The 72,089-nt window shown below is 38.8% G+C and overlaps 1 pseudogene across 1 annotated transcript; it reads left to right on the plus strand.

The window, feature by feature from the left end:
- Positions 1-17,221: 17,221 nt before the first annotated feature.
- Positions 17,222-31,717, plus strand: LOC143534715 (tRNA dimethylallyltransferase 9-like; annotated as a pseudogene). Its single transcript, XR_013135595.1, has 10 exons — positions 17,222-17,359; positions 17,421-17,463; positions 17,501-17,576; positions 27,687-27,884; positions 28,864-29,071; positions 29,633-29,727; positions 30,449-30,543; positions 30,969-31,044; positions 31,121-31,260; positions 31,605-31,717. The product of XR_013135595.1 is annotated as a tRNA dimethylallyltransferase 9-like (transcript).
- The last annotated feature ends 40,372 nt before the right edge of the window (positions 31,718-72,089 follow it).

Raw genomic sequence — 72,089 nt, forward strand, 5'->3', positions numbered from 1 at the left:
GACCCCTCAATGTTGAAACCTTTGCTGGAATTCCTCTAATCGTATGTTCTGATGAGGAATCCGCAGATGGTCCTCCGTTGGTGCGGAAGAAGAAGGCTGCCGGCGGGAAGGGGAAGGAGAAGGTGGCCTCCACAGCCGATCCAGCGCCTCGGTCTGACTCGGAGACCGAGAGCGAAGAGGTGGCGGGGAATCCCGGTGGTGACAAGATCACCATTCCGGAGGCTGTGACAACTGTCACCGAAGAGCCCAGGATGACAACGGTGACCGGCGTGAAGAGGCCGGCTCCATCGGGTTCATCCCCGCCCGTCCGTACTTTCAGGCTCAAGAAAACCCGTAAGTACAACTTTCCTTTAACTTTTATCTTCATAGTTTAATATCGTTATAACACTTATCTTCTTTACGCAGGTGTGAATGTTGACGCATTCCAGGGTGGAGCGCAGAGGAGTACCTCTCCGCCAATGACGGTAGGCTTGGTCAGCCTACCTGAGGCGTCGACCCAGGCGCCTGCGCCTGCTTCCGCTGGTTCAGTTGCTCACTCCTTTGAGCCGACTGTTCCAGCTGAGATGACGTCACCGCCGGCAGTGAGTGCTATTTTTACAGCATCTTTCACCGAGCCGGCGGTTACTTTTGCTGCGGAATCCGCGGCGGCGACCGCGGCGGCGGCTGCTACCATGCCCCCGTCATTGGCCAAGACGGCCGATCCATCAGGTACGCATGGGGCTTCTCGCCAATCTCTGCCACCTTCCCATCTGCCTGACCTCTTGGATGGATTTCCGTTGGGTTCATGTGATGGGTTCGGCGGCTATCGGCCTGTAATTGACCCTACAGGTGCGTAGGGTTCTTTTGGCCCATTATATATATATATTTTCTTTATCATCTTTTTCTAACTGCTTTTTGTTTTTTGCAGTGTCGGATTCCAATGAAGCGTATGTTCCACGATGGAACATTCGCCGAGGAACAACCCTTCGCACCCCTGTGGAGTGCGTGGAGTGGGCTCGTCACGCTGCTCCTAGTGGTGCGTTGGGGGAAGCCATGGCTAGCTACCAGAGGGTAGGCTTAGCAATGAGCTTCGGGTTCTCCTGGCCCGGATGCAGCCGCGCGTCGAGCTGCTTTGTCGTGAAAACGACAAGTTAAAAGCAGCTCGCGTTAAGGAAGTAGCTCAGGCGCGGGCTGTCCGGGAGGAGAACCAAAAACTTACCGCAGTGGCTGCGGATAAGGAGAAGGCCTTCAAGGCCCTCGAGGTTGAGGTTCAGGCTCGACTTGAGGCCCGTTCCAAGGCTGCCCAAGCTGTTAATGAACAGCTTCGGCTGGCTAAGGAAACTGCAAGGAACGCAACCGAGAGGGCCACCAAGGCTGAAGCTGTTGCTGAGCCTCTACGCGTGGAGAATGAGGAGCTTAAAGCCAAATTAGAGGCTCTCCAGCAGGCTCATGATGCCTTGGCGATGGAAGACGCCAAAAAGCTCCAAGAAATCCTGGACCAGAGGGGGGTGCTTGACCATGCTGAGCGTAAGCTAAAGGGCGTCGAAGAGGCTGCGGCTAAAGAAGTGTTGCTTGCCAACCTCAACAAGAGTGAAGCCGATCGCGCCCGTAACGAAGCTCAAGCTGCCCTCCAAGAAGCCCTGGTTGCCAAGGAATGGCTTCTTCGAGAAGCGTTGTCTCAGGTAAGCTTTTCTTGTCTTTACGCTTTTCTTTGTAAATAGAAAAGGTTCTGATACTTGTATATTTTCTTTTGTAGGTTGTGCATCGGGTCTTTGCTGAGACCTCTTACGATGATGCTATGAGCGCAGCCCTCAACGCTTCTCACGAGGATGGGGAAAAGGTCGGCTTCCTGCTTGGTCTAGGGTTCGTTGAGAAAGGCATCCCGCCTTCCAACTTCCCTATGTACAATGTTGATACTGAAGCTGTTTACGACCAAGCAGTGAATCAGTACGCCGCCTTCCCGCATCCGGTGGTGGAGAAGGTGAATGAAGTTGCTGCTGCTGATGATGGGCTAGCTATCCTTAAAGCTTTCCTTGAACTACCACGCTCTACTGACGGTGCTGGTCCAAGTGGAAGTGGCCCTGAAGCCTGATCCTGAAGATCCCTTCCCACTGCTAGGATAGATTTAGCTTGTATAGATTTATTTTCTTGTAGGCGGGTAGTTACCCGGCCATTCTTGTAATGAATCATTGTGAAATATAAATCTTTTTGCGGGTAAGACCGCTACTTTCGTTGGGTTCCTTGCTTTGTAAACGTTGTATGACTTGCATACTTTAGTTTAAATTAGCAATTTTCCAAGTGTTTAGAATAAGTTAACCTTTGAACGTGGTAGATAGGTGTGAAGTTTTGCTTCCTCTTCCGTGATTGTGCGGGTAAGACCGTCACTTGCACGTAGTAGGATGGCTAAACTTTACCATCTGACCTGCGTGTAGGTTTTCCTCATCTTTTGAGGATAAGTTAACCTTTGAACGTGGTAGATAGGTGTGAAGTTTTGCTTCCTCTTCCGTGATTGTGCGGGTAGGACCGTCACTTGCACGTAGTAGGATGGCTAAACTTTACCATCTGACCTGCGTGTAGGTTTTCCTCATCTTTTGAGGATAAGTTAACCTTTGAACGTGGTAGATAGGTGTGAAGTTTTGCTTCCTCTTCCGTGATTGTGCGGGTAGGACCGTCACTTGCACGTAGTAGGATGGCTAAACTTTACCATCTGACCTGCGTGTAGGTTTTCCTCATCTTTTGAGGATAAGTTAACCTTTGAACGTGGTAGATAGGTGTGAAGTTTTGCTTCCTCTTCCGTGATTGTGCGGGTAGGACCGTCACTTGCACGTAGTAGGATGGCTAAACTTTACCATCTGACATGCGTGTAGGTTTTCCTCATCCTTTTGTTAGAAATTCTGTTTTGAACCGTTCGACGCGCGGTTGTCAATAGGTTAATGTTCAGTTCCCTTTTTCATGATTCATGCGGATAGACCGGCACTTTCATTTAATGGGACTGAACTTTTCCCCTTCAACTGACCTGCGTGAAGGTTTGTCGTTTTTTGGGTTTATGCGGGTTTTGCCGCCTTCCCCACGCAACGACTTCACGTAATTATGCGGTGAAAACCGGCATATCCGTGTTGAATAAATTAACCGTTCGACGCGCGGTTGTCAATTGGTTAGTGTTCAGTTCCCTTTTTCATGATTCATGCCGATAGACCGGCACTTTCATTTAATGGGACTGAACTTTTCCCCTTCAACTGACCTGCGTGAAGGTTTGTCGTTTTTTTGGGTTTATGCGGGTTTTGCCGCCTTCCCCACGCAACGACTTCACGTAATTATGCGGTGAAAACCGACATATCCGTGTTGATAGTTCATAAAAATGTAAAATCATCAGCGTCAATGTTTTAAGGAGAATCGTTTCCATTAGAAGTGGCTCTTGGCCTTTTCTTTACAAATTTGGAATTGATTTACATGCAAACTGTGTAAATGAGCTCCCTTCCATGTTGTTGGGATGGGAGTGCCATCGAGCCGATACGCACCTTGTTCGGGATCTCGTTCTTTACGCAGCATGTAGTCTCCATATTGAAGCTGGAATTTTATTCGTGTTTTCCCCAGCTGGGGTTCTACACGCATCAGCCTGCTCAGCGTTCATTGCGCCACGAGGTGCGCGAGCGTCCCATCTCTGACGAATGCTTCGACCATGTCCTTTACGTCTATGCATTCTTCAGTGTTGTGGCCTTTCGTCCTGTGAAAGTCACAGTATTTGCTCCGATCAGCATTGTGGCGATGTCGGATTATTTGAGGCTTTGGCCATGGGAGCTCCTCGGTGACGAATATCTCGGTGACGCTTTTGGTGAGCGGCGTCCATCTGGAGTTCTTGTTTGACTGTACGTTATCCCTTCCGCTTAACCGATGCTGCAAGCCGGATGAGGTGTCAAAGTTTACCCTTGACTGCCAAATGCCTAGCTTCCGCTTTTTGTTTAATCGGAGCGGTAAGGACGTTGTCTTCCCTTGTTTTCTGGGTGTAGAGGTTTGTGCTCTGTGGGAGATCTCTACCCAGTTGCTTCTCCGTTTCCGCAAAGCGTTTAGCTGCTGTCATGATGGCGTCCCATGTGGATGGCATGCCATCTTTACCTGTTAAGGTGCGGATGAGCTCTGGGTCGTTCGCGCCCTGGATAAAGGCAGCGCGAACAAGATCTTCGCTAACGTTACCCAGACTTAGCTTCTTCGAGTTGAAGCGAGTGATGAAGTCCAGCAAAGATTCATCTTTTTCTCGAATGCACTTGAGGATTGTCCATTGCTCCTCGGTATACTTTCTTTGCTGGCTGAAGTGTTGGCTAAACTTCTGTTGGAAGTCTGCCCAGTCGTAGATGTGGTTGACCGGTAGACGATCGAACCACGCTCTAGCAGCCCCGACCAGTGTCATTTGGAACATGTAACACCACGTAGGTTCCGTCCAACTACTGACGGTTGCCCCCGCTATGAACCTGTTCAAATGATCGTCTGGATCAGATATACCATCATATGTGCCTATGCTGGACATTTGTTTGGCACTTTTTGGGGCGATTGCTTCTGCAATGTCCCTTGCAAATTTGGACGTTCCCGCATTTGCAACGTTTGGTCTGAATGTTTTGGAGAAGTCTCGTGGACTTCCACCTGTGCTTTTTGGTTTGAAGGCTTGTCCAAAATGCCTTCTCGGTTGGGAATCCGTTTCCTTACGCTTCCCTTTTGCCCTATGGCGAGGGTTCGCGTCGGAGTCGGATTCCTCCGAGTCATCCAAGTAATCTTCGAATTCGTCAGCTTGTTGGACGGAACGCAAGCGTTCGTCCAATTCAGCTTGGAATTCCCTCTGACGTGCCTCCGCCCATGCCTTAACTTCATCGAGTGTTTGGCGGGGGAGTCTTGTTCGTTTCTCTAACTGGGTATCGGTGAATCCCAGTGAGCGATTATTTACTGCACTTGCCCCAGCTTGGGTAGCTGGGGTAGTGTTCGTAAAATTTACTTCACTTGCCCCGGCTTGGGTAGTCGGGGTAGTGTTTGTAAAAACTGTGTTGCCGGTATTCCCCCCAGTAGCTGGGGTTGTGGTTACCGAAGTTTCTTTAACCATCTTGGAAGTTTGAAAAACTGGAGAAAAATGTTCTAGCTTTATGCACGGATGGCGCCAATGAAGAAACACTAACCGGACCCCGGGCAGATTACTGTTAACCTGGGGGTTAGATAGATGTTTCCCACGAGGGGTTAGACCCTGAGAAGATGGTTCTTCTGATAACTTGCAAAACAGACACCGTGAGCTTGTCACTGAGAAGGGGGGGGGGGGGGGTTCCTCCTTGTGACCACCCTCCGGCATGAGAATCAGACTAGATTGCTCTTTAAATATAAATGTATATTAAGAGATTGCTAGAGCAGGTATCAGGTATAATATGATGATAATATGTTGAGATCAGATGATCATACCATTTGTGGTATTTATAGCCGAAGGTAGGTTTCCAAGGAGGTGTGGCCGGCTGCAACAGTGTTCCTGTTCCACCAACAGTGGCCTACGCACGTGCCCTGCTGGTAGTTGGTGGGTAGGCAGTGGCTGATAGTGACCAGGCCTGCTGTGTACTATTCCTTTTCCACCAACTGCCGGCTACGCACGTGGTATGGCAGTAGTTGGTGAGTAGGCAGCGGCTAATAGTGACACAGTACAGGAGCATGTTGCTCGCCATACTGTGTCAGTAAGCTGTCGTATCTTTAGTCAGATCTTTTTCCCATACCTCGTCAGGTACAGTACAGAAGATCTTCCCGTATCGTACGGACTGGCTTATTTGGGCGGGAGTATTCCCCCTCCCGCCCTTGTGCGGGATTGTTCCCGGCTTTGCTCATTCCCTCAGGTGACACTGAGTGATTTGAGAGCTAAGTGCCTTGTGCGTGTAGCCTTGCTGTGCGGGTGGCCTTCCCTGATGGCTTGTATCCGAGGCTGCGGGGACAGGCGGAGTCCTTCACCATTGGGAGGCATTTCCTGTGGGACCAGCTTGCGTACTGCGCGTAAGGACGTCACGTCTCTGAGCATGGTTGGTCCTGCGGATCCAGTTGGTTTCTGCGCAGACGTCCCTCTTCAAGGTGAGTCTTGCGGGTCCAACTGGGCTCTGCTGGGACCTACCTCTTCAGTAGGCGAACATGTTGTTTACTACTTAAATATGTTGTGCATCATTTCATTTAGTGCCACAATGGTTTGGATAACTCAAAACTGGATCAATTCGATTTTTTTTTAAATTTGATGGTTTGTATAACAGTCTTCTGTTATTGTAGTTTTTGGTCCAAGCCATGCCATCTGGTTTACAGGGTCGTCCCTGAAACGGACAAAAAAAATTTAGGCCTCGTGCGAGACAAATTTTGGGCCTCCTCCTTATAATATAAACTCGTTAATTATATATCAAGAAACCTTAATACGAATACAACTGTTGTAAATAAAATAAAACACAAGTGGTGTATTAAAATGATCAAACTTAAGCAAACTTTGAGACTCACCTAGCGTTTTGGGAAGGAAAGCTCTTTATCAAGTCTTTATAGTCCATGCCTTCTAACTTTTTTCGGAAGCAAACCTTCCTCTAGCTTCTGCTTTTTACGTTTTTGGCACCGGAAAGGTAATATTTAGGAACAGAAGACATAATTTCTAGACAAAAACAAAAATTAAGTATTACCAATAAATCAAATAAACAAACAAAACTACTCTAGACAAACCCAAAAACTCGAGATTCATTGAAACTCATCAAGAAATTTATAAAAACCACTTACAGGTTAAAAAAAGGATATATTGTTATAGAAAAACCCCTATTAGACAAACACAAAACACTTCTTCCAAGAAAAAGTTTATAATAAGAAAAATAAAAATCTCCAAACAATTGGTTAGCTTAAAACTGGAAAAAAAAATGTATTAAAGAGTCCAGCTTAAGGAAAACAACTTTCACCATCAAAAACCCATTTAATTTCAAGAATTTTTGCAAGCATAATAGGAACGATTTTTCAAGCATAGAAATCATATTGTAAGAGTTCGAGTAAAACAATACCTAAAAACAAGATGCAATTTTTCAAGAATAAAATTAGGTCAAACTCACCTACTAACAAAAGCTAATAAAATTCATATGGAACCATGGTTGTGTGATCACAAGTGACTGCACCATTAACTTAGGCAATATTCTTATTGTGCCCACAAATCCCAATTGATGAGCTTATTAGTTTCTGCAACCTGTTGTCCCCTTGCCTGATCTCCAGACTCCAACTGATGATCGAATTTCAATTTGGCCATTTGGGTAGTTTTCCCATTTCTTTTCTATTTTGGGCCATGTACTTGTATAACTAAAAAAATAAAACCTTTTGGGCCTGCATATCTAAAACAAAAGGTTAAAACCTTTTGGGCCCCTTTGAAGTTTTGGGCCTCGTGCTATTGCACGAGCTGCACGCCCCAAAAATCGGCCCTGCTGGTTTATGCTCGTTGTCGATATTGTAAACATTGTCTTTTTGGTGATAAACGTTGACCGGTTTGAATTCGTGCATGTGGCAAGGGTCATCTAATTGGTCTTCTTTTTCTACCGCATGTTAAACATTCTGATCAGGTAAATATTTTATGTGACAATTTGGCCCATTTGTATATGAATGACTAGACTTGGTCAAATGGTTTGACTTGTGAGAACTATGGTTTTTATTCTGTAATTTGAATCGAATTATATGTGTTTTAGGTTCATGTGATTTTTTTTCCTTTTTAGTTAGGGTTTGATTTGTTCAGTTTTTAGAATAACATGTCAAAACTATTGGGGTTTATTTGTCCATGCTTGTAAACCAGCATCTTGTTAAATTCAAGCATACAATGGTGATAGGATTAAGGCTCATTATCAGGTGAGAATGTACGCACCTATTTCACATCTCATCCTTTTTCTAGATTTACTTTATTATATGTTGTTAGTGCATTCCATCAGCAATGGCCGTTTTTCTAGAAGCCACTTACGATCATGGTCGTTTTTTTGGAAGCAAACTTACATTTTTTTGGATGCTGCATTCTGGTTGTCTACTGATGTTGTGTTTGCCAAGGATGCCAATGTATGGGTTACTTCAAGTTGTAAACTTGAATCTTCCATTTTTCTTTTTATTTGTTAAGTTCTTTTTAAATTAAAAAAATTGTGAATTTTTTGAAGTTGTAGACTTGGTATTAATATATGTTGTTTGCCTTTTTTGACTCATATAAACCAGATATAGTTCATTTCATTTATACACAACAAAAGTGAATCAAACATCAGTTGGGACACCCGCCATAACGTGCAGGCTCTTCTACTAGTATACCTTAATTTTTATTAAAAAAAGTCAAACATTTTTAACAATAAGGACTTGTGAATTCAATTTGAATCTTTAATTTAATTTTCTAAATATAATCATCCTAAAATACTTTTAATCACTAAAACCATGATCAATTATACCTATAAAATTTGTAGTCATACAATTCATGTTTCTTGCTGAAAATAATAAATTCTGAGTTGTTCGGTTTTTGGAAACCATTAATTCCAGTTTCTATTTACTTCGCAACACTTATCACATAATCAATTTCCACAAAAGAAATCTACTACTATAATAAATGAAAATGATGGTTGAACCACATTACCTTTAGTTGGCCTAATATTTTGTCATGTGGCTCCCTATCTTTGAAGCTTTAGGTCACAAATATTTCTAATTAAGTTAAAATAAAGAAACTAAAACCTTCCTCATACACAACTAAATGTATTTCTTGACTTTTAATATTTGATTATAAAATTAGTCGTCAACTAATCATAATAGTTGTTTTGAATTCTTTCTTCTATGAAAACAAAATTTCATTATCAATAAATAAGTAGTGATTTCCTTTAAGTTACGTATCATTAATTACGTAGACAACTAATATACAGTAGCTATTAGTTACTGTAAAATTTGTTTATTTCCATTATTTCTTCAACAACAACCATGAAAGCTAAATTTTTTGGTCTCCTTCATTCCTTAGTACTAAACACCTTTATTTGATAGTGTTCGTACTCACAAACACACCTGAGAAGCCTTTTAGAGCTATGCTCCTCTTCAATCAATTTACCTTAATTACAACAAGTCCTACATCCAGTTACGTATTTTATATTGCGCATCATATATTAAAATTGTATTCTTCGCACTTTTAAGCATATGTGAATTACATGTATATCAACTAGGTGTCTTCTTGGCTGCCTTAAAAACCATTAAACCGGCCAAACTTACCATCTTGAAATGAAATTCGCCTTTAAATCAGTTGTTTATGTTTATACATTATTATACATATATTATATACTTGGGTTATATTGCGTATCATATATTAATTACAACAAGTCCTACATCCAGTTACGTATTTTATATTGTGCATCATATATTAATATTGTATTCTTCGAACTTTTAAGCATATGTGAATTACATCTTTATCAACTAGGTGTCTTCTTGGCTGCCTTTAAAACCATTACACTGGCCAAACTTATCATATTGAAATGAAATTCGCCTTTAAATCAGCTGTTTATGTTTATACATTGTTATACATATATTATATACTTGGATTATAAACGTCATATTACACGTGGTTTTCATATAAATTTTATGTGTACCTATTGGATGATAATTTTTTTATAGCTCCCCTAAAAAACATGCCGAGACCATTTTATTATTCCATAACTAAATAAATATATAAAATAAAAACTAATTAGGCGTTAAACTAGAATATTAAAATGAAGTTGTTTTATAAAAAAGCGCTGGTTCGTCACCGGTACAATAAACATAAAGTTGGTACCCTACTAAAAATTGTGTAAAATCATGACCAACGGTTTGGTTTACAATTTTTATAATTATGGGCCGTATAAATCAAACCGAACTGTAGGAGATGGTTGGTCAATTTTATTTTTCTTCATGTTGTCGCTTTAAATTCATCGTTAATGTTAATTTATACTTCTTCTACCATTCATATGATTCCTTTTTAAAAATGTATTTATTTTGTAAAATGATAAGGAGATGTCTAAAAGATCAAAAGCTCACCTTATAAATTCGGGGAACGGTGTTTCTAACAGGAGTTATACAACAACGTATCATTCGTTTACCTACTTATAATTAAATTTTATGCGATATGTGTTTATTTTATATTACAACTAACATATAATATTTGTACCTATTTGTTTTAATGTTTTAGTTGATGCATCTACAAGTCCGTGTCATACATTTCAAATGGTATTCCATTATCATTTTAATTTAACTTGAATTTAAGTTGAAAAATAAAAATAAAAATTTAAATTTACCAAACACATTTGTTTTAATTCCATCTAAATAGTTATCTTTCTTACAGTCTTTAATACGAAAAATGCCTATCTCGGTGCCGCTAAAAAAAGAAAACTATGAAAATCCATCTTTAATATAATAAAGAGAATCATGGTTATGCCGCTTGCCACCTAACTGGACCATCTTTGTGTCATTTGGCACTTCAAGGTTCCAAATAAAACATATCTCATCCCATATTGCTCCAATGAGAAACCCATAAGAAAGCTAACATTTATATAAAACAAGGTAGTGCATCCAACTTATTATTATCATTAGGCTGTGCATAAACTGTTGTGTACAACTACTAAATTTTAAAATAGTTAATGTTATCCCGGTTGTTTTTTTATTCTTTTTTGCGGTTTGAAAGCTGGTTTGCGAACAACCAACCATATTTTTATTATTATTTTTTATTTATTTGTCGGTTGGACATCCAATATGGTTCAGTTTCAAAACACTGCGTTTATCTCAAATGGGTTAAAGTATTAAATAAGTTGAATTTTATTTCTAACAAAAACCAAAAAGAAATATTTGGATATTTATGAATTTCCAACATGTATATATATTTTTCATTTTGTTTAATATGTAATTTAATATACCGTATAATACATAATTATTTAAACAGTTTAACATATTTTTTGTATTTCTTATAATGTCATCATTTGAATAAATTTATTTATTCCAACCCCTGTTGCACACGGGTATGTAACCTATATGATCATACACAAAAACAATTTTTCCTGCCAGTTATCTTCATATAACATGTATCAAGTCATTCTATGTACTTCTAAATTTTTTGTTTTATTATTGTTGTGAATATGTTATAACTGCTTCTTCAAAATCATAGCAGTATTGAATTCGTAGAAATATTAATCTTGTTATGTGTTTTTCATATGAATGTAAATTTAACTATACTTCTTATTGTTTGTGCTATATATTTCATATTTTACCTTTAATTTTGTGTTATTATTTCAAATAATGGACTTTATTAATTTTTTCATTTGAAAAATCCTATGTAATACATGGTTTCAAAAGCTAGTATTATAAATATCAAAATGAAAAAGTATCTAAAATAAAATGCATGTCTTGTTTGTTTAAACATCCATCTGTGTGTCTAATCAAAAGTTCGGTCTGTGATTCAGTATGAGACCGAGGTTGGTTGCAACATATCCAAAACATAATGACTAGTAATAAACTAAAATAAAACAAAACTTGAAAGAAAAATACAAGAATTGGTTGCTTAAACATCAACTTGTGTATTTAAGTGAAGATTCAGTTTAATGTGGTTTGTTTGGCCCGAGACTTGGAATGAGACCAAGTTCAGTTCCAACATGTCCATAAGATGATAATAAGTAATAAAAAATCAGGTTTTGAAACTTTACATGCAAATTGTTTGCTTAAACATCAAATAATGTGTTTAAGCGAAAGTTCGATTTTAGTTCGGTCGTGACTCGGTATGAGACCGAGGTTGATTACGACATACCCAAACCATTAAGAAACTTAGATAAATCAGATATTAAACTAAAATAGAAAATTAAACGAGTAAAAATCTGAAATGGACCAAACTAGCCTTTAATATGCAAAGGCATGCCTTAGGATGACATAAATACCTAAATCAACCAAGGTTGAAAAGGGAAACAAGGAAACAAAGTAATATAACATAAATAAAACTAAAAACATATGTTTTAATCACCAAAATCGGATTTGTAAGGCCCCGATCCCTGTGCCCTACTTTGGACGTTGGATTTACTCATAAACACAGTTCTAAATATCATAGTTAATCAAAACTTTGCGCGGAATATAAAACTTCAAACCAATATATTACATAACCATCAAGTCTTGTCTTAAAAAGCATTCAAATCGTTTGAAATTGTCTTTTAAATAACATAACATTTCCTTGAGATGCCAGTATCTTCAATTCCATGCCATGTGTTTCCCCTCAAGCGAGCTGCCTCATCCTACTCACTTGCGTGCATACTAAAAGTCAGCTACGCTGAGTGAGTTCTATTTAATCGTACAACATACAATTAGTTCACATACTTGCACAAATTCCCGAAGGTGTGTATATCATTCATACTTTACTTTACATACATAACTATCCATACTACGTAAAGAGCCTTCCGCCCTATAACCTCACAGATATTATAAGGGTCTGGTCCTCAACATCACATATATTATTAGGGTCTGGTCCCTATCCTCACAGATAATATTAGGGTCTGATCCCTATCCTCACAGATATCATTAGGGTCTAGTCCCTATCATCATAGATATTATTAGGGTCTGGTCCCTTTGTTTCGTGCAAACTGTAACATACCTGTCTTTACATACCTTCCTTAATAATACGTGCAATATCCAAAGATCGTTCACGTACTATTATCATAACATACATACATCATTCATACGTCATATATATCAATCATATCTTTAACTACCTCCTGACGGTACATGCAATATCCGAAGATCGTTCACGCACCGTCAAGCAAACTCATACATAAATCATACCAAGCATACACTTACCACTTAAGGTAAGTGTATTAACTATCACATCGAGTATGCACACAGCCGCGAAAACATAACAAGGAAGTGGGGCTAGAAAATCACTTGAACTCGGTTACGTTCACCGTTTATGGTTATTCCTTTCTTAAGCTGTGCATGACTAACTGTATAACAATTACACATATCAGTTTAACTATCACTACCCATATCATGTTTCTAGTTTAATTATTACCATCGACGAATGGGGGTCCGGGGGCAACGCCACTGGCAGCGGGTTTCTAGGGGCGGCAGCCCCTAGCGGGGTCCAAGCCCTTGGCTGGGGTTAAGCTGTCAGGTCAGCTTGGAAAAATTTTATTTTCATTAACTGTCTTAACACATTTTCCTTTAGGATTTCATGATACTATTTTATTGTTAACCTTTCGATCCTTTAAGGTATCTTCTATAAATTAACAAAGTTCAAGGGATGTTTTGTAATTATATCATTCTTTCTCTAAGTCCAGGGACTGAATCTGTCATTTATCAAACTTCTAGTTCGTCACTTGGTTCTTAACGAATTGGGTTCATAACGAATGACCCATAACGAATTGACTATAATAACGAACTGGTCCTTTGACGAATTGGACTTATAACGAACTGGTTCTTTGACGAATTGAACTTCATAGCGAATGACCCCTCTGTAACGAATTGAACCTTCTAGTTCGTTATCTCCCTTGTCACGAATGATCATAACGAATTGGGTTTAATTCGTTATCTTTTCCTTAACGAATTTGAGTACGAACTAAGGTTAGTTCTTTAAGCTTCCGTTAACGAATCACCCTGAAGAATTACCTCTAGTTCGTTAACTCTTCGTTAACAAATTAGGGTTAGGTTAGAGAATGCCAGAAACATTCTCTGACATTCCCTTCCTCGTACCCTTCACCTTTCCGGCGCCATCGTCACCGGAAAACCGTGGGTTCGCCGGAAAAACGTATTTTCGCACCATTTTCACCGTTTTTCGTCCCGTTCGATCCAGATCTGAGCTAGGGTGATCCCTAGGCTCATCTTATGCTCGGTTCATACCCGATTCCACCCAGATCTCGTCACTTTAACGGTTAAAAGGTGTCGGCTCGTCGTTTCGTGACTAAATCTAACGGGTTTGAGTTCATACCATAACATACTATCATTACCTTGTATCGGGATCGGTTTTCCTTCTTGGTTCGGCTAGAGAAAAGAGAGAAACTAGAGAGAGAGCTTAAGTGTGTGTTTTGGTGGTGTATGGAATATGTGTAAATGAATGAATTAAATGGGTAATCAAGGTTTATATAATTATGGATCATTGGCTTAAGCCCATGGTCTTTTCCTTCTTTCCTTCTTAAGCCAAGTCCATAACCCATATCAATTTAGCCCAACACTAGCCCGACTCATAATAACTCATTTTTTATTTTATTAACCGAAACGAGAAAACGGGATATTACAGGATTAAAAGCAAGTTAAGCTTTTGTTTGACTTTAAAAGTCAAACTATCAAGAATAATAGGAAGAAGCCTTGCAAATCTGAAATTAGAGGGATCAACTGAAAAAATGGTTGAGAAGAGCGTGTTTATATAGGCAAGTGGTCAGAATTTAGGGACACATAAGAAATAAACTCCACCAATGAAATTTTATGCAAAGATGTTTATCGGTTAGTTTAAATTAAAGTAGCACCTTTAATTTAATTATCATAAATAAAATAAGTCTGGAGAAAAAAATGTTTTAAAGTTGCTAAAATGTTTATGGAATAAATCTTGGTTGATTTGGATGAAAAAAAAACTCGAGTTTGGGGCTTAAACGATCGAAAACGAACCAAAAACGTTAAAATCCTACTTTTGCTCTTCTAGGCAGTTTCCCGCGACACGCGTAGGGCTAAGGTCTATCCTACACACCGCGTGTCACACCCCAACCTAACGCAGAAATGCCAGAGCACAAACTGATTGTTCACAACTTACAATGTACTATCATGCAATTTAACAGGTGATAATATATAATTAATTTATTTAATAACAAATAACATTTGAGTACATCAAGTATAAAGAAATTACAAAACAAGATCAAAAAATCTTGAATAAGTTTTATATCCTAAAAGTCATCTCTAAGTGATCTTCATCTTGATAAACAATCCTACCTGATAACCTGCAAAATAGAATAGGTTTGTGAAGACGAGGTTGAGTGAGAAAATCACTAGTTTTGACACTAACAATAATATATATAAGAAAAACCGCAAAACTGTTATTCATGCGTATAAATAATTAAACCATAACATGTAAATATTTTAAACAAATAATGATGTGTGGGCTAAACCGTTGCCATGCGAATCAAGCATTGGTTACCATGATAGAATAATTGAGTTGTCGGTGAAACCATTGTCATGTGATCGGACACTGGCCACTACGACATGATGTGATTACAATGATGAACATCTCCGAATGCGATAAATAACACACAAACAAATAAAAAATAGCAAGTAGTCATTCAATTGGTACACAACACAAAAATTAACAGTTTGCAATTGAGAATATAATAACAATTTGCATTTGAGAATACAATAAACAAGTACGAATCTGTCAGCAAAACATTGCCATCAAAACTCAAACCCTAACATGTTTATGATAACTCTAGGGTTCTAAATCGACTAAATACAATCAACTAACATCATAATCATCTTATATCTTCAATATTACAGAACTTTGGACCTAGGGTTTCACCAAGAACAATAGGCATTTCATAAAACAACAATCAAACTGAAGAAACACGGATCCGGTCCCCTAGTCGGGTCCTGGATCCAATGAGTCCACATGGTAGGATACGATAACAACCAACACAATATGAGTATAACTCCTTAAAGTCCAGTGACCGGAACCTGCAAAACAGACACCGTGAGTCTCGTCACAGGAAGGACAAGAGGGGGGTCTTCCCGGTAACTACCCTCCGGCGTGAGAATCAGTACTGTTCTTAAGAGAGAAAGTACTAAAGTAAACAGAGTAAGTACAGTGGGAGTGTATGTGAATGAATACCTCATGCAGGTTGACAAGGTATTTATAGCCGAAGGATGTGGGAAGGTGATTGGGCAAGCTGTCCCTTTCTAGAAGATCTTACTAACCGTCTGGACGCGTGTCCCCTTGTGATAAGTTGAGCTATACGTCCCATGTGCATGGGCTTAACAACCTGGACAAGTGTCACCTTATGATAGCACGGATAAAACCCTGGCCATGTGCATGGTTATAACAACATGGCCAGATGTCCTTCATTCATTGGTTGACGAGTCACGTATTGCCCAAGAAAGCATCTTGGGAAACCTTCTGGAAAGTAACTAGTTAATGACAACTGTCCTGGAGCATTGTCTTCCGGTCATTTTGTGTGGACGGATACACCGTCCTGCGGATGACCTTTTAGGGTGCCAGGATGCTTCTGCATGCGTCATGTGAGACGATTAAGCGGGTGATCTGTATGTCTCGCGGGTGCTTTGTGAGAGGCCCTCAGCTGACCCGCGAGTAGTATTTAAGGGTATTTGGGTATTTTTGGTACCCTACCTCTATACAAACGTTTAGCACTTACTAGAATGATCAAACTAGCGTACAATCATTACTCTAAACACATAACAACAATCAAAGACTCAATTAGACATCTAGGGTTTCTCAAGAACTCATTAAAACATGAAATTGATACATAAAAACTTACCAATTAGCCTTAGGAATGGTTAGAATCACTCAAAGAAACCACCAATTGCAAGAATCAATATTGAATTGAAGGGTGTGTGTGTGTGTGTTGAAATAGATGAGAGGGTGAGGAGAACGGTCGGTTCTTGGGTTTGGGTTTTGGGGTATTTTATTTAATATAATAATAATCATATTTACAGGAATGACCCCTTTAGAATGAGTTTCGGGCTTAAACAAACTTTTTAATATCGAACCGGATTATAACGAATCATTATTACTAAATACTAAGCCACATTTATAAATAAATCCTCATCGTTGTTTCATAAGTATTATACTTGTGAAAGCCAAAAACGAACAAATTACGCACAAACGATCGAAATTTCATGAAACAAGCTACAAACTAAACACATAATCATTTTACATGTAATTTAACATAGACAATATTATACATATATACTAGAGATATTATATTCATATTTCACCAACGTTCGGATATATCGAAGCGAAAAAGAAAAAGTCCGGAAAATCCGAGATGTTAACAGTATCCCGTACTTTTGGGAACTTCGAGTAATCGACGCAATTGTAAACTAGTAGATAATAATTGTATAAAATATTGGTTAACATGAATGAATTGAAGTCACACGCAATTGTCATTAACCTAGTTTATGAGAAAGTTTATCATGAGTCAGCTCCGGCTATCCTATTCACCGGCACACTCACCTCTACCTCTACCTCTACCTCTACCTCTACCTGTGCCTTTACCTTCATTGCTCACCAATGCTCCTCATCAAAGGAAAAGGAGAAAGTCATGGGCCCACCGGCGCCGGCAAAAGCTGGCTCGCTTTCCAGAAAACTCAAGGGAGAAATCATAAGCGCAGACTCTGTTGATGTTGGATCTGCAACTGAAACACAGGTAATCAATCCCAAGTTACAATACCTTCAATTACTTACTTGATAAATAAATATATATATATGAAGTACCACATTATTTGCTTGACATCTTACACCCTACTCAAGCTATGTATATCATCTATCCTTAACATCCTTGTTTTTGACTTTTACCCTCCTTCACGACAGGCTACAAAAGATATTCTAAACAGAGGCCGCGTTCACCGGATTATACTTAAGATGGTAGTATATTACTCTCAGCTTCCATTGATGGCTTTTGCAGCCTATGAAATGACACTTTGTTTTTAAATACCTGAAAGGTTTATATACGGGTGAAGAGGTAGGTCCCAGCAGAGCCCAGTTGGACCCACAAGACTCACCTTGAAGAGGAACGTCTGCGCAAAAACCAACTGGATCCGCAGGACCAACCATGCTCAGAGACGTGACGTCCTTACGCGCAGTACGCAAGCTGGTCCCGCAGGAAATGCCTCCCAATGGTGAAGGACTCCGCCTGTCCCCGCAGCCTCGGATACAAGCCATCAGGGAAGGCCACCCGCGCAGCAAGGCTACACGCACAAGGCACTTAGCTCTCAATCACTCAGTGTCACCTGAAGGAATGAGCAAAGCCGGGAACAATCCCGCACAAGGGCGGGAGGGGGAATACTCCCGCCCAAATAAGCCAGTCCGTACGATACAGGAAGATCTTCTGTACTGTACCTGACGAGGTATGGGAAAAAGATTTGACTAAAGATACGACAACTTATTGACAACAGTATGGCGAGCAGCATGCTCCTGTACTGTGTCACTATTAGCCGCTGCCTACTCACCAACTACTGCCATACCACGTGCGTAGCCGGCAGTTGGTGGAAAAGGAATAGTACACAGCAGGCCTGGTCACTATCAGCCGCTGCCTACCCACCAACTACCAGCAGGGCACGTGCGTAGGCCACTGTTGGTAGAACAGGAACACTGTTGCAGCCGGCCACACCTCCTTGGAAACCTACCTTCGGCTATAAATACCACAAATGGTATGACCATCTCATCTTATCTTGTATCATCATATTATACCTGATATCTGCTCTAGCAATCTCTTAATATACACTTATATTTAAAGAGCAATCTAGTCTGATTCTCACGCCGGAGGGTGGTCACAAGGAGGAACCCCCCCCCCCCCTTCTCAGTGACAAGCTAACGGTGTCTGTTTTGCAGGTTATCAGAAGAACCATCTTCTCAGGGTCTAACCCCTCGTGGGAAACATCTATCTAACTCCCAGGTTACCAGTAATCTGCCTGGGGTTCGGTTAGTGTTTCTTCATTGGCACCATCCGTGCATAAAGCTAGAACATTTTTCTCCAGTTTTTTCAAACTTCCAAGATGGTTAAAGAAACTCCGGTAACCACAACCCCAGCTACTGGGGGGAATACCGGCAACACAGTTTTTACAAACACTACCCCGGCTACCCAAGCCGGGGCAAGTGAAGTAAATTTTACGAACACTACCCCAGCTACCCAAGCTGGGGCAAGTGCAGTAAATAATCGCTCACTGGGATTCACCGATACCCAGTTAGAGAAACGAACAAGACTCCCCCGCCAAACACTCGATGAAGTTAAGGCATGGGCGGAGGCACGTCAGAGGGAATTCCAAGCTGAATTGGACGAACGCTTGCGTTCCGTCCAACAGGCTGACGAATTCGAAGATTACTTGGATGACTCGGAGGAATCCGACTCCGACGTGAACCCTCGCCATAGGGCAAAAGGGAAGCGTAAGGAAACGGATTCCCAACCGAGAAGGCATTTTGGACAAGCCTTCAAACCAAAAAGCACAGGTGGAAGTCCACGAGACTTCTCCAAAACATCCAGACCAAACGTTGCAAATGCGGGAACGTCCAAATTTGCAAGGGACATTGCAGAAGCAATCGCCCCAAAAAGTGCCAAACAAATGTCCAGCATAGGCACATATGATGGTATATCTGATCCAGACGATCATTTGAACAGGTTCATAGCGGGGGCAACCGTCAGTAGTTGGACGGAACCTACGTGGTGTTACATGTTCCAAATGAAGCTTGTGGGGGCTGCTAGAGCGTGGTTCGATCGTCTACCGGTCAACCACATCTACGACTGGGCTGACTTCCAACAGAAGTTTAGCCAACACTTTAGCCAGCAAAGAAAGTATACCGAGGAGCAATGGACAATCCTCAAATGCATTCGAGAGAAAGATGAATCTTTGCTAGACTTCATCACTCGCTTCAACTCGAAGAAGCTAAGTCTGGGTAACATTAGCGAAGATCTTGTTCGCGCTGCCTTTATCCAGGGCGCGAACGACCCAGAGCTCATCCGCACCTTAACGGGTAAAGATGGCATGCCATCCACATGGGATGCCATCATGACAGCAGCTAAACGCTTTGCGGAAACGGAGAAGCAACTGGGTAGAGATCTCCCACAGAGCACAAACCTCTACACCCAGAAAACAAGAGAAGACAACGTTCTCACCGCCCGATTAAACAAAAAGCGGAAGCTAGGCATTTGGCAGTCAAGGGTAAACTTTGACACCTCATCCGGCTTGCAGCATCGGTTAGGCGGAAGGGATAACGTACAGTCCAACAAGAACTCCAGATGGACGCCGCTCACCAAAAGCGTCACCGAGATATTCGCCACCGAGGAGCTCCCATGGACAAAGCCTCAAATAATCCGACATCGTCACAATGCTGATCGGAGCAAATACTGTGACTTTCACAGGACGAAAGGCCACAACACTGAAGAATGCATAGACGTAAAGGACATGGTCGAAGCATTTGTCAGAGATGGGACGCTCGCGCACCTCGTGGCGCAATGAACGCTGAGCAGGCTGATGCGTGTAGAACCCCAGCTGGGGAAAACACGAATAAAATTCCATCTTCAATGTGGAGACTACATGCTGCGTAAAGAACGAGATCCCGAACCAGGTGCGTATCGGCTCGATGGCACTCCCATCCCAACAACATGGAAGGGAGCTCATTTACACAGTTTGCATGTAAATCAATTCCAAATTTGTAAAGAAAAGGCCAAGTGCCACTTCTAATGGAAACGATTCTCCTTAAAACATTGACGCTGATGATTTTACATTTTTATGAACTATCAACACGGATATGCCGGTTTTCACCGCATAATTACGTGAAGTCGTTGCGTGGGGAAGGCGGCAAAACCCGCATAAACCCAAAGAACGACAAACCTTCACGCAGGTCAGTCGAAGGGGAAAAGTTCAGTTATCCCACTAAATGAAAGTGCCGGTCTATCCGCATGAATCATGAAAAAGGGAACTGAACACTAACCTATTGACAACCGCGCGTCGAACGGTCAATTTATTCAACACGGATATGCCGGTTTTCACCGCATAATTACGTGAAGTCACGTGAAGTCGTTGCGTGGGGAAGGCGGCAAAACCCGCATAAACCCAAAGAACGACAAACCTTCACGCAGGTCAGTCGAAGGGGAAAAGTTCAGTTATCCCACTAAATGAAAGTGCCGGTCTATCCGCATGAATCATGAAAAAGGGAACTGAACACTAACCTATTGACAACCGCGCGTCGAACGGTCAATTTATCAACACGGATATGCCGGTTTTCACCGCATAATTACGTGAAGTCGTTGCGTGGGGAAGGCGGCAAAACCCGCATAAACCCAAAGAACGACAAACCTTCACGCAGGTCAGTCGAAGGGGAAAAGTTCAGTTATCCCACTAAATGAAAGTGCCGGTCTATCCGCATGAATCATGAAAAAGGGAACTGAACACTAACCTATTGACAACCGCGCGTCGAACGGTCAATTTATTCAACACGGATATGCCGGTTTTCACCGCATAATTACGTGAAGTCACGTGAAGTCGTTGCGTGGGGAAGGCGGCAAAACCCGCATAAACCCAAAGAACGACAAACCTTCACGCAGGTCAGTTGAAGGGGAAAAGTTCAGTCCCCTTAAATGAAAGTGCCGGTCTACCCGCATGAATCATGAAAAAGGGAACTGAACACTAACCTATTGACAACCGCGCGTCGAACGGTTCAAAACAGAATTTCTAACAAAAGGATGAGCAAAACCTACACGCAGGTTTGACGCAGGTAAAGTTTAGCTATCCTACTAAGTGCAAGTGACGGTCCTACCCGCACAATCACGAAAGAGGAAGCAAAACTTCACACCTATTATCTACCACGTTCAAAGGTTAACTTATCCTCAGAAAGGATGAGGAAAACCTACACGCAGGTCAGATATGGGTAAAGTTTAGCCATCCTACTAAGTGCAAGTGACGGTCCTACCCGCACAATCACGAAAGAGGAAGCAAAACTTCACACCTATTATCTACCACGTTCAAAGGTTAACTTATCCTCAAAAGATGAGGAAAACCTACACGCAGGTCAGATGGTAAAGTTTAGCCATCCTACTACGTGCAAGTGACGGTCCTACCCGCACAATCACGGAAGAGGAAGCAAAACTTCACACCTATCTACCACGTTCAAAGGTTAACTTATTCTAAACACTTGGAAAATTGCTAATTTAAACTAAAGTATGCAAGTCATACAACGTTTACAAAGCAAGGAACCCAACGAAAGTAGCGGTCTTACCCGCACAAAGATTTATATTTCATAAGTATTCATTACAAGAATGGCCGGGTAACTACCCGCCTACAAGAAAATAAATCTATACAAGCTAAATCTATCCTAGCAATAGGAAGGGATCTTCAGGATCAGGCTTCAGGGCCACTTCCACTTGGACCAGCACCATCAGTAGATCGTGGCAGTTCAAGGAAAGCTTTAAGGATAGCTAACCCATCATCAGCAGCAGCAACTTGATTCACCTTCTCCACCACCGGATGCGGGAAGGCGGCGTACTGATTCACTGCTTGGTCGTAAACAGCCTCAGTATCAACATTGTACAAAGGGAAGTTGGAAGGCGGGATGCCTTTCTCAACGAACCCTAGACCAAGCAGGAAGCCGACCTTTTCCCCATCCTCGTGAGATGCGTTGAGGGTTGCGCTCATAGCATCATCGTAAGAGGTCTCAGCAAAGACCCGATGCACAACCTACAAAAGAAAATATACAAGTGTCAAAACCTTTTCTATTTACAAAGAAAAGCGTAAAGACAAAAAAAGCTTACCTGAGACAACGCTTCTCGAAGAAGCCATTCCTTGGCAACCAGGGCTTCTTGGAGGGCAGCTTGAGCTTCGTTACGGGCGCGATCGGCTTCACTCTTGTTGAGGTTGGCAAGCAACACTTCTTTAGCCGCAGCCTCTTCGACGCCCTTCAGCTTACGCTCAGCATGGTCAAGCACCCCCCTCTGGTCCAGGATTTCTTGGAGCTTTTTGGCGTCTTCCATCGCCAAGGCATCATGAGCCTGCTGGAGAGCCTCTAATTTGGCTTTAAGTTCTTCATTATCCACGCGAAGAGGCTCAGCAACAGCTTCAGCCTTGGTGGCCCTCTCGGTTGCGTTCCTGGCAGTTTCCTTAGCCAGCCGAAGCTGTTCATTAACAGCTTGGGCAGCCTTGGAACGGGCCTCAAGTCGAGCCTGAACTTCAACCTCGAGGGCCTTGAAGGCCTTCTCCTTTTCCGCAGCCAATGCGGAAAGCCTTTGGTTCTCCTCCCGGACAGCCCGCGCCTGAGCCACTTCTTTAAGGCGAGCTGCTTTTAACTTGTCGTTTTCACGACAAAGCAGCTCAACGCGCGGCTGCATCCGGGCCAGGAGAACCCGAAGCTCATTGCTTAGCCTACCCTCCTGGTAGCTAGCCATGGCTTCCCCCAACGCACCACTGGGAGCAGCGTGACGAGCCCATTCCACGCACTCCACAGGGGTGCGAAGGGTTGTTCCTCGGCGAATGTTCCATCGTGGAACATACACTTCATTGGAATCCGACACTGCAAAAAACATAAAGCAGTTAGGAAAAGATGATAAGAAAAAATATATAAAAAGGGCCAAAAGAACCCTACGCACCTGTAGGGTCAATAACAGGCCGATAGCCACCGAACCCATCACCTGAACCCAAGGGAAATCCATCCAAGAGGTCAGGCAGATGGGAAGGTGGCAGAGATTGGCGAGAAGCCCCATGCGTACCTGATGGATCGGCCGTCTTGGCCGATGACGGGGGCATGGTAGCAGCCGCCGCGGTCGCCGCCGCGGAATCCGCGGCAATAGTAACCGCCGGCTCGGTGAAGGATGCTGTAAAAATCGCACTCACAGCCGGCGGTGACGTCATCACAGCTGGAACAGTCGGCTCAAAGGAGTGAGCAACTGGACCAGCGGAAGCAGGCGCAGGCGCCTGGGTCGTCGCCTCAGGTAGGCTGACCAAGCCTACCGTCATTGGCGGAGAAGTACTACTCTGCACTCCACCCTGGAATGCGTCAACATCCACGCCTGCGTACAGAAGATAAGTGTTAAATGATATTAAGCTATGAAGATAAAAGCTAAAGGAAATTTGTACTTACGGGTTTTCTTGAGCCTGAAAGTACGGACGGGCGGGGATGAACCCGATGGAGGTGGCCTCTTCACGCCGGTCACCGTTGTCATCCTGGGCTCTTCGGTGACAGTTGTCACAGCCTCCGGAATGGTGATCTTGTCACCACCGGGATTCCCCGCCACCTCTTCGCTCTCGGTCTCCGAGTCAGACCGAGGCGCTGGATCAGCTGTGGAGGCCACCTTCTCCTTCCCCTTCCCGCCGGCAGCCTTCTTCTTCCGCACCAACGGAGGACCATATGCGGATTCCTCATCAGAACATACGATTAGAGGAATTCCAGCAGAGGTTTCAACATTGAGGGGTCGAGGGTCGAATAGCGCCTTACCTGGCCGACGGGTGCTAAGGATCTCATGGCCTAGCGGATAGACCTCCACGAACCGATCCGCCGTTTGTTCTAGGATGGGCAACTCGTTCTCGTCTAGAGCGCGAGTACCCATCCGAGCGGGACCGTCAGCCTCCCGCGGGTTCAAGAGCGACTGCAAGTCGTTCCCCTCTGAAATAAACAAGAAAAAAGTTAGAAGAGATTTCAAAATCAACAAAAAGAAACAAGGCATACCGTAAGGAACAGAGTTCGAACCGTATTCGAGGACGATTGGGATCTTTTGCGCATCGGCAGCCTTCCACACCCGGCTCATCCCCAGCATCACCATCCCGGACTCCGCAAACCGGTAAACCGGAGATTGGACCCGAGATATCTTCGCAAACCATTCCGCCTCCTGGTAGTTGGAGGCGTGAAGGCTGGGAAGTGCCTGCCCGTTCTTGAATTTCATGGCAATGGGGATGGCGCGAGCGGATATGAAGAAGAACTCCCGCTTCCACGAGCGAAGACTGCGCTCGGTCGCGCAGATCTTTAAACCCTTAATCCGGGTTGTCAACGTGTACCACCCCTGGATGCACCTCCAAGTATAGAAGGTCATCAGGCGGTCAACATAGGGCTCAACGCCCAAAATCCGGCACACCCACTCGAAGTGGCGAATCTTGGCGATCGCCATGGGGTGCAACTCGGTCAAATGAACACCGTGCCTCTCAAGGACACGGTAAACAAACTTTGTCAATGGGAACCTAAGATTCCCATAAACAAAGAATGCAGCATAAACCCCGATCTTGCCTCTGGGGGCATCGTACACCGTCTGGTGGGGTTCAGGAAACTCAGGCTCGAAAGACTCGAGCATGAACTTCCTAACGACGTACCGATACAGATCGCCAGGCAGAGCACACTGGCACTCGCCAGCAGTACTCTTGTCATCGACTGCAGATTCGAGATCACGAGACATCTTGTAAAAGAAGAAGAAAACGATTTCGGGAGAATGCTTGCCTGAAAAGGTGAGTATTCGCCGGAAATCGCAAAGAAGATGAAGAGAAGAGTGAAAGTCTGGATTACAAAGAGCCCTCTACCCCTTTATATACTAATCGCAATTAATGCGATGAAATTAATGCGGAAGAGAGAGAAAACGAAGGTGCAATGAAACTATGACACGTGGCAAAAAGCAAGCTGGCAACAGCTGTTGACAGGACGCATACCATTAATTTCGCGGCCACGCGCCCGAAAAATCGCGCCCACGCGCCTGAAAAAGCGTCTGGAATGACCATGTACTGTCACGTCACCATAACTTCCTGCACGATCTGACACAGTCAGAAGAAACCGTCGCACGACGTTTCAGAGGTTTGGACTGTTCTTATCCTTCCACCAACTCTTCGAATTTCAAAATTCAAAATTCAAAAAGATTAAAAAGTAAGCGGGAAAATACCCCTTACCTTGGCAAACAAGTAACCGTAAGACGGAGGCGGGTACAGTGTTAAGGCAAAACCCGTCACATACCTAGCACCCGCAGGGAATTGAAGCCAAGAAAACCTTGGCAAACAAGTAACCGTAAGACGAAGGCGGGTACAGTGTTAAGGCAAAACCCTTCACATACCTAGCACCCGCAGGGAATTGAAGCCAAGAAAACCTTGGCACCCAAGTAACCGTAAGACGGATGCGGGTACAGTGTTAAGGCAAAACCCTTCACATACCTAGCACCCGCAGGGAATTGAAGCCAAGTAAACCTTGGCAAACAAGTAACCGTAAGACGGATGCGGGTACAGTGTTAAGGCAAAACCCTTCACATACCTAGCACCCGCAGGGAATTGAAGCCAAGTAAACCTTGGCAAACAAGTAACCGTAAGACGGATGCGGATACAGTGTAAAGGCAAAACCCTTCACATACCTAGCACCCGCAGGGAATTGAAGCCAAGAAAACCTTGGCGAACAAGTAACCGTAAGACGGATGCGGGTACAGTGTTAAGGCAAAACCCTTCACATACCTAGCACCCGCAGGGAATTGAAGCCAAGTATACCTCGGCAACCAAGTAACTATAAGACGGGTGCGGGTACAGTGTAAAGGCAAAACCCTTCACATACCTAGCACCCGCAGGGAATTGACGCCAGGAATACCTTGGAAGTAAAGTAACCGTAAGACGAGCGCGGGTACAGTGTTAAGGCAAAACCCTTCACATACCTAGCGCTCCGCTGGGAATTGAAACCAAGAAGGATCTTCTGGGCAATGCTTGCGGAAACGGAAATAACATCCCCGCATAGCGGGAACGTCGAGAACTATGTTGTTTGAAGCTCCAGGATGGAATTGGTGGTTTTAACATAATTGATCACTATGTTCAAAACTACCAAAACCTCATGGAGAATCCACACAAGTGGGACTCAACGCTCCTGACTTGCGAGGAAGTTACAGACCTACCCGCATCATACCCAAAGACCAAGCAGGAAACTCGGGAATTTCTGCAAGTGACAAGGACTTCCGCGGGAGGAATCCCCATGGAAAACCTTAAAAAACCCTTTTCAAAACCCTTTGCTTAAGTCCAAAAGTTCACCTCACTTTATTAAACACTCATGAGAAGAACATTGGACTGGGGGGACTTGAAGAGGTAGGTCCCAGCAGAGCCCAGTTGGACCCGCAAGACTCACCTTGAAGAGGAACGTCTGCGCAGAAACCAACTGGATCCGCAGGACCAACCATGCTCAGAGACGTGACGTCCTTACGCGCAGTACGCAAGCTGGTCCCGCATGAAATGCCTCCCAATGGTGAAGGACTCCGCCTGTCCCCGCAGCCTCGGATACAAGCCATCAGGGAAGGCCACCCGCGCAGCAAGGCTACACGCACAAGGCACTTAGCTCTCAATCACTCAGTGTCACCTGAAGGAATGAGCAAAGCCGGGAACAATCCCGCACAAGGGCGGGAGGGGGAATACTCCCGCCCAAATAAGCCAGTCCGTACGATACAGGAAGATCTTCTGTACTGTACCTGACGAGGTATGGGAAAAAGATCTGACTAAAGATACGACAGCTTATTGACAACAGTATGGCGAGCAGCATGCTCCTGTACTGTGTCACTATTAGCCGCTGCCTACTCACCAACTACTGCCATACCACGTGCGTAGCCGGCAGTTGGTGGAAAAGGAATAGTACACAGCAGGCCTGGTCACTATCAGCCGCTGCCTACCCACCAACTACCAGCAGGGCACGTGCGTAGGCCACTGTTGGTAGAACAGGAACACTGTTGCAGCCGGCCACACCTCCTTGGAAACCTACCTTCGGCTATAAATACCACAAATGGTATGACCATCTCATCTTATCTTGTATCATCATATTATACCTGATATCTGCTCTAGCAATCTCTTAATATACACTTATATTTAAAGAGCAATCTAGTCTGATTCTCACGCCGGAGGGTGGTTACAAGGAGGAACCCCCCCCTTCTCAGTGACAAGCTCACGGTGTCTGTTTTGCAGGTTATCAGAAGAACAATCTTCTCAGGGTCTAACCCCTCGTGGGAAACATCTATCTAACCCCCAGGTTACCAGTAATCTGCCCGGGGTTCGGTTAGTGTTTCTTCAACGGGAAACCAGACGTACCAAAGGCAACTGCAGAGATTAGTTTCCAAGTGCAGCCTCAGCTGGCAACTTTTGAGAGAATCTATGACTGGGACGGTGCTGTGCGCTTGGTCACCAACGCAGGTGATCCAACCGCTCAATCTTTGCCTGCTAATGGTTGGTATCGTTTACGACGAAAGCTTGAAATCATAAAGGTTAGTTTTCATTTCAGCATGCATAATCATGTTATTGTGTGACACTGGACGCTGTATGAATCGATAAATAATGCTATGTTTGTATGAAGGCACCTGATGTAACTAAGGTCAATATGCATTTTTCTTATTTTATAAAAGAAAAATGACTTAGGAGTTTTTTCTAAATGCAAATACACTTTTGGCAACTTTCATTGCGTTTAGCCTATTTGACTTGATTCTAGGGGTGTAAACGACCCGAGCCAAGCCTGAGTTCAAGTCATTTAATTTACAGAGAGCTCGAGCTCGGCTAGTTTACTATTATTTATTAATTAATTTATGTATATATTATATACATTTTGTGTTTGTTTTTTAACTGTAATTTTCTATATAACATAATATGATATTATTTAGTTAAATAAATATATATTAAATACATTGAACAAAAATCATAAATATAATAAGCTTGTTTAGGCTCACGAGCCTCAATAAATGAAGCTCGGGATCAGGCTCTTTTGTTAAACAAGCTTAATTTTAGGCTTGAGCTTGTTTAAGCTCATCTCGATTAAGCGAGCCAATCTCGAGTAGCTCACGAGCGGATTGACTCGTTTACACCCTTACTCATTTCCACCCTTGCTCGTTTACATACCCCCAGTCAAGAATTGGGGCCTCGCAATGACTATTTTATCTCATACCTTTCTTCGTTCATGGTTCGATATTCTGGTGTCCTAGGCGTAGAGGAACCACACCAACCCATCCCGAACTTGGTGGTTAAACTCTACTGCGGTGACGATACTGTAGGGGAGGTCCTGCGGAAAAATAGCTCGATGCCAGGATGATAAAAAACTTCACACCTCCCGTTCTTCATACCTTTTCAATATGAAAAAAAAAAAATGAAAAGTAAAAAGGTTGTCTTATTCAAAACTTAAGCCATTTATATTTTCTTCCTTTGACTGAGTAGAGATAAGACATAACCTGAGACAGCTGATCTTTCATATTGCAGTCTACTGGTTTACCTCCATCAGCTTTTCCAATACCATATGATTCTTTCAAAGGACAAAATGGTTAACATACCACTGATCTTGGTGTTGACTTTTCCACTGAAGAAAAGCATAAAGAATTGGATTATGATTTTATTTGTTTTTTTCTTTCAACTTCAAGATTGGATCTTTATAGGTCGATCGACTTTCGGTGTGAAGATATGATTTCAGGTATCACTGCCTTTTATAGCTTTCAAATACCCATTGTAGTAGGCATGAGATCAGTGTTGTATCGGTACTGAAAATGCTGATACCAAATTTGAACAAAACTGGGTACCGAATACCGCACCAAATGTATTGTTCGGTATGGTTACGGTACCAGTATTCGGGAAAAAGATCTCATGAATTGTAGTTGGCTAGTTGCAAATTTCCATATACATAGAAAACTTATGTTTGCCCCAATTTGCGACAATTTATTAAAGAGAAAATTACATAAAACGGTAACATAGTTTATTCAGATTCCTATTTTTGTTAATGAACTTTGTTTTCACGTATAAACCGTTATTTAATTTTGGATTTCTAATTTAGCCGGTTTCCCGACTCCAAATCAGCACTATGTCACAAAGTCAACACGGTCAAAGTTAAAACTTTTGAAAGTTGGTTATTTCAAATAATGCTTTGTTTATTGATTATCCATGCAATAAATCATAAGGTGTTGGTATATTTGTAGCTTTTGACTTTATTTGAAGTGATTGTTTTTGTATAATTTTGGTCCACGTGTCATATACTTAGGAGATAATGGCCTTTTGTCCGAAGCAAGATGGCTTCTTGATATGGGTCTTCAGCCAAACTCAAATTCTGCTACACGCGCAATCGGTTACAGACAGGTATTCTGTATTACTCCCTATGTTTTATATATTGCTTCCCTCATGTACATGTTTATTAGTTAATTCCTTTTTCATTTCTTTATTAACTTTTGTTTGTGTTTTGTTTTCTTGAGTATTTTTATTCCTATGATGCTTTGGATTTGGTGCTAGTTGCACCTCGAATATCTTTGCTAAGTCATGGGTAAAAGGGTCGATTTGGGTTATACTTTGCCTCAAAGAATAATATTTTTGTGGTTACTTGGAAACTTGGTTTTAAAAATGTGAGGCGCCCCGAGGCGTTTTCTTTAGGTGAGAGCTTCAAGAGTGCAGGCCATTGCTCTCTATGTACAGCCAAATAAGCTTTCCGTACAACCAGAAGTTGCATCTCTCTCATCTCTTTTACATATCTATTTTTTATCAAATAAAGCGTCTATAGTTTCTTTACCTCTTTGGTGGTTTTTACATATCAGCCTCCTACATACCCTAAATTTGACCAAATGTGACCCAGATGGGCATGGAACGCCACCTCATCGCCTCACGCTTTTTAAAACCAAACTTGGAAAGGGGTTGAAGAGGGCAAAAAGATATTCAAAACCTATAGAACCTTCCACAATGTTTCATGCTAAAAGTTAGAATATTATCGTAATAATATAGTTATTTCTAAGTATAACTAGTGCATTAATTATTTGTCAATGGTGGAGTCTTTGCCTCAATCTTGTATCTTTTTAATGGTAAACCACAGGCTATGGAATACCTTTTACATTGTGAAAACAAAGGAGGCAGAAGCTCGTCGCGCGAGTTTTATGCTTTTCTATCTGAATTTCAGAAGGCATCAAGGTAATTCTTTTTATTAATCTTTTTTTTTTAAATTGTTAAATATTTGATTAATCTGTTTATGCTTTACATATATTATTATTATTATTATTATTATTATTATTATTATTATATATGTTCACACATATATTTATGATTTTAGTTTTAAATATATATTACATTATTGTTTTATAATACTTTTTTTTATATATAGTAATAACTAAAATGTAATTATATATATGTTATATAAGATAGAAAATAGTATATGAGTGTGAATAATATGCTTCTTTAGGTTTTTTAGCAGCCGAATCAAGCTCACGGTCGTGATCATTTATTAAATGAGGTCGAGCTCATTGAGCTCAACTTGTTTCGAGTTTTAGCAAGTCGATCTGGAGTAGCTCACGAGCATTTAGGTTCGTTTACCCTTCTAATACCGGTTTGTGTTGCAGGAATTTTGCAAAAGGACAGTTGACATGGTTCCGCAAAGAGTCCATTTATCACTGGATTGATGCTTCTAGACCCCTTGTGTGCCTCTTATCTTTTCAACTACACATTTTGATTTATCTAGTTATATAATATTTATGTTATACCTTGTTTGCAGACTGAGGTACTCGATTTTATTTATAGCGCATACCATGATCAAACTGGAAAACTGGCAGTCCCGAGATCACTTGCAATGGATAAAGAAATGTCAGATCGACGAGAAATTACACAATTAAAAACTTATCGAACTAAAAGAGGGTATGCAATTTTGACCTGTTTAGTTATTGTGATTCGAGTCAAACTGGCCATTTAAAAAATAGGGAGGGTATATCTCATAGAATAGTAACCAACTTTCAAAAGTGTTACAATTAGGTAAAACTAGCTAAAAACAGAACTGCACCCTTCTTTTTGTTATGCATACGATCTTTAAGTCACGTAATCAACATGCTAATTAAAAATGTCTTTTTTACTAAGGGTGCTGTGATCTGTTTTAATCTGAAGACCCACCTCTAGTTTTTATTAAAACAGCTACTACATGCGTAATGGGTATCCCACCTATGTATATTTTTGGAGTGAAGCTGAAGCATTAAAAACATATGCAGGGTTTTCATCAGCCAAGAGGATTGTTCGGATGTTCTTGATTGGATAAGTAATAATCAAAGGCGAAAGACTGAATTGATTGCTAATTAAGTAGGAAAGTTAGTTGTTTATTTGGTTAGGGTAGCATTACTGTAAAACATGACATTTGTTTTGACTGGAAACAAAAGAACATGTCAGCCTTTTATATTGCAGCATACACATTCGTAAAAATTGCTTTTTTTTTATTCTTGTTTAATGTTCTAATGGCCTCCCTTCAATAATATACCAATATCTTCAAGCAAAAGTTCCAGCATCAAGTACACATTAACATCTTAACCAACTGAATCTGCATGGAAAGAAACAAAACAAGGAGAACATTTCAACTTGGTCTAAAAATAAAGCACCCGTAAAACACCTAGTAAAATCTATTCATAGCATGTCTAGGGTTTGAGAATGGTAGGATGAAAGCAAACCTTTCCTATATCTCAAAGATAGAGAAGTTGCTCCAGCTGAAACTGATGATTCAAAACCTTTTTATTGATATGAGAGTAGTATAAAAAGCCACCAAGTTTACTTATCCAATAGCAAAAAACAGATTTATGTGACAATCATGAATAGTAACAATAGCAAAAACAGATTTATGTGACAATCATGAATAGTAATCTTATTTATTTTGAGAACTTTTACATTTTCTTAATAATATGTGGAAAACCCATTTCCATAATTTAAACCCAGTTTTAAAACGTCTACTAAAATATTCCTACCTTTACATTACCCATTAGATGCCAATTAGAGTCTAATCACTTTCATTTGGACACCATACATTACAAGCTATAAGCTTTTAAGCCACGTAAAATAACTCGTGAATTTGAATTCTAGCAAAATAAAAATTCGCAATTGGAAGGTCAAGTCTAACTATGTAAAACTCTTAATGATGCCGGTATACATCGGTATCGGTTGAAGAATGGTACCGGTTAAAGAATGGCCCGATGTGGCTGCCACCTCACTCGCGTAAGGCTCGTGAACACCGGCCCGCCACTACTGGTTCACGCATGACATGAGGAGAATGAAGGCCGTCATTCGCGTCATTCTTCCTTTGACTGTTGGGAACGGTCATATTTCATTTTTTTTTAATATTATAGATATATACATAATACAAACCTATATTATACAAACCCACTACAACCATTCTCAAACTACAAATCCATTTTAACAAAAAACAAACCAATTTCAACCATTCTCATTTATAAATTTAAACCATATACAAAAATTCTATACAACCCAAAATGGATCTCAACTTTAACACGGTCCCGAAGGTAACGCAAGGTTCGGTTCAAGCTTACAACGAGTGGCTCAAGTATAACGAATACCTCTAACAACAAGGCATTTCAAGTCAAACCCTTCAAATTGACGACAATGTTCAAGAGTTGGTGCCGGAAACCCAAACCGAATCCAAACCCGCGAAGAAGACACCGACGAAAAAGTGTGCCACTAATGTAACCCAACCCCAACTGTAACATCCCCCAAATTTCAATCCAACTTTGACAACTAGGTAAAGTTGAAGGATCAAGACAAGTAATAAGAAAATAAGATAAGGAAATAAAATCATTTCATGTTAAGAAAATAAGGAAGTAAAAATATTCCATAAGAAGTTCATCCCATATTAGGGAAAAGGAAAAGAGAATCCATCCCACATGGAAGGACGAAAGAAAGTGAAAACATTCCACATGGTCATAAATAAGAAAGATAAAATCCATCCCACATGAAAAGTAAGAAAAATTTGGAAGCTCTTTATAAGGAGTTGAGTTTTCATATTAATATTCTTTTATGCCTAGCAGACACCCAGTGGTCCTAGCGGAGGGTGTGAAGCACCCGACGCGCACGGGCTCGTGCGAGGGCGCAATGTGGCGCTAAGTAAGACCAAGACATGGCAAGTTACCAAAGAAAAGAGAGTAAATGTGAAAAATCTGAAATATTGGTCCTTCGCGCTACACGAAGAACCACCACATGACTACTTCGCGCTACGCGAAACAACTATCATGCATGCGTGACACGTGGCATCACGTGTCAGACCACGTGGAAAACTCGGTGACTACTCAACAATAATGAGGCAATTTGCGCGACACGAATGGCTTGATTAGTTCTCTTTCACGCAACGCGAAGGAGCATAAAAATTTCTAAAGATAGAAAGGTGCACTGCACTTCTCATCTGACCCTAAAACACATTCTCTCACACACTTTATATCGTTTTGCGTGTCGAGCATCGTAGTGTGTGTCAAGCCCTAAAGTTCGAACGATATAGACTTTAGTACGCGATATAAAGTAGAAGTGCTGCTCGTACAAGCTTAAGTATATAAACTTCGAATATCCATGTAAGGTAGGGGTTCTGCCTAAGTTATTATTTTATCATTATGTCATGGCTTGGACCCTAGTCGGGGGTATAGCCTAGACATTGATCAGATTTGTAAATACAAATGTTATAGATAAAATAAAGTTTCTTTATAACTAAGAAACATAGAATTTTATATACATGAGGATATAGTTAAAATATTGTTTCTTCAAGATTAAGAAACATAAGCTTTTACATACAAAGGGATATAGTCAAATAGTGTTTCTTCATAATTAAGAAACATAAGATTTTATATACCAAGGTCATAAACAAATGAAGTTTCTTCTTGAAGAAAAAACTTATCATAGATGTTTCTTCATGAAGAAGAAACTCAGTACATGATTGGCAAATAAAGAGAAAGACTTCAGATCTAAATATTTTATTCAATCAAATGATCAATCAAGGTTTAAAGCTATCAAAACTAGACTAAAGGTCTGTAGCCGGATCAAGAGACGATCCCGATATTTATATAAACCTATTTTATTATAGGTTAATCATCATTCATTCACAAAGGTTTTCAAACGAGGTCACCACATCATTTAGAACAGACAATTACAGGTGAATACGTTAAACCTTTTACTATCAGTCAATAAGATAAACTGGTTGTTTATCTTAAAAGCTAGTCAAATGTTTATATAAAATTACGTGATCCCTATTAAATTACAAGATAGAAAATAAAAGCAACTCAGACCGAGTACACATGTGTTTAGATCCAAACATAATTTGTTTAGTCTATCAATCAAGGCTACATGGCCGCAGACTAGAAATCATAACAAAAGTTTTCCAATGGGCGTCAGTTCCCGGAGAACCGAAATTGCATGTGTATGGCAAGCGGTACAAATCTCAGAAATAAGAGATGTTTCTGCTGAGATTGTTCAAGAAACTATCTTGTCAATTAGTCAAAGACTTATTAAATGTTTTTAGAGTCAACGACTCACCAGTATATCGCTGACGTATTTTTCCCGACATTTCAAGGAAATAGATTTAGCACAGGTAGCAATGAAGTAGAGTCACTCATGGAGTTAGATGCTCGCAACTTAGAGATGGCTCAAATTTTTATTATTAAAAATTTGTAAACAATATTTAAACATAATTTATAAAGCAAGTACTCGGATATATAATATTCAAGAAGATTTCGGAATAAATTAATATTTTATTATTAACAAAGACTTCCGCTAAATAACCTGCAACTCTGATATATTTACAAAACAAGTACCAACTATTGGTCACACGTATACGCCCTAAGTCGGGGTGTGACTCCACCCCATTGAACCGTCCAACCGAGAAAAGGTTCTCAAGTGGAACGCAACCAAAGAGGTCGCTTTGGCAAGAGCTTGGGTTAGCAAAAATGAGAATGCGTCAAAGGGTATCATTTTTCCTTTTATAATTATTTTTTAACGATCTTAATAGTTTAAAATTTTTTACGTTTTAACTTTTATTAATATGCTATTAGGTAACGCGCAAACGGGAACGATTTTTGGGAATGCCGCCACGAAGAAATATCATGAAATTTTACAAGTCCCGGCGTATCGGTCACGTGGTTCGTTTAACGGATAGTGGGGGGGAGATGAATAGAAAGGTAGGATAGTATAACACTATTTACCTCAATGTCACGAGTAATCCAAAGAGTGGTGGTAGTGACGTCGATCATTACCAGTTGGCAAACGAGCGATATGTTGCCAAACTGTAAGGCCCCATTCCCGGTGCCTCACTTTGGACGTTGGATTTACTCATACACATAGTTCTATATATTAGAGTTAATAAAATTTTTGCGGAATATAAAAACTTTTAATAACATAACATATCATTTCAAAACTTGTCTTAAACAAACATCTTTCGCTTTTCCAAATAAAACATCATTCATAAATGTATCATAATCCTTCAGATGCCAGCTTCTTATTCTTCTGCCATGTGCCCTCCTCAAGCTAGTTGCCTCATCCTACTCACCTGCGTGCATACTAAAAGTCAGCTACACTGAGTGAGTTGTAGTTAATCATACAATACGTTTGTTACCTTACTTATATGTATCCGAAGACACATATTACTTTCTTTACACATCACTCGTTCATATATACATACTTTCTTTCTTTCATATTCATACTTACACGTTTTAAAGAGCATTACGCCATACTTTCCTCTAGTATTATTAGGGCCCGGTTCCCTCTTGCCTCAAGTATTATTAGGGCTCGGTTCCCTCTTGCCTCGAATATTATTAGGGTTCGGTTCCCTCTTGCCTCGAGTATTATTAGGGTCCGGTTCCCTCTTTCCTCGAGTATTATTAGGGCCAGGTTCCCTCTTGCCTCGATTATTATTAGGGTTTGGTTCCCTTTTCTTCCATACACCTTACCTTACCTTTCTTTGTATTTATATTTATAACATTCATACATTCTTTCAATATTTGCTTTGCATACATACATTATACATACATACATACATACATACTTTCTTTAACATACTCATTCCATACTTACTATACATTACCTTCCTTGATAATACGTGCAATATCCGAAGATCGTTCACGTACCGTCAAACATGCATTTATCACAAAAATATAACTATCACATCTATCATTATGACATACACTTAACACTTAAGGTAAGTGTATTAACATTCACATTGAGTATGCACACAACCCCGAAAACATAACAAGGGAATGGGGCTAGAAACTCACCTGAATCCAGTTACGCTCGGAGTTGATAGTAATTCCTTTCTTTAGTTGAGCATGGCTAACTGTATATAAATTACGTATATCAATTCACTATCCCTTTATTAATCATTTAAGTTTTGTCAAAAACTGTTAGGTCTGGACTTGATCGAATTTTAAATTCTAACCGAATGGACTGCTCATTCGAATGGCCTTTTGATCAGTTTGAACTTTCCATTCGAATAGGATCTCTTCTTCAAATGGTTTATACATTCGAATGGGATTCCATTCGAATGGTTTATCCATTCGAATGGGATTCCTATTCGAATGGGTTATCCATTCGAATGGTTTATCTATTCGAATGGAGCATCCATATGCTTCAGTACCCTTATTCAATCAGACTCTTTATTCGATTCGAAGGTGGTTGCACCTTTTCCTTATTAGTTTCTTTCCAATCGAATAGTTATACATTCGAATACTTTCCTCTTACTCGAATATACCCACTGTAGGGTTTTAACACCTTTTTTTTTCATTTCCACCTTACATCGTCCTCATTTGAATGCTTCATTCGAACGTCCCTACTCAACGTTCCATTTGAATGTCATGTATTTGTATTCGAATGCACTCACTGTTGGGTATTTAAGCTCTTATTATCATTATTACTACATATTTTAACATCCAATTTCCTATCATAGTATTATCTCACCTTTTAAACATTTCCATTTTCATTTTTGACTAAGATCTAGTCCATTTATCCATAAAGCTTGAACCTTTATTGGTTTTAAACGTATTTAAGCTAGATCTAGGGTTTCTAAGTGAACCGTATATACTAACGGGTTCATTAAGTCCACTTTTAATATCAAGTTTACATTTTTATGTTATAACAATACCCGATTTGCCTTAGTACCAAGTCTTAAGGCAAACCATTCTTAGAAACATAATCTTTATGTATAAAGAACATACCTTTTTCACGCTTAAGAATGAGGGTTTTAGGGTTTAAGGACCTAAGGTCTATCACCATCCCTTATTCCATCCTTTTATTAACCAAGTCCACATTCTATTATTTTATTTAACATAATTAAATATTATTACTCTTTTAAACAAACGCATTCCCTTTTACTTAATATAATCAAAAGTAGGATGTTACACAAACATAAGGTTATGTTTCACTACGTACAAGTTTGGGAAATTGTTCGGTTGTGTCTGAAGTGGCATGCAGTGACAAATGAGGTTGAGTCGTTCAAGCAGACAAAAACTTCCGAAAGTGGAGAGTTTAGCCCGAGTGGTTCGGATACCTGTTGTAACCAAAATCTCCGTTTGGCCATCCGTTTGGGGATGATAAGCCGTAGACAAATTGGCGGCCACCCCTTGTAGATTTAGGAATTCCTTCCAAAACGAGCTTAAGAATATTGGGTCACGATCTGAAATTATAGATTTGGGACAGCCATGTAACTTATACACGTTATCTAGAAAAACCTGTGCTACTTCTTTAGCCGAAAACGGGTGAGCGAGGACCACAAAATGGCTATATTTAGTTAAGCGATCCACCACCACAAATATCGTATACTTTCCTTTAACCTTCGGTAACCCCCGTACAAAATCCATCGATATGTCGGTGAATATGGTGTCGGTAATAGGTAATGGTTGCAACAGTCCCGGTGATGATACGTTCTCATGCACACGTCACAACCCCTTACCAATTGTCTAACCCCCTTTGCGATCCCCTTCCAATAAAATAATCCTTTCAATCTTTGTACATTAGCCTTCACACCCGAATTCCCACCTATTGGAGACTCATGGCACAATTTAATAATCTCTGTTCTAAGTTATGTGTTTTTCTCTACCACCATTCGATTCCTTCTCTTTATCCACTTACCATTCCATGCAAACGTTTTTAGATTCTCTCCTGCCTTTAGTTTGTTAATTAAATTTTGCACCTGTACATCTTGGGACTGGCTGTCTAGTACCCTTTGCAACAATAGGGGTTCAATCTGGGAAAGGGCGGTGGTGAATAGCGTGACCCCCTGAACTCGTGACAATGCATCAGCAGCAACATTTTCCTGGCCTTTTTATACTCAATGGTATAATCGTATCCCATGAGTTTCGCGAGCCACTTTTGTTGTAACGGTGTTGTGACTTTTTGGGTCAAGAGTTGTTTAAGACTTCTCTGATCAGTGCGTATAATAAACGGGCTTGTGACAAGGTAAAAATGCAACTGCTTTACAGCCAACATGATTTCAAGAAGCTCTTTATCGTATACGGATAAAGCTTGTTGTTTTGGAGATAGAGCTTTGCTAAGGAAAGAGATCGGGTGACGTTCTTGCATCAAAAGCCCCCAACCACACGCGGACGCATCGGTTTCTACCACGAATTGATTAGAGAAATCTGGTAGAGCAAGTACTGGTGCCGATGTAAGAGCCCCCTTAAGTTGTTCGAAGGCGTTTTGTGCTTCCTCCCCCCATCGAAACACATCCTTTTTAGTAGGTCGGTGAGTGGTTTCGCTATGAGCCCGAAAGACCTTATAAAATGACGATAATACCCGGCTAGCCCTAAGAACCCGCAGAGTTGTTTTAAAGACTTTGGTGGCGCCCACTGTTGAATAGCCTCAATCTTAGATGGATCTGTTTTAACCCCTTCACCGGATATGACGTGACCCAAATACTCAACCGCTCGACCGCCGAACACACGTTTAAACTCCTTAGCAAATAACTGATGTTCACGCATGGTGGACAGGACCTTATTTAGGTGCTGAATATGTTGCTCTTCATCTTGGCAATAGATTAAAATGTCATCAAAAAATACGAAGACCCCTTTTTTTAGGAACGGTCGAAAGACGTGGTTCATCAATGCTTGAAACATTTTCGGTGCGTTCGTTAGTCTGAATGGCATAACAAGGAACTCATAATGCCCCTCAAGGGTGTGAAATGCGGTTTTGTGAATGTCATCCGGAGCCATTCGAACTTGGTGGTACCCGGAACGCAAATCCAATATAGAGAACAATGTAGCTCCCCCTAGTTCGTCTAGTAATTCTTCTATTAACGGAATAGGAAACTTGTCCTTAACCGTCACATCGTTGAGTCTGCGGTAGTCTATACACATTCGACATTGCCCGTCTTTTTTTAACCAATACTACAGGAGCCGCGAATGAGCTTTGACTATTACGAATAACCCCAGCAACTAGGAGCTCACATGTGGTTTTCTCGATGACGTCCTTTTGTATGGCGGGATATCTGTATGGTCGTTGGCTTATATGTGTGGTAACTTCTTTCAACAGAATCTTGTGATCAAATGGCCGCACCGGAGGTAAGGTTTTTGGCATTTGGAAAACATCAGAGAACTCTTGCACCACCTTCTGCCAAATGCATGCATTCTTTTCTTGAGCTTGATCACATACCACCTTGGATTGAAACATAGGTTCTGCCGACATACATGTGAGTTGAAGACTAAACATTTGTATGGAGCCATCCTTGCAATGTTTCTGAAGTAATTCTTCAACTTTCTCTACCGGGCAAACCGAAACCTTGTTATTTTGCAGGCCCTTTAATTCACATGGTTTACCCTCGATTTGAAACTGCATGGTCATCTTTTGGAAGTTCCGAAGGATGTCGTGTAAGGGTAGGAGCCACTGGATACCAAAAATCATATCGTAGCTTTCAAGGGAAATAAGCAACACCTCCGTGCTAAACCAATGGCCTTGCATCAACCACTGAAAGTTCAAACAAACTTGGTTGCAAACAAGTTTCTTACCATTCGCCACACTTACATTAATCAGTGGGATATCTCTAACCAAGCATTGGAGCTTTTTAGCCAACCTTTCGTCAATAAAGTTATCTGTCGACCCCGAATCAATGAGAATGTGGAGTTGGCGCGTACCCATCGAGCCTTGAACTCGCATAGTGGAGTATCAAGGAAGACCTATTAATGCGTGTATGGAGATCTGATGTTCTTTTTCTTCATCTTCGGTTACTGTTTCCTCTACCGTTACATCATCCTCATCATCGACTTCGATGATGTACACCTAGTTTCTGTTCCGATGACATTTATGCCCCGGTACGAATTTCTCCGTACACCAAAAACACTCCCCTTTCGCCCGTTTTTGTTCCAACTCCTTACTTGTCAGACGACGTGACCCCCCGGTTGGTTTGGAAGCCATCGAGGCAGGCCTATTAGGGGTGGGCATAATAGGTAATTTGGTTGCATTAATGGGAGGGTGAATCCTTGTATCATTATTGCTTCTTGTATTTGTTATACTTCCTTTCACTACTTTAAGTTTTCCTTCCAAAGTTTCAGTGTTATTTGTTTGGATCCTAGCCAACCCATAAGCTTCAAGTAGAGTACATGGCTAAAACATCTTAACCGGACCCCTGATTTCTTGCATAAGACCTTTAAGATAAAGACTAACGGCCTGTGTTTCACTCAAATTTACCTTGTTCAATAGCGAATCAAATGAGGAATTGTAAACATGAAGCGCTTCAATAGTGAGATCCTTTTGAGTGAGGGAAGTGATCTCTTCCAGTGGATCCTCTAACATGGCATTCGAGAACCTGCTCGAGATAGCCCGAACATAATCATCCCATGAAATATCTGCAACGGTAGCCTTACGGGTGCGCATAAAAGACCGATGCCATTGTATAGCATCCCATTCTAGGTGGACAACCGCGCATCTGAGCTTCAACTTTGCGGGTGTTTCATCAAGTTCAAAAAAAAATGCTCGCAACGATAAACCCACGCCTCCACATCTTCCCCAGAGAACTTAGGGAATTCCACCTTCCCGACCCGCATGGGTTTAGTACCCTTAGAGTCTGTGTCGACAAAAGAGAAGGACGAACCCGAGCTACCATCGCTGCCTTTTGGGCCGCTAGCGCTCGATTTCTCCTTAACCACCTTGAGTATCTCCTCCTGCTGTTTCATTAGAGCCGATAAGGAACCTTGGATCTCCGAGATTGCCTTGTCATGCTCCTTGAGAGTTTTGTCCACATCCTGATTGCGAGTGTTTGTCATGATGACGAGAGGGATTCTGGCTGGTGATCGGAACGGCTCTGATACCCTTGGTAGGGTTGGAACCGATGAAACCAAGAGAACTTGCTAAGAGATAGAAGAAAACAAATTTTCTGCATATCTCAGAATGAGATCGGCAGCTAGGTTAAATCAAACTAACAAAACCAAAGTTACACATGACACCAACAAAGTAATAAAAGGCTATAATGGTCCTTGACAATTGAAACATAACCAAGACCAACATAAGTAATAAAAACACTAAATGATCCGTAACATCAGAGCCCCTGATCTGCCAGCTACGTTTTGAATGACATAATCAAACTGAGATTGGTCCCAAAAGTTATTAACTTGGATATTCGATGAATCACATAGTTGCGTTTCCTGAATGGCTATAAAGTTTATATCATGTTGTCGTTTCATTTCTCTGATTCCCTATGCTTTCCTATCCTCACCCGCACCCCGTATATTATATGAGAGAAAATTCATTGATTACCGGTTGACGCCTCCTCCTCAACGATTAGGGTTCGGATATTGTCGTTCTGACCGGTAACCCTGAAACCTAACTCTTCTCCCACATGAATTGTCTGATTCACCTCCAATTCTTTGTCATCTTCCACCAAACGTGCCCTAGATTCCACTTCAAACTCGCTCAAAGCTACCTCTTTGAAATTCAATCGTGTAACCATTCTGGTAGAAGAGAATAATCTAGGTCTACCGATGGTGTCTTTGAGTTTGAGTGAGTAAGAAGGTAAATTCAATTTGCTTTTATGACACCGAATTGTCCTCTTGGAAAGCTTGGATGAGTTGGAAATAGAATCCGATACAACTCTGTTAAGATTATTGACATTTGTTTAAGTGCCTATACGTTCAATTAGGCCTAAAAGATCAAATGGGTTGCTATCCACAGGTAGGGCGTAGGAAGTGGGTCTGCTTCTGATCTGATCCCAATGTGGAACACTTTTCCGAAAAAATTGGTGACGCATCTTTATCCAACAAACCGTTAGGTTCAGTACCACTGCTACAATTATTATATAGGTTTCTTTTTTGCATACTGACGCGCCTTGAATCCTCCACCTGTGTGGTTTCTTTTTCCTCGAAAATCGACTGGGAATGCGTGCTTGTCCCTACCCAATTGGATCCTCTTTCTTCATTTAATGCACCGACTTCGAAACCGTCTCCGTCTGTTCAATTTCTTTCACCGACGCTTGCTTGTCCGGTGACACCTTAGAGTTCCGGTTACATTCTGATGGTTCATCGACCTTGGGGAAGCAATCCCAAATGAACTCACGGATCCATTTTTTTTTTCAAACAGATGAACTTTGTACTTGTGATTTCTCCAACAGATGATAACCTCTTTGCAAGCTGTGTCGTGATTATACACACCCGATCTCGCGAGGGATCCGTGTCTTTCCATGATGCTTCTGATGAACCAACCACCCTACCCAAACAACTTACTGTTTTGTTGATGAAATCCGCATCCCAGAGGTGTATTGGAATTCCTTGGACGCGAATATGTGCAAGTCTTTCATACTTAACTGATCGACCATTCCTCCTTTGCATTCTTGGGCTGTTTTGTAGTATTTCTTTGTAGGTAGTGTCTTTTTTCCTCCATTGCATAATATTGCACCCATGATTTCGACTGATGGGTGCTTTGTTCGTCACATGATATCTTGTTGTCTTGGCACTTCTTTTCTGAGGCCCAGTTGGAAATTTTGACCCTCCGGCCGGTTGTCTTGTGACTGGATTCTAGTGTCTTGCAACATTAACATTCACCTTCGTCTTGTTTATTCTAACAGTGTTAAGCCTTTCCTTGAGAGCATGTGCATCCTTAACATTGATGAACCTTATAAAAGCAAAGCAGTTGCCATACTTATCTCTCTTCCTCGGAACAAAGGCATCCACCAGAAGACCAAAACCTTCATATATTCTCTAAATAAGATTACTGGAACATCCATCAGGGAGGTTAGAGATAAAGAATGTAGTGGTTTGAGGTTTTGGGCGCTCATAAATGAACTGTCTTTCTCTATATTTCCATTTCCGATTACGAACGACCTCCCAGGTTTCAGCACCTTCGTCTTCACGGCGGCGACTGTTGACTGGCTGTCTGTACCCAACCATTCTTTAAAATATTTAGCTTGCTTAATTTTTCATTGGATGGAACACCATGAAATGATTGGGGACATACCATATTTTTTTACATTTGACTATCTATGACGGGTATCTATGGGTGGATTCATTTACTTAAAACTGGGGCTATGTTATAGCTATCTAATAGAAATCACGTGTGCATGTTAAGTTTATATTAAATTGTTTTGATTATTTGTTTGGTTCTTTTTCCGCTCAGCGTTTTACTCATATCATTTTGTTATTCTTGATATTTCATCGATTTGAAACCAATGTATTACTTTGATCTCGAAGTTTCAATTATTTTCTTTGTTAATCTCAATGATTGCGTTTATTCACATTTTATTGGACATTTTCATTTGTTAAACATGTCATTATTGACTCCGAAAACTTAATCTATTTTGATCTTTTGATATTAAAGTTTCGTTTACCTATTTTATTCTCAAACTCAATGCATTATCGACTTACGTGTTTATATTTTGTTTGCTCAATGTTACATCTATTTACCCTTTTATTCTCGACTCCTATGTTTAATCTTGATGTTCTTATTCATTATTCTTAATAATTTATGTTACTCTAGAATCTCGCTTATTTTGTTTTAAACTTCAATAACATCATTTATTTTGTTTATACTTCAATGGTTTATTTATTTTGACCTAACATGTTTGTGTTATCTTTGACATCAAGGGTTTGCATATAATTTTGATCCTTATAATTCATTTTCAAGTTGTTATATAAGATATTATTTTATCTATTGTTTATAACTTAAAATCCACACAATGCGGCGTACTATGTAGACTATTGGACGATAAAGGTTATTATGGGTCGACGCGTAATTATCCATATCTTCACATGAAAAACATAATAAGGGAAAATACTATATGATAAGGGCATGATGGATATGCTAGTACATCCTATATATAAGTGTCATTGTCATATTTTCCATTTGTGGTGTCCTTCAGGCCATTCAAAGATCGGCGTCATTTTTATTTAATTTTATTATGTATATATAAAATTGTTAAAACTTTTAACAAATCCATGTACTAGTTGTTTTCTTTTAAAATTTTATTTTTATTCTAATTTCGGGACGAAATTTTTAAAAGTTGTGAATCCTGTAACATTCATTAATTTTCAAATTCAAAAAAACCCGACCCATTTTATATTTTTGGTTTTGTTAATATATGTACACACACACACACACACATATATATACACATATATATAAATATGTATGTATGTATACTAGTAGATGTGCCCGCGCGTTGCGGCGGGGACACAGTGGAGATGTGTTCGGTATGAGGTCGGTTTGCGGTGTGGGGGTGATGCACAGAGAATTCAGTTAGTAACTATTTAGGGCAACGTGGCGAGGGCGTTACTATGATTATAATTGGATGTAAGGAGTAAACTATTAACTAGCCATAACTATATGATGTTTTAAAGCGGGTTAGTTGGATTTGGTGTGGCAATTGATATTAGTTTAAATTTGGTTGTGTACTATCAGCCAAGCCAATGTTGTATTTAAACGTTTTATTATATCCATAAAAAAGATAGAAGTTTAATTGTATGGCGAGTATGTATGTGTGTGTGTGTGTAATACGCTAATTTCATCCATTAGTGGCATCTACGTCAACTGTAGATGATTTAGTATGTAGCATAACTGGACAAAAGAATGCACACGACAAGTAATAGTAACATGTTATCATAAAGACATGTTTTGGCTTTGTGAAATTCACCCGAGCGGAGGTGTAGTGGTTGGCTCATATCAGTTAACATGAAAAGCTAGTAAGGAGAACAATAGTAAGAATCCCAAATGTGTTCAGAAATAGGGAAACCAAACCAGGATTTACACCTCCAAATTTGTAAAATTATCCACACCGTCATCTTTACTACTGTGTCAATTGACAAACACAAATTGAAACTATTGTTTCCAACGCTGTCGAAGTGTGAGAGCCCACGCTTTGCGACGAGGGACGGAGATTTGGTTGGTAACTGTTTGGCGCGTCGCGTTGGGACCACAACAGAAATTTGGTTAGTAATTTGATTAATTTTTTTAATTTTGCTTTATCGGTTTTAGACTCAACCCCATGCTTTCATATGGAACTTAAAAGTAAATAACATGTATGACTTTCAAAGTCAAAGTAGTTCTTAATTATTAAATATTCAACATTAAACCAAAAAATTGAACTTGGCGCCTACTTTTTCTCTGCCTCATGCATTGTTATGTTAGGTGTTGGCGTGTTGTCAATGAGTCAATCTTTGATTAATAATTAAACAAATTCACAACAGATTTTAATATAAAGTCAACCTATGAAACTCAAACCTAGCACTTACAAAATTCAATTGGAATGAAATCTTATGCGTTATCAACAACATTTCTTCTTTTAGAGTGCTACTTGCATGATGTAATAAGGGCAGCAATCATTTTCATTAAAGCTAAAATATAATATTCACATTGACAACAAAATAAGCACATTTGACTACCAAAGTCAAAACATAGTACGTTTAGCGAAGCTACACACATGATTTGTTGTCGACATGCTTTAAGTTTTCCAATTGCAAAATTTCTCGGTCTCAAGTTAGATGTCGAGAAGCTTGTCATCATTCTCCACATCTAAACTCGAATATTAATAAATTAAATTCAACATAATTTAATTAAGTATAATGCTTAGCAACATCTATAATTGAGTTTAAAACATACCCAAAAGCGTAATTAAAGTTTAAGGAGCTGGAATGTGAATCTTGTTTGTCATGTTTGGAAGCAATAACCTTTTATGAATATCTAAAGACAGGTTATTTTGCATATTTACAGTGGGTTTCTTTGTAAGTTGATCATTTGACTCGAGATCTCGCTTATACATATGCTTGGTTTTAGGTTGTGCTGCATCTTTAGCTATTGAATCTCTTAGGACGTTTCTCACATCCTGCAATCCACTTTTTAAATACAAAAGATAACAAAAAGTAATTTTCAAATATTTAAATTTAGAACATACATTGAAAAAAGTTGATCAGTCGTTTTAAGAGGGATACAAAAGCATATTTAACTTCACTGTCCTTAAAATCAAAATTTATTCATATACTAAAGTTTAGAAAGTTTTTTTTTGTGTTAAAATAAATGTACCTGTTATTTAACATTATATCTACTATTATAATAAACAAAAATTATTGTTGTGTCACATGACACCTAATTATCTCAATTTTTTGCCAAGTGACATCATTATTGTACAACTTTAAAATGCATAAATATCTAATTAAAACTATTAATAATTATTTTAAACATTCCATATTCATGATTTATCTATAATTTAATAGTAATAAATATAGTAAAAAAGTAGAAATAAAAGAGCGTATCTATAACTTTTATAACTCAATTTAGTATGTGTAAATTTGTGTTGTTTGTTTTTAGTTTATTAGTGACCGATTCAGAAGGTGTCACGATTCGTCTTTTCTAAGAGCAATACGAAAATGGTTCATTTCATTTGATTATTTTTCACTATTAGTTCTATATAATAAACATTTTTATATGTATTGATAACTTTTTTGCAAAAGTGACATCGTTCAGCATTCAAGAAGAATAGTAGATTAATGATGGTGCATACAATACTTTTTCTTTCAGATCTAATAATTATGTGCATTTTATTTTGTCACGTGTTAACTGATAGTGAAATTCATTGTCACAAACTTGCATCATCTAGAGTTTCGGGTCAAGCTGATATAGAAAATGAATTGTTTTGATCTTTAAATTATAGTAATCAGGGTGAGTTTTGTTTCCTTGATGATATTCATTATATTCCAGAAGCAAAATTCATTTCATTTTGGAAGAGTATCATGGTAGTGATGATATTGTGTTGTTTGTCATAGGCACACCATTCATTTTTTATTTTTTTAAATCTTACAAATTAAAGGCATAAAGTATACTTATTATAAATGATAGGAAAATGGTTGTATTTATGGGTGTTGTAAACCCATTTTATACAAAATCATTTTAAGAAGTAAGATCATGAGTATGGTGTTCGAAATACTAATATATTTCTCTAAGTTGATTGTTTATTATTATGATTTGTTTGTGTTTTATCTTCTATACAAGAATCTCATGATCGTTTGATATATGGGAGGAATGATGGTTTGGTTTTCAATGAGATGCTTATTTGTTGTGAATAAAATCTTTGGAACAGTTATTTTACTCTGATTTACATAATGGGTCATAACAAGTATTATTTGAAACAGACCCACTTTTAGTATGACTTGAAACATTTCGGGCAAGTTCAACTTGTATTCGACTGTAACGATTCCGACGAAACCAAGTATACCCTAACCGGTAGACAATTGTTACGTTATATTTAATGTCGGGTACATGAATTACCATAGTAAGTATACGAGAATACATGGTTCACTGTATTGATTGCACGTGAATATATAATTCATCGTATTGAATATGCGATTAATCGATCGATAGTTATTGAAACCCGAACGAATCGAGGGTTCAATTATAGACGATATCTATAATATTTAGTGATTTTACGAAGCATTAATGCTTCGGGATAAGTAAAGTACGGCACAGAAAAAGAATTTCGATTTAATGGTACGTCGGTACATTAAACGAAACCTTCAATACCAAACCGAGCAAGAGATGATCGATCAAGCCGAAAAAAATGCACAATAATTAATAATATGATGTTTTAAGTTAATGAAAGTCATGGTTTAAGTTTTTGAAGTTTTTAAATCGGTTTTATATAAATTTCATTTTTAAGCCGAAAAACGACCGTTTTTGCCTCGTTTTAAGCCGAATTAAACATTTAACCGAAAAACGAACTGAACCAGATTATCCAAAACATTATCCGGATTTCGAGAATCCAAATGAGTGGCCAAGAATGGAGAGGTGGGCCCCACCCCACCACCTCCTAACCTCCGGTCGCAATAAGGGGTAACCCCCTTGGCTTTATTCTTTTTTTTTGTAAACCATATCCAACATCCATCTCTTCCTCTCAAGATCATGATCCAAAACCGAGATTTTGTAGCAAGAAAACAAGGTAAAGAATCGAGTTAATCACGTTTCCATCTTCGTTTCTTGAGTTTATTTGCAAGAAAATGAGGTTTCAAAGATGAAAACCGATTCTTGCATGATCAAGTGATGTATACGGGTTATACAAGGGATCTTGGTCCAAGAAAGGAGTTAAACGAACCAAAAACGAATTTTTACGGTTTAAATCTTTGTTTTTGAATCATAACCGAAACTATAGTGTAAGAGGCTTGATCGTGAGTGTAACTTGCTTGGTATTGTGGTATGTTGGTTGTAGGTTCTGTATTTAGTGGTAGATAAGGCGGAAAGACGAGTTTGTAGCTTGTAGTGGCCGAAAACAAAAGGTATATTCGGTTATGTTCGGTTTTGGAATTTTGGACAGATTGTTGATGGTTTAGAGTTAGGTCATGAAATTTGACAGATGTGTTAAACACATGAAAATATGAGTTCTGTGAATTTTGGTAATTTTTTGACAAAGGATGAATATTTGGTGAATTTAATGCTCGGTTTTGGCTAAAAATGGTGAAAAATAGTTAAATATAATGAAAAATTCTGGAAAATTCCAGATAAGCTTTTTATAACATGTATAAGTCCCACACAAAATTTTAGGTCAATTGGAGAAGTCTAAGTAGGCTTTTCGGTTAAACGAGTTCTAGGGTTTTCTAGCTCGGTTTTAGTGAAAATGGCATTTAAAAAGAGATTTTGGTTCTGGAAAAATTACAGGGACTATGTGGATGGCAGGGGACATCCAGGAAAAATTTGGGATTTTTCTAAGGTCGTTTGGTATTTACGACATATTTAGTGTTTAAATGGTGTTTAAAAATAGATAAATAAATTTTAAATATAAAAATTAATTCTGGAAATATTTTTATAAAATTCCCCACTGTCAAAAAGTGATTTGTGCAAAATTTCAAGATCCGGGATTAAACGGATAATTATTTGTGCAAAAACAAGCTTTTAAAGTTTAAAACGCGTAAACCAGCAAAGTTCGGGTAGACGAGCTGACTGGTGTATAAAAACCCTAAAAATGAACTATTTTCATATAACTGAGTTAAACAAGTAAAAATAAATCATCCGAAAATAATTCGGATGATTTGGGTAATTTTAAATGATTTAACAGTTTCCGGTGCGCTAAAGACGGAAACGGGTCTCGCGGCCAAACGGGGCGTCTAAACCGAGCTCTAATTTCACAACTTTAACCAAATTGTCAGTCAAAAACTATTTTCGGGTCGTGTGTGACCAAACTCATTTTTGGAACGTAAAAACGGATAACCGTGCTAGGCACACAAAACGGGAAAAACGACTAATAATAATTTTGACCATTGAACTCTAAACAAAATCACAATCTGAGTCCGGAGAAGTGTTCTGGGTTAACATTGCCCCCGGAACGGGTACAGTACTGGGTTAACAGTGTCCCCAGATGTACCGGTTAACGCGGTTAAAGTTATATTAATAATGAGTGTATAGTAACGATCGTAGGGATCATATTACAGATTGGACGTGTTAACTGATAATGATTGTTGTTACCTGCTTGCATGTGCTAAGGTGAGTTTCACGAGCCCCTTTTTCTGAATTGTTTTTAAATATTTTCCCGGGGCGGAAAGCATGTTACTATTGAAATGTTTAAGTACATACTGAACGCATGGATTTGCGTGTATTTATAAATATTTGATTGTACGGAAATGTACTAAGATGGTAATTGTCTGAGTTGCTAACATTCTGAACGCATGGATTTGCGTGGATTTATATATATTTGATTGTACGGGAATCGTAAGGAATGAGTACAGTACTGGGTTAACAGTGTCCCCAGATGTCCCTAGAGGTGTTTCTGGGTGAACATTGCCCCTGGAATGGGTACAGGACTGGGTTAACAGTGTCCCCAGATGTCCTTAGAAGTGTTTCTGGGTTAACATTGCCCCCGGAACGGGTACAGTATTGGGTTAACAGAGGTTTCACTTGTGGGCTCAGCATAATTACATCGATAATATTATATTTTGATAATGATTTATCATGGTTTACTCGAATTGTGAAACTCACCAACTATTCGTAGTTGACCCGTTTTCTCACATGCTTTTCAGGTACAATTAAGATGAAGTGATTGCTTACGTGCTAAGTGCTTGATGTGTGTAAGATTTGCGTGCGGGATGTTAGGATACATTATAATAAATAGAATTATGTATCGTATTGTATGATGTGTGTATCACCTAGACGGTAATGAAATACGAGATAATGTAATTTTGAAGTATATTAATGCATTCAGTTTTCCTTATAAACAATGTGGTTGATATCAGAGGTGTCTGTTGCATCCCGTTTACGTTTCCGCTGCGGTTACGGGGTGTTACAGAACTTGGTATCAGAGCCATTGGTTATAAAAGAATTAGGATGTCTTTAAAAGATACCTAAAATATAACCAGTAGCTCAAGTATTATAGGATCTGAATATCAACTAATAATATATGGTGACGAGTATCGGGATGAACTCGGTCGGACAAGTGAGTTATTATGGTCCGAAACATAATAACAGACTTGTACGCACGAGGGAATTCGGGGGAAGTCACTGGGTACATTAATAGGTAAAAATGGCAACATATGTGTAAAGTATATAATATTATTTATACGTGCAAATGTATATATATATATATATGTACATATCTTGTGGGTACATGTATTGAGAAATAGGACCCGGATAAGGAACCGGGGGATGAAATAATAAAAGTACCGAGGATGCTGAAATTCCTAGAGCATCGGTTGATGATAAGTCTGACTTATCGGGCCATAGTTATGATAGTACCAAGTTAGATCTCCCGTTTGACATTAACCAGAAATATCTAGTAACCGTCACTCCCAACCAAAATTGATAAATCCCTTACCCTACCAACACCGGTACCGTATATCCTAATAACCCCCTATGTTCACCCGAACCGCCGACCCTCACGTACGGACGGACATGTATCTGAACCCATTCTTATTCCATTAAGGTAAATAAATAAATAAATAAAATAAATAATAATAATGATAGATTCGATAATAAATGAGCAGATAAAAATAATATATAAAAATATATATGTGTATTTCTCACTCTCAAACATATGAGACATACCACCTCCAGATCGAGAATTACCGATTTTAGCGAACCTAGAACGCCTGAGGACATTGATTGAGCAAGTGATAGAGTTACCCATAATAGTAATTGATAATATTTGAAGGCAACATGGGTTGCGCGATTACCTTGAACCTTGCAACTCCCTATGTTATCCTTACATCCGTTAGATGCCTATACCCATGTATACTCGAATAGAATGATTACCCATACACAAAGAGGTGTTGGAATCATTATAGCATAGTTGGTTGTTCGTTCGTAGGTGGTATACCGTGTATGCCGGATATACAAATAGACACGGATATTATAACTCCGTGGTACGTAATCGTTTGGTGCTCACGGTGAGCATGTATCGGTTATGCTGACATGCAGAAGGATATTGAAATCAAGCATATTAAACATTAATCTTTGTTGAGAAAGATCTATATGTCAGTTGGTGACAAGGGTTATGAAACATATTTAAACGTTAACCGACGTCAGGTTAAGTCCATATGTTATTATATTTGTGGGACATATATACTAGATACTGGTATGTGTAATATGTATGATAATATTTGGTGTGTATGTGTACCTGCTGTTATGATTGAGCTGGTAACGAGTTATACGGTGAGATTAGTATTGATTACTGCATACAGGATGGGTACGGCAGAATGACATAAAAAGAGTAACTCCAATGATGGAGATTGATATGATTCAGTTGATTGCTCAAAGATAGCAGATGATGATACCGAATGTTGTATCACAGATCACTGCTAGTGTTGATGCAAATGTGATCGCATAATTATAGATCGAGCAATCACATGATTATGAATATTTCAATTCTTAGTGTTATTACTAAGAGTGATAATGTCCCACCGAATACTAATATGACTACAAGTGTTAGTTATAAACTAAACATGAATAGTAGTCGTAATGAATTAGATCCGGTATGAAGGCTATGTTTGTTGATTGTGTTAAGGAAATTATTAATAATTTACTGATGGTAAAGGGAGGAATAGATTAGTGAGTGGATAGAAAAGATCGAAATGGTTAAGGATATTGTTAAGAGTCTAGAACATTGTGTAGTGAAATATGCTACAGATATGTTGGTAGATTATGTTGTATCGTGATGGAACACGATGGTACAAAATTAAAGTTAGAAAATTTTTACTCAGATGATATGGTCAGAATTTAAAATTCTTGTGCTAGAGCACTTTTATTCGAGTAATTAAGTTCAGAGATTGGAAACTGAGCTATGGAAGGTAGAAATGTTGTGTGCTGATCACTTAGAACACGCTAATCGTTTGAAGGAATTGTCATGTCTGGTAACATGGCTAACTACTCCTGAAACTAAGCGAAGTGAGCACTATATTGGGGACTAACTCCATCGATAAGGAGTATAGTCAATCCTGTAAAATATACAACCTTTGGAAGGGTTGTGTCACAAGCCAGCATTGATATATTTAACTCTATGGGAAGCGGACTGGAAGGACGTTAGGTGAGACGTCGAGTGTTAAAGAAGAGAAATGATAAAGGTATAGTGAAAGATAGACTTGTGAATAAGTGGGTATGTCCTACAACCCAGAATTATACTAAGACTAGTTCTGGTGTGAAAACATGAACCGCATGAAGGGTCCTTCCCTAAATGTGGAAAATATGGTTATTGGCAGGAAGAAGAATGTCGAGTGATAGTAGGCCACAGGTGTGGTAAAGATGGACGTAATGCCCCAATTGTAGAACCAATTGAAGCCATGTGAACCGGCGACCCCAACCCATTCGTGTACAACCACTCCGAAACCAACAGCTTCAATAACCATCCATCCAAAGAAATCAAATTATGCCAAACAATTGTACTTGCTATGAAGTTGGCAGTACAGAACGTTTCAAGAGAAATTGCCCAAAGTTGAACCAAAGTGTCGTTGGAAGACGAACCTCATGACAAGCATCAACCTCTGATCAAGCAAGGAGCCGTGCTTGTGTGAGTAATTCGATTAAAGCACGTCATGATCCAAAGGTGGTATTAAGTATGTTGTAGTTTTAAATCAATAGGCGTCAGTGATATTTTTACGGTCGTCGATAGAAGTTAGTTCCTGCTAACCTCCTACCATTTGGAAAGGTACCGATTAGGGAAACTATAGAACCCTATACTGTAGAATCACTAACGGTAAATCCCTAATGGTTAACTAAATTGTTCGGAATCGTCCTATTATTCTGAACGATTAATCTTTCCTTATTGACCTACGACCAGTAAAGTTAAGAAGTTTTGACGTAATAGTTAACATGGATTGGCTAACTCAACATGAAGCTGAAATCAAATATGAAAAGAAGATGACTAGAAGCTCTCTTTCGGACATGTAGAGAAAAGTGTACGGTATTATGTTACCACACTAATCTCATCCGGAGATATTATAATATTTACGTCAAGAAGACGTGGTGTATTTAACCAACGTGATTGCCATAGATTTAAAAGAAAACATATAGAAGATATCCCGGTGGTACGCGAATTTCCACAAGTTTTCCCAGAAGAACTTCCTGGATTACCGCCAACCCGACGGGTCGAATTCAGAATCGATTTAATGCCTCAAGCTGGCCCTGTTGCTAAAGCACCCTACCGACTTGCACCAACTGAAATGCAAGAATTATTGGATAAGGTTTTATACGACCTAGTTAGTCACCATAGGGTGCACCAGTGTTATTTGGGAAATGAAGGACGGAAGTGTTAGGATGTGTATTGATTAGGGAGAATTGAATAAAGTGACGATCAAGAATAGGTATTCACTTTTTCGAAGTGAATGATCTGTTTAACCAACTGCAAGGGGCGATTTATTTTTAGAAAATTGATCTTAGATATAGTTATCACCAAATGAAAAATCCAAAAGGAGGACGTTGCAACAACAAGGTTTCGGACTCGTTAAGGCCATTATGAGTTCTTATTTATGCCGTTCGGGCTAACAAATGCGCCGGCAGTGTTCATGGACCTCATGAACTGAGTCTGTAAACTTTATTTTGACAAATTTGTCATAGCATTCATTGATGATATTTTGATATATTTGCAACGTAAGGAAAAGCACGAACGACGTTTAAGGAAAATTATGGAAGTGTTAAAGCTAGAGGAGTTGTACGCGAAATTTTCGAAATGTGAATTTGAATACAGAAAGCATAATCCCTTGGTCATGTTGTAAAGCAACAAGGAATACACGTTGATCCGAGTAAGGTTGAAGCAATTAAGAATTGGCAAGCGCCTAAATCGCCAAAGGAAATCCGCCAATTCTTAGGCTTAGCTGGATATTATCGCCGATTTTAAGTCTCCCCGATGGAGACGATGGTTTTTTCGCGTATTGTGATGCATCGCGTAAAGGGTTAGGATGCGTATTGATGCAGAATAATAAGGTTATAGCCTATGCTTCCCGACAGTTAAAAGTACACGAGAACTCATGACTTAGAACTGGAAGCGGTTATCTTCGCACTTAAAATCTGGAGACATTATCTCTACGGTACGAAGTGCACAATCTTCACCGATCATAAGAGTTTGCAGCACATATTCGATCAGAAAGAACTGAATATGAGGCAACGAAGATGGGTTGAGTTGTTAGACGATTATGACTGTGACATCTGTTATCACCCCGGCAAGGCTAACGTTGTAGCCGATGCCTTGAGTAGGAAAGCTCGGGTTAAGCCATTGCGAGTGCGAGCGCTGGGGATGATAGTCCAGTCGAGCCTTTCAGACCTGATCCGAATCGCTCAACGCGAGGCGTTGAAAGATGAACAATTGGAAAAGGAAGGGACTTTACGGCAATGAGAAGAATTTCGAACAGCGCGTGGACGAAATTCTCTACTTAAAAAATCGGGTTTGGATCCCGACTCTCCATGACCTTCGTGAATTAATCATGGACGAAGCGCATAGATCGAAATATTCCATACATCCGGGATCGGATTAGACTATTGATGATACGAATATCTGAAAGGATTTTATTAATGGCCGGGTATGATAAAGGATATAGCAACGTATGTCGGTAAGTGATTACGACTTGTGCGAGAGTTAGGGCGGAGCACCAGAAACCCTCGGGGATGTTACAACAACCGGAGATTACCGAATGGAAGTGGGAGCAAATCACGATTGATTTTGTGACACATCTCCCTAAGACGTCCCGAGGACATGATGCAATTTGGGTAATCGCGGATCGATTAACCAATCCTCGCATTTCATCCCAATCCATGACGATTACCACAATGAATTCTCACCCAAATTCGTGTTGGTGAAATGGTATCTCGTCGTGGAGTACCATTTTCAATTATCTCAGATCGAAATAGTCATCCTACTTCCATTATTGGAAGGCGGGGAAGGAAGCATCGAGAGCTTGAAGCTTTCTATGGATGAAGTAATTATCACCAATTTGTTAAATTGAAAATGGCGTCACTCAAGCCATAAGATTTGAATTGATTCGAGAAACAACCAATCGGATTTATAAGATTTAAGATAAGTTGAAAGCAGAACGAGATTGGCAAAGGATTTATGCCAACATTCAAAGGAAACCATTGTCGCTGGAAAGAGGTGACAAGGTATTTTAAGGCATCACCTTAGAGAGGTGATATGAGATTTGGCAAAACTGAAAATAGCTCCTTAATATATTGGACCTCATGAGACTACCTCCATGATTGGTCATTTAGTTTATCGATTAAAGTACACCAGAGGCTAAGTACTATACATGATGTTTTGCCATGTATACGGATTGAAAAGTATCTAAGCGACGAGGCAAACGAAAGTACCAATAATGGAGGTACTCATAGAAGACATGCCTGATATCATAAATAATTCCGTAGAGATAGTAGACGGGAAAACTAAACAGTTTGGACATACCAAGCTTTATTGATTAAGATTAAATGGAATTCACAGCGAGGACCAGATTATACCTGGTAACGCGAGGGTGAATTCTGAAGGAAAAAACCTCCACCTTTCTCTCGGAAGGGGATAGTGGGCGTGTAAAATTTCGAGGACGAAATTTCTTAATGGGGGGAGAATGTAACGATTCCGACGAAACCAAGTATACCCTAACCGGTAGACAATAGTTACGTTATATTTAATGTCGGGTACATGAATTACCATAGTAAGTATACGAGAATACATGGTTCACTGTATTGATTGCACGTGAATATATAATTCATCGTATTGAATATGCGATTAATCGATCGATAGTTATTGAAACCCGAACGAATTGAGGGTTCAATTATAGACGATATCTATAATATTTAGTGATTTTACGAAGCATTAATGCTTCGGGATAAGTAAAGTACGGCACAGAAAAAGAATTTCGATTTAATGGTACGTCGGTACATTAAACGAAACCTTCAATACCAAAACGAGCAAGAGATGATCGATCAAGCCGAAAAAGATGCACAATAATTAATAATATGATGTTTTAAGTTAATGAAAGTCATGGTTTAAGTTTTTGAAGTTTTTAAATCGGTTTTATATAAATTTCATTTTTAAGCCGAAAAACGACCGTTTTAGCCTCGTTTTAAGCCGAATTAAACATTTAACCGAAAAACGAACTGAACCAGATTATCCAAAACATTATCCGGATTTCGAGAATCCAAATGAGTGGCCAAGAATGGAGAGGTGGGCCCCACCCCACCACCTCCTAACCTCCGGTCGCAATAAGGGGTAACCCCCTTGGCTTTATTCTTTTTTTTTGTAAACCATATCCAACATCCATCTCTTCCTCTCAAGATCATGATCCAAAACCGAGATTTTGTAGCAAGAAAACAAGGTAAAGAATCGAGTTAATCACGTTTCCATCTTCGTTTCTTGAGTTTATTTGCAAGAAAATGAGGTTTCAAAGATGAAAACCGATTCTTGCATGATCAAGTGATGTATACGGGTTATACAAGGGATCTTGGTCCAAGAAAGGAGTTAAACGAACCAAAAACGAATTTTTACGGTTTAAATCTTTGTTTTTGAATCATAACCGAAACTATAGTGTAAGAGGCTTGATCGTGAGTGTAACTTGCTTGGTATTGTGGTATGTTGGTTGTAGGTTCTGTATTTAGTGGTAGATAAGGCGGAAAGACGAGTTTATAGCTTGTAGTGGCGGAAAACAAAAGGTATATTCGGTTATGTTCGGTTTTGGAATTTTGGACAGATTGTTGATGGTTTAGAGTTAAGTCATGAAATTTGACAGAGGTGTTAAACACATGAAAATATGAGTTCTGTGAATTTTGGTAATTTTTGGACAAAGGATGAATATTTGGTGAATTTAATGCTCGGTTTTGGCTAAAAATGGTGAAAAATAGTTAAATATCATGAAAAATTCTGGAAAATTCCAGATAAGCTTTTTATAACATGTATAAGTCCCACACAAAATTTTAGGTCAGTTGGAGAAGTCTAAGTAGGCTTTTCGGTTAAACGAGTTCTAGGGTTTTCTAGCTCGGTTTTAGTGAAAATGGCATTTAAAAAGAGATTTTGGTTCTGGAAAAATTACAGGGGACTATGTGGATGCAGGGGACATCCAGGAAAAATTTGGGATTTTTCTAAGGTCGTTTGGTATTTACGACATATTTAGTGTTTAAATGGTGTTTAAAAATAGATAAATAAATTTTAAATATAAAAATTAATTCTGGAAATATTTTTATAAAATTCCCCACTGTCAAAAAGTGACTTGTGCAAAATTTCAAGATCCGGGATTAAACGAATAATTATTTGTGCAAAAACAAGCTTTTAAAGTTTAAAACGCGTAAACTAGCAAAGTTCGGGTAGACGAGCTGACTGGTGTATAAAAACCGTAAAAATGAACTATTTTCATATAACTGAGTTAAACAAGTAAAAATAAATCATCCGAAAATAATTCGGATGATTTGGGTAATTTTAAATGATTTAACAGTTTCCGGTGCGCTAAAGACGGAAACGGTCTCGCGGCCAAACGGGGCGTCTAAACCGAGCTCTAATTTCACAACTTTAACCAAATTGTCAGTCAACAACTATTTTCGGGTCGTGTGTGACCAAACTCATTTTTAGAACGTAAAAACGGATAAGCGTGCTAGGCACGCAAAACGGGAAAAACGACTAATAATAATTTTGACCATTGAACTCTAAACAAAATCACAATCTGAGTCCGGAGAAGTGTTCTGGGTTAACATTGCCCCCGGAACGGGTACAGTACTGGGTTAACAGTGTCCCCAGATGTACCGGTTAACGCGGTTAAAGTTATATTAATAATGAGTGTATAGTAACGATCGTAGGGATCATATTACAGATTGGACGTGTTAACTGATAATGATTGTTGTTACCTGCTTGCATGTGCTAAGGTGAGTTTCACGAGCCCCTTTTTCTGAATTGTTTTTAAATATTTTCCCGGGGCGGAAAGCATGTTACTATTGAAATGTTTAAGTACATACTGAACGCATGGATTTGCGTGTATTTATAAATATTTGATTGTACGGAAATGTACTAAGATGGTAATTGTCTGAGTTGCTAACATTCTGAACGCATGGATTTGCGTGGATTTATATATATTTGATTGTACGGGAATCGTACGGAATGAGTACAGTACTGGGTTAACAGTGTCCCCAGATGTCCCTAGAGGTGTTTCTGGGTTAACATTGCCCCCGGAATGGGTACAGGACTGGGTTAACAGTGTCCCCAGATGTCCCTAGAAGTGTTTCTGGGTTAACATTGCCCCCGGAACGGGTACAGTATTGGGTTAACAGAGGTTTCACTTGTGGGCTCAGCATAATTACATCGATAATATTATATTTTGATAATGATTTATCATGGTTTACTCGAATTGTGAAACTCACCAACTATTCGTAGTTGACCCGTTTTCTCACATGCTTTTCAGGTACAATTAAGATGAAGTGATTGCTTACGTGCTAAGTGCTTGATGTGTGTAAGATTTGCGTGCGGGATGTTAGGATACATTATAATAAATAGAATTATGTATCGTATTGTATGATGTGTGTATCACCTAGACGGTAATGAAATACGAGATAATGTAATTTTGAAGTATATTAATGTATTCAGTTTTCCTTATAAACAATGTGGTTGATATCATAGGTGTCTGTTGCATCCCGTTTACGTTTCCGCTGCGGTTACGGGGTGTTACATCGACTCTTTCAGTAAATGGGTCAAATTTGCTACTTGTGTTCTCTTATAGCTGGCAAAAGGGACGAGTCGTGTCAGTCGGCTCAACGCATAAGAACCGGTTTGGTTGGTACAAGTTAGGGTCAAAACTGGTTATTTTAAGAAATATATTACTTTTGGTTTCGAACATGTTTTTTCTACATTTTTTACATTTACACTACACACAAATATAAAACTTACTATAATTGTTTAGTTTCTTATATGTCGTTAGAGTTGAGTAAAACGTGTCAAAATCATCTAAAATTAAAAGTTCAATATGATGGCATGTTTGAAACAAAAAAAACTGTGATAAAATGCCTATAACTTTATCAGTGTTACATTTTCTTTGCCGATATTACCAGATATGCAATTGCTCTTGCTTCTAACTTTATAACCTAATGCATGAATTAGAAAAAAAAAATGAAGTAAGCCACACAAGTTTATTTATTTCTTTATTTTTGTCATGGATGGTTAATAATTTAATATCATTAAACCCTAAATTTGAATTCTTTGGTAATTTTTTTACCAATAAAAACTCTTGCAACTACTAGTTCAATAGCTAGATATGTTGAAACTAACACAACAATATACTTAGAAGTAGTTGTTTTTTTATATATTTTTTTAGCTCTTGAGATTTTTCAAGAGTTTTGATGTGTTTTTTCTACATGATTATTGCAACTTGAATAACCAGAATCATATAATAAGAAAATGAATGAGATTTAATTTTTTAAACCCGTGTAATACACGGGTTTATAACATAGTAATTTTAATATAATACAAATTGATTAGACAACTTATTTACCAGTGACAGACCTTCAAATATGTAAACTAATCCAGTTCCAATATTGTCTCAACCCGATCCAAACAGATCCGGATAGAGTTGGACTTCGTTGTCTCCAAATTGGTTCTCAACCAGATCCGGTTTTCTGGAAAAACTGGTTTTGACCATATGGTGACCAAACAAGACCGGTTTCTAATCCAACCTAGTTTGGGTTTAAAACCAATTTGTACATGTCTAATCTTACCTACATTAATTATAATAGTGTTGCACATGTACATTATTACCAAAATAATATTGTTTAAAAAATAATTTAGATGATGAATCTGAAACTGGAACTCGTGCAGTTTTAAATTGGAGATCCAAAAAATTGCAGTTGACCCAAAACAGTTGAAACTTTTTTTTATCTAATTTTGCAGTAGGCCAAAAAACAGATGATCTTTTATCGAGTAATTCTTGGTTAAGACAAAAAATTAAAGCAAAAAGAAATTAATGATTTAATAAACATATAATTAAAAAAATTGTCAAAAACAGTTGGTTATAACCAGTTTCGACCCAAATCATATTGAAACTTTTCTAAAACGACCCATTTTGCCCGAAACCAAATTGAAACTTTTTATTAGAATGACCTGGTTTGAGCGGTACTAAGTCCACATGAAACTCGTTTTTGGGATTAAAACCTGCTAAAAGTATAATCATTTAACTTTGCTTCAATTTTGAGCTAGCCAACATAAAAACCCAACGAAACCGAAAACATAAAAACCCAACGAAACCAAAAACCAAAAAAACATAAACTAAAACTTAAACGAAAACAAAAATCAAAACAGAAACCAAAAACCCAAAAAAACTGAAACTAAAACAAAAACAAAACCAAAAATCGAAACCAAAAACCCAAAAAAACTGATACTAAAACCTAAACGAAACCAAAAACCCAAAAAAATGAAACTAAAACCTAAACGAAACCAAAAACCCAAAAAAAATGAAACTAAAACCTAAACGAAACCAAAAATCGAAACCGAAACAAAAAACCCAAAAAAACTGATACTAAAACCTAAACGAAACCAGAAATCGAAACCAAAACCAAAAACCAAAAAACTGAAACTAAACCCAAACGAAACCAAAAGCATTTAACCTGAACAAATGTATATAAAAAGAATTCTTGTTTAATTCAACAAAATGAATTGTTTTTTGCAACAATGAATTTCTTTGATTAATTCCACAAAATGCACAAAATAATTGATATGTCAGTATTACATGTTGGATTGGGTTCTCAGACGCAACTGTTTTTGGTGTAACCACAAGAACAGGTCATGGTCTTAATGAGGGGCTGTAGCAATTTCAACGTATAGAACAACATAATCTGCTTGCAATCCTTAAGTGTGTCCAAAAAACCAAAATTAATTAGGATGGTGAGAACTGATGCCCGAATATTTCAAGCAGTAACAAACTTTTCCCCTCATTTGGTACCCAAAATCAGAGTCATACAAAGAGTGAACCTGTGGTTAACCACAATTAATCAGCAAATACGAAACAACTGATATGCTAATGAAAAATTAACTACTATCAATAATAAATGAATAAAATCTAAAATGGTGGTTTTATGTCACATACTAAATTGTTTAGATTTTTACTTACGACACGCATTGTCATGCCTTCGTTACAGCACCAAGATCATGTCCATAATATAGAATCTGTTGAAAGAAAAAAGAAACACATAAATGATGGATATATATCATCATCAGAATGGTGAAATCTCGAGACTATTTCGTGACAATATATAATCTTTTTCTTAATTGATTTCAAGTATGATAGTGAAAAGGTAAGGGATTCAAAAACCTGTGAAACATTAAAACTACCAAATCACTCACCTGAACCCTAGCAGTAGCAACAGAAATATCCAAATCACCATTAAAGTAGTCACTCCCTTGAAACCAGTCGACAACGAAATCAATCAAAAACAGAATTATTTGTGAAGAGATATTCCACAGATTAGGGAATAACTACTTTGAAGAAGCATGTAATATAGATTAGGGCCGGAGGCTGTTGCAATTCTACGAACCCGATGAACCAAATTGGAAACAACTATTGTGGAGAACCCAGGATTCAATTAGGATGAGCGGAGGTCTTAAACACATCATTCGATCTTCAACTGCCACAATTGAATGTGCAATTATGTTACAATTGAAACATATCATTAATTGGGGGAGGCAAAGAGAAGATTAAACGGAGAGGGTGGATTAATTGTTTGATCGGGATAGGATGTCGGAGATAGGTGAGTTGCCGGAAGAGTTAAACATGCATTTAATTTTACAGCGTCTCAGAGAGAGAAGGCAGGAGATGAAAGGCCTCCTATATGTATTAAAATTTAATATAGATATGTATATACATACATACATACATACATACATACATACATACATACATACATACATACATATATATATATCTCCGGTTTCGTTTCATGTATTTATGTATTTCATGACATTCGTCAATTTCTATTATTTGTATTGTATTCGTTAAACCAATCCGTTTTATTATTCGATGTGATTCGGTTAGTAATACATATACTCATATGTTACTTATTTCGTATGTAATAGTTTTTCTTTTTTAAAGTTATTTAATGATATTAATCGTTATCTATACTATATTAAAATACATATAGGAAGGGCAAAGTTGTCATTTACACAAAACTCTTAAAATTAAGAGTTTTACATGTCTATAAGTTTAATGAACAACTCTCCATATCCATAGCATATGATTCTCAATACCCCATTTTTTTACTACCCGCCTACGAAGAGTAACCCTAATTCCAAAATTTTGAATTTTCTCTTTCATAGCAACCATCCAGATCCATATCCAATTCTCAGTTGTAGATCCACAGTACGAACCTTCCATCGCCAGCAAGCGTGCTTTTTTATCTAAAGGTATGTCGATATCGTCCCCTTATCCTCTCCGATTTAAAGATCTAGTTGTTTTTCATTGCACCTACAGCGGCTACCAACTGTAGTGCCACCGTAATCCATCAAATCAATGACCGTAACCAGGAAAGTTACGGTGTCGATCTCAAGAAAAGTGAGGATACCAAGGGAATGAAGTTCCTTGTGTTTGTAATTTGTTTGTTTAACATTAGGTTATCAGTTCATTATTTTTTCAATTTGGGGAAATTAGGTTTCTATCTCAATTTTATTTTTTGAACTAAAATTGCAGGTCATTGCAGTGAATGGAAAGTTTAGAGCTTCAACACTAAATGTTACAACCAATTACAATATAGAACAATTTAGGTGAAAGACTCTCTCTTACATGGTACGTTTTTAGTTGATTACATACTATATGAATACACAGCGTGTGTTTTTAGTTTCATAAAAATCATGATTTTATCCTTTTAGGAGAGGAATAGAGATGAGGAGATCATAATGGCAAGATGGAGTGCTTGGCACCCATTTCTATTTCTGCACATTAGAATTGGACCTAACGATTTCAAGTCAAATAACTTTATGTTGCAGGTAGCTATTATTTATTTAAATTCCCGCACAAAAGGTTTCTATTTTACCTATTATTTGATATTATGCTTTACTTGGAATCATGTTAATGCTAAATAATTCTATGTCTAATCTACCATTCATATTTATCCAAATGAAGGATTTGAGAGTAGGGATGGGTAAATTTTGGATTTTCTTAAGATTTTCACCGAATATAAATTTTGGTATACAAAAATGCAGTACCATAACCAACTGAACTACTACCGACTGAATCTTATGAAACTAGAATGAAATATAAGAATTTTGGTTTTTTTTTTACTTTCTTAAAATTTTTGTTGATTTTCGTTTTATGATTTTGTAAAATATTTTTTTAGAGGTTTTTTATGGCTCAAAATGGTTCAAAGTTCTCAATTTTCAAAGGGATCCTTACCCTATATATATATGTGTGTGTGTGTGTTAGTGCACAGTTTTGTCGTCTCGAGTCTTTGTAATTTATCGGTTGTAATTTATTATTATTATTATTATTATTATTATTATTATTATTATTATTATAATGTAAGGGTATTTATGAAAAAACAGTTAATTCGTTATGTAATGGATAATTCGTTAAGGATGTTTAACGAATTAGCCAATTCGTTATATGTAAGGTCCATTCGTTATGGATATTTAATGAATGGACTGTAATTCGTTATGTATGTTCCCATTCGTCATGGAATGTTGACGAATGGGGGGCATAACGAATCATTGATTCGTTATGCTTTCTTTATTTGCTTTGTAAGTTAACGAACTGGAGCCAATTCATTACGGGATGTGTAACGAATTGGTCTCCATCTTCTATTTAAGGGTTGTTCATGCCCTTATAATTTAAAGTTTTTAGTTTAATTATACCCAACCTCTGCTCGAGTTCTCTCTCGTTCAATTCTTCACTAAAGTATTACTAATATTATACATATTACAATTACTATTATACTATATACCTAATTAAGAATATATCATAAACTAGGTCCTAAGGTTAATCGATCTAATCTATTTACGTATTGATTAGATCTACACGATTAACAATATTTACAAGTGGTATAAGAGCATTTGGATGTTATATTGCTCTTAATTACGTGAATATTGATTAGTATTTAAAGCTTGTAGTTTAAGTTTCTGGTTCGTTTTAAGTTTTATTGAAATTTGTTTGAATTTTGGTTTGAATTTGGTGATTATGGATTGATTCTGGTTCGGATTGTGTTCGGTAAGGATTGAGAAAAGTGTGTGTGATTTGGATTGTGAATTGGAGGTTGATTGAGTTGGTTTTGGTTTGGATCTGGAGTGTACGGAACGGGGGATTGATTATATGATAATTGGTAATCGGTTGATGGATTAAGGTATACTAGATAAGTGTAATCGTGTTGGCGAGTGGATTACGTGTAGTTTGAGTTTTGGTTTGGCCGATTTGGTGCCAAGTTGAGGGTGTATAACATGTTTTAGTTTGGGTTTTGATTGATATTGAGTCTGAGAAATTTCCAGATTTTTCGAAATATCATTTGAAGATTTGAAGATTTGATGATGGCTGTAATTCGTTATAGCTGATTCGTTAAGTAAACATTAACTGACTCGTGCCACGTGGATAGTTTGTTACAACAGAATAACAAACTAGTTTGTTATTCACTATAGACACTTCGTTATCAACTGTAGCTAATTCATGCTTACTGTTCCCAATTCGTGTTCACTGATTCGTTAAATTTTCATCACTGATTCGTTATCAATTCACCTATTGATTCCTTCTGTGATTCGTTTCTTATTCGTCCTTGATTCGTCATCTTAATTCGTCAATGATTCGTCACTGAGTCGTTCTACTATTTCGTTAGTGATTCATTGGTGACGTGTCTTTGATTCGTTACTGATTCGTTAAATTTAATTCATTACTGGTTCGTCAGAATACTGTTCCTGATTCGTCATTCAAACCCCACTTGGTTCGTTAAGTTACTATTCCCAATTTGTTACACATACTTCACTCTGTTCGTTAAGTTCACTGTTCCTGGTTCGTTATTGAAGTTTTAGTTTTAACCCTATAGTTTGGATTTTTTTTAATTTTAAACTTTTTATGTAAAATGACTAGTTTTTATGTGTTGGTATCTCAGAACGTACTTATGCAACAAATGTTACATGTCGATGCGGAAATTGGATCCCATTTAAAGTGCCCACGACTAATGAAATTTAGTGACTTTGCAAAGTGGGAACCACGTTTTCGAGCACATCTTGGTTCTATGTATCCCGATTGCTCTAGATATCTTGATGATGTCTATACTGTCCAAATGCTTGGTGATGAAACTACGGGTTTTACTCATGAAGCTTTTACTCAGTATTCACAAGAGGAAAAGAAGGCTTTAGAGATCGAGACTAAAGCATATTCAACTCTTACTATGGCTTTACCCGATAACATATTCCATCAAGTTGGGAGTATCAAGATCTGTGCTTCATTGTTTCAACATATTAAAATGAGAAGCATGGGTAACATAGAAGAGAGCAAGAAAGTAATGTTAAAGTTCCAATTTTAAAACTTTAACCTACTAAAAGGAGAAACTGTCGGGAAATGCTTTTTTGTTTTAATCACTTGATAGCAGAGATGAATAAGTTAAAGATGGAACCTTCTAAATTTGACAAGATGGATGCGGTTAAGAATGCTTTACCAAGTTCATATTCAACATTCTTGATGGTGTTGAAGGAGAATAATTATTTCAAAAACGAAGATTTGACAGCTTCAGAATTTATGCAAAAGATTGAAGCTAGAGAATATGATATGAAGTGTCAAAAATTATCAAAAGAAGTTCAAGATCTATATTTTTAAAGAGGTTGTATGCCTTTAAGTAGCACTGCATCTCCGATAACTGCATTTCTCACTCAGAATGCAAATGAAGGATCAACAACAACTTATAGTGATCCCAATGTATGCTTTATGGCATCTGGTTTCACTGATAACTCTGGAGGTTCTGGAACTTTTGCTGCAGCAAGTCAATTTTCTGAACCACCAAACGTGAACATGAAAGAAGCTGAACAGAATTTTGCCTTTCTGTGTGCTTTCATGACTTCGCATGAGAATTTGGTTGGTAGCAAAACTGCCACGGGTGAGTTAACCGATGAAGATTATGACCAAATCGATCCTGATGATTGGGACTTATGGATCTTAAGTGGAACATGGCAATGATAGTGAAAAAAGTGAAGAAGTTCATGAAAAGAACTGGGAAAGATTTACCATCTTTGAACACGAGAGTTGGGTTTGATAAGTTAAAAGTCAAGTGTTATAATTGTCAAGAATTTGGCCACTTTGCTAAAGAGTGTGACGAACCAAAGAAAGAGTATAATGGACCATGAAGCTATGACAGAAGACGTGTGAAAAAAGGTAACGATGCTGATAAACCTTCTGGCAGTAAACCTTCTGCTTTGGGATCACAAGCTCTACTTTCCGCTGCTGATGGAACTGATTGGACCCAAAGGGTGTTGTTCAACGATAATCAAGAAAACTTGGCTATATTCGAGATGAATGAGAGCCTTCAAGATGTAAGTGGAAATGAGTTATCATCTGACAATGACACTCAATCTGATTCTGATGATTCGTGTCAAACACAGCCAACCACATTTGCATGTATGGCCAAAATCGATGAGGTTAGTTCTTCTTCTTTATCTTCCATAAATTTAACTGCAAATTTGCCCTGTGTTGATTGTGAAACTACTAAGCCTAGGTTAGATTCTCTTAAAGAGCATAATGACCTATTGGTGAAAGAAATTGCTTCTCCCAAGGATACTTATAGACAATCTATAGATTCTTAAATGAGATCTAGGGAGAAAATTGAAGCATTGTCTATTAGTAACCATGACCTGAAAGCTGAATTATCTGTTAAAATGACAATTAACGATCAACAATTTCAAGAAATCTTGAAACATCGGACTAAGATAACAGAAATTGAGAATGAAGTTCTTGAGTTGAAAAGTAAATTAGGCAAGTTTAGAAATTCATCGTTTTTGCTAAATGAAATCATTGAAGTAACTGGTAAGTAAAAAGATTCAAAGAAAGGTATAGGTTTTGTTGAAGTACCACCACCGTTTCATAACGATTATATTTCAAATCCTTTTGCAGGAAAAGAGAAATTGTTGTTAATGAACCCGTTGTTGAAGAAAAACCTAAACTGGTAAAAATTGATAATGTTAATGCCCAATCGTCAACTCAAAAACATCATGTTGAAAGTAACAAAGTTTTTGTTGAGAATGTTGAGAAAGTTATCATTGAGGACTTGTTTGAGCCTGAAATTATACACAAAGACCAGAACATTCCAAGTTCAAATCACATTCTATGTGAACCTCATGAATTTAAGGAGGCGGTGTAACATCTTGTTTTCCGTTCGGTTAATAAATAATAACGTTAGATGTTATGAGATGGGCTTGTGTTGGGTTAAATAATATGGGTAATAGACTTGGGTTAATAAGAAAAGGGAGAGACCATGGGCTTAAGCTCATGACCCATAATATATAAACAATAATTATGCATTAATACACCTATTTCACTCATTCCTTACACCATCAAAAAACACACACTTAGCTCTCTCTTATCCTACTTCCTCTCTAGCCGAAATCACCAAGAAACCCGAGCATCAACCCAAGGTAATGATAGTATGATATTGTATAGATCCAAACTCGCTAGATCTAGTAGCGAAACGACGAGCCGATACTATTAAACCGTTAAAGTCATGGGATCTGGGTGGAATTGGGTATGAACCGAACAAACGATGAGCCTAGGGGTCACCCTAGCTCAGACCTGGATCGAACGTGACTAAAAACGGTGAAAAACGGTGGAAAACAAGCGAGATATCGCTTTTCCGGCGAGATCCCGGTTTTCCAGTGATGACGGCGCCGGAAAGGTGCCGCCAGAAAAACGTGTACGAGGATGTCAGAGAATAATCTGACATTCTGACCTAACCCTAATTCGTTAGCGGGGAAATGTCGAACTAGCATGTATTTCTTTAAGGAAGAATAACTAATTAGCTTAATACGTTAAGCAATTCGTCTGTTAGTTCGTTATGGGGGAATGGCGAATGAACCCTCATTCGTTAGAAGGTCCATTCATTATAAAAGGGTCATTCGTTATAAGGACCCATTCGCTATAAGGTTCGGTTCGTTATAGAAGCAAGTTCGTTATAAAGGTCCATTCGTTATGAGATAACGAAGGAGTTGATTCATTAAAGAACTGGATAACGAATTAGAAGTTTAAAAGAATGACAGGACAGTCCCTGTACTTAGAGAAGAATGATTTAATTACAAAATAGCCCTTGGACTTTATTAATGATTAAGAGGTTAACTATAAAAAAATTATAATAAATCTTAATGGAAATGTTTTAACACAGTTAACGAAAATAAAATTTTTCCAAGCTGACCTGGCAGCTTAACCCCAGCCAGGGCCTTTGCCCCTTGGACCCTGCTGGGGGCTGCCGCCCCTAGAACCCCGCTGCCAGGGGCGCTGCCCAGGACCCCTGTTCGTTGAGGGTAATAATTAAACTAGAAACACGATATGGGTAGTGATAGTTAAATTGATACGTGTAATGGTTATACAATTACTCGTGCATAGCTCAAGAAAGGAATAACCGTAAACGGTGAACGTAACCGAGTTCAGGTGAGTTTCTAGCCCCATTCCTTGTTATGTTTTCGGGGCTGTGTGCATAATCGATGTCATTAGTTAGTACACTTACCTTAGGTGGTAAGTGTATGCCTTACATGATTATGTACAAAGGAATGCTTAACAGTGCATGAATGATCTTCGGATATCGCATGTACCGTCAGGTGATAGCTTGAAGATATGAATGATATGTATATAAAGTATGAATGATTGATTGTTGGTACGTGAACGATCTTCAAATATTGCACGTACTGTCAAGTTATAATGTCATGTATAATGTACGAATGATATGTACGTATGTTATGAATGAATGTAAGAGATAACCAGGTACAGAAGAAAGGGACTGAGCCCTAATAATACTAAAGGTAGAAAGGGACCATACCCTAATAATATCCGAGGCGGAAAAGGGACCGAGCCCTTTATTAATCTCGAGGCAGAAAGGTATTGAGCCCTAATAATACTCAAGGCAGAAAAGGGACTGGACCCTAATAATATCCGAGGCATAAAAAGTGATCAGGCCCTAATAATATCCGAGGCAGAATAGAATAATGTAAAGTAGAGTTTAAAATAAAGTATGAAGGTAAGTATGTATATTGTGAACGAATTATGAAAGTATGAAGTACGTATGGAAGTACGTAGTTATGAATGTATTGTATGTTGTATGATTAACTAAAACTCACCTAGCGTAGCTGACTTTTAGTATGCACGCAGGTTAATCATGATGTTTGAAATACTATATTTTATGTTATGTTTTTAAAAGACAAGTTATGGAAGTTTGTAATGAATGGTTGACTTTTATATTATTCCGCGAAAGTTTGAATTAACTCTGATATTTAGAACTGTGTTTATGAGTAAATCCAACGTTTAAAGTGAGGCACCGGGATCGGGGCCTTACAGGCAGTGTATGGCTCAAACACATCTCAAGTAAAAAAGGAGAAACCGGTTAAAGTTAAGGCTAAGAAATCAGAAAAGCCAAAGATTTCTGATGAGGATTTGATGCGTTTTGTCAATCCTGATGCTTCCAAGTCTTCACCTGGTTGTGTATTTAAGCCTAATGGGATCAACAAGGTGTTCACTGAGAAAGATATCCCACTTAATTTAATCAATCCCGAATTGATTGAAAGTGTCTTTCACAATGAAACTTCTAAGTTACAAGACCTTGAAAACAAATTTGTGAACTCCAAGACATCAAATGTGATAGATCCTTTGATAAAAGCTAAACATTTGTTAAAATCTGCTAAGAAAGTTCAATTTTTTTAATCAAATGGAACTGGCACCTTACAAAGCTTTTCAAACTGTTCAAACCTCGATTTCTACATGAAACGGAAATCTGTAACATTTGATGACTTGGACAAAGGTCCCATTGCTAGTGTTTATCATCAACCTTCGGTTGCACATGTTTATGGTAAACTTCCACGTGAATGTGTTGACATGATAACATGTTTTCTCTGTGGTGAACAAGGTCACGTTTTCAAAAACAATGGTCTGAAGAAATCTCAAAATCTTCATCCATTTATCAAGGAACTATCTTAACCCGTTCCTGTGATAAAGGAGATTTTGAAAAGACCGATGTCTTTCGATCATGAAACCCATATTATGTTTTTTGATGTGAATCCTCGAAAGGTGGTTCATGTTAATGAAAATGCAAGTACTTTAAAGTCCAAATTTGTTCCCATGTAACCTATTTGCAAGAACGTGAACAAATATAGTTTAAGCCGTATAATTGAGACGAAATTTGAAACGACCTGTGACTTATTCACAAGCGGCTAAACCACATTTGGATTCATTAAACATTAACATTTCAAGTGAAACTTAAAAGGTGCCCAAGACTAAGGCCTGGGCTACCTTTTTGAACTAATCATGCTTAATTCATGTGCAGAGCTCATCCAAGATTGTTTCTGGTGAAAAGTAGAACATGGATAATGGATGCTCTCGTCACATTACTGGCAACATCAACCTCTTAACAAATGTAAAAAATATACAATGAGGGTATGTGGCGTTTGCTGGTAATTCGGGTGGTATGATCACTAAGGAAGGTGATGTGTCTAATGGAAGTATTGCGTTCGAAAAGGTTAATTATTGTGATAAAGTAGATCACAACTTGTTGAGTTTGTCACAAATCTGTGATAAGAAATACACAACCGTATTTAATGATAAGGAGTGCATAATACTGAAACTGGGATACGTCATTCCCGAGGATATGGTAGTTATGCGATCTCCTCGTTCAAACGA

Source organism: Bidens hawaiensis, unplaced genomic scaffold, assembly GCF_021521415.1.
Source record: "Bidens hawaiensis isolate Kalapana, Puna unplaced genomic scaffold, B.hawaiensis_p1.1 tig00010301_1, whole genome shotgun sequence".
NCBI lineage: Eukaryota > Viridiplantae > Streptophyta > Magnoliopsida > Asterales > Asteraceae > Bidens > Bidens hawaiensis.